General features: G+C 43.1%; 2 protein-coding genes across 3 annotated transcripts in view; both read right to left on the bottom strand.

Annotated features, from left to right (window-relative positions):
- Positions 1 to 146, bottom strand: part of LOC147624362 (uncharacterized) — a 6,674-nt gene extending 6,528 nt beyond the window's left edge. The window contains exon 1 of the mRNA XM_086819345.1: positions 80 to 146. The gene's annotated coding sequence lies outside the window, so the exon portion shown is untranslated. The remainder of the gene's footprint in view (positions 1 to 79) is intronic.
- Positions 147 to 18,166: 18,020 nt separating this feature from the next.
- Positions 18,167 to 66,353, bottom strand: LOC147624361 (uncharacterized). Of its 2 annotated transcripts, none has more exons than XM_086819343.1 (3): positions 63,211 to 66,353; positions 42,097 to 42,404; positions 18,167 to 18,735 (listed from the first exon to the last, which is right to left on the bottom strand). In XM_086819343.1, exons 1-3 carry the CDS (start codon positions 65,604 to 65,606, stop codon positions 18,371 to 18,373), a joined length of 3,069 nt encoding a protein of 1,022 aa, XP_086675469.1. In that variant the 5' UTR covers positions 65,607 to 66,353; the 3' UTR covers positions 18,167 to 18,370. The 2 variants fall into 2 exon arrangements, with proteins under 2 accessions (XP_086675469.1, XP_086675470.1); XM_086819344.1 differs by having other exon boundaries at positions 18,601 to 18,735; positions 41,985 to 42,404; positions 63,211 to 66,322.
- Positions 66,354 to 72,089: the final 5,736 nt, after the last annotated feature.

Below are 72,089 nucleotides of genomic sequence, written 5' to 3'. Positions count from 1 at the left end.
CCTTGAAAACCTTCAACGCAGAATATTGCGAAGCAATTCAACGCAGAAAAACAAAGAAAACAAAGAAATTTTTGCTTACCTGCGATTGTGTGTGTCGGGGAGAGAGAGTGAGAGAGAGAGAGAAAGAGTTCTTCCCTTCAAAGTTTTGGCCCTCCTTCATCCACACATTCCCTTGTGGAGATAAGGGTGAGGAGATTGTGGATGAAAACCACTGAGTGGGCTCCGGTCCCCCGTTCGCGCGCGGACTCTGACGATCCCTTCGAACCATGCTCTGATACCAATGTTAGATAACCGTAACGCCGCTACGGGCGTTACCACGAGAGGGGACGGCCTCTGGCTCACCACCCAGCCATAGAGGAAGAATGAGGATTGCCCCTCATCCCCCAGGCTATATAGTGTGTGGCCTGCCGTCCACACTAGCCTGGCCGCCCATGACTCCGCATGGGCGTCCTCTCCCACTGAACCCCGGATATGGCCATCCGGTCTGCCGTCGGTCACAGGCATTACAGCCTACGTGACAGGTACTAAGTGGATTTATAAGTTAAAATGCAAAGAAAATGGTAGCATTGATCGCTACAAGGCCAAACTTGTTGCAAAGGGATATACCCACAACAGCAAAAGGGCATTGATTATGATGAGACCTTTGCACATCTCGTATGACTACCATTAGGTGTCTCATTACTTTTGCAGCACATCATGGGTGGAATGTATATCAGTTGGACATTAAGACTGCAATCTTGAATGGTGATTTACATGAGGAGGTATATGTATCGTAGCCTCCTAGTTTTATTGTGAAAGGAGAAGAGTCTAAAGTATGTAGGTTGAAAAAGGCTCTTTATGGCCTTAAATAGGCTCCTAGAGCATGGTATGAGAACATTCATGCATACTTGGTTGCAAATGATTTTTGCAACAATCCAACAGAGAGTACCCTCTATGCGAAGACCTCTATGCGAAGAAGAGTAATGACACATTTTTGGTCATTGTTCTATATGTTGATGACATGCTACCCGGGATCTATATCCGGGACCTGATATAGATCAGATTTCAACCTTTAAGGCTGATTTGCAATCATCGTTTGAGATGTCAGATTTGGGGCCCTTGCACTACTGTTTGGGGATTCAATTTATGTAGTGCAATCATGGCATTGTTATGCTGTAGTCTAAATATATACAGAAGCTATTGAAGAGGTCTAATCTTGAAGACTGTAAACTTGTGACTACACCTATGGAGACAGGTACTCAAAGTCTTCAAGATGCACGAGACTCTTTTGATGCTAGTTTGTATTAGCAGGCTATTGGATCCCTTCTTTATGTGTGCAACACGAGGCCAGATATACAGTATGTGATCTCAGAATTGAGCAGATTTATGCATAGCCCAGGTACAAAGCATTGGCAGGCTGTTAAGCGGGTTTTCCGCTATTTACAGGGCACTTAATATTTTGGATTATTTTATCCAAAGGGGGGTGAGTCACAGCTGCATGCTTTTAGTGAGGATTTAGATTGGGCTGGATGTTATGACACACAAGTGTCCACTAGTGGGTTTTGCTTTCACCTTGGTGATTCATGTATATTATGGCTCAGCAAAAAGTAGCCTACAGTGGCCACTTCCAACTGTGAAGCTGAGTACAGGGTAGCTTTTACAGCTATAATTGAGTGTGTGTGGCTCAGACGTCTTGGCTAATTTGGGTGTTGGTTAGCACTACAATTTACACTGACAGCAGCCAAACCGCATTAGTAGTTGCGAGGAACCCAGTGTTTCATGCTCACACTAAGCACATTGAGGTGTATTACCACTATTTTAGGAAAAGACTCTCTGCAGCAAAGATCAGCTTGGTCTATGTGCCTACACATGACAACATGGAAGATTTATTCACAAAGGCTCTTCCTCGTGAAAAGTTTGAAGCTTTTTGTAAAGCTTTGGACTTACGTCCTTTTCAAGATTGATCGGCCATACCTTGTACATGTTCACATCATCACTCCAGGGGGGGATTTGAAGCATTATATGGTAGTGATGTGTGTGAACACACTTAGGACCGCCGGGGCACTTTTTCCCTAACTAGGAGGTTTTTTTCCCCGTGCGTATATACACCCTCTTATCTACCCATTTTGGGGTGTGTACTTATGTTTTGTATCTGGCACACATTTGTTCATTCTAATCTAGTGAGTTTGTGTGCTCTCATGCTTCTCTATCTTGTGTGTGTGTGCATTATTGCAACCCTAACCCTAATTCCAATATCTACGAACCACCTCATGTTGAAGCATCCACACCACTTCCACAACCAACAGAGGCCTAACATGAAGAACCTCTACATCACCTATCACTTTCCATAGTGCCTTGACAAATTGCCTACCACCAAGCTCCCCATCAGTTTGCCTTACCTCCCATCACTTTGCCTTACCACCATCAGGGCTACCCAAAGCTTCCCATCACTTTCCCTTACCATCAGGGCTACCCAAAGCTTCCCGTCACTTTGCCTACCACCAAGGAAACCCAAACTTTCCACCTCGCAATGGATCGGTCCCAAACTATACCACTTAACCTCGGAACATTTCATGGCATATACTAGACCATCCACATCTTTCACCCTAGCAGTAGCTTCACCATCAAATTAGGTGATGTGAGGATGTGGTCATGACCATTTAGGAAGGGGGTATATTAATCTCACTGTGTTAGTTAACATGGTTTCACCCGCTTGACCTACCATAAGGAACTTTTCCATCTTACTTTAAATGGGTACTTTTTTTTTAAAGGTGCACTGGATATATATAAAAGCCTTACCATATGCTTAATGTCAAATAGGAGAAGTCTACAGACTGTGTGTACATAGTTGCTTAAGACTAGTAATAGAGGTCGGAAGTTTGCTCGAGCCTAGTGTGAAAACTAGTGGTTTGTGTATAAGTCATTTTTGACCAGCCTAGTGTGGAAACTAGTCATTTGTATATATGTCATTTTTTATAATAAGTAAGAAAGAATCATTCCCTTCCAATAGTTTACTTATGAATCATTTGTATATAAGACATTTTTTACAATAAGCAATACAAAAGCAGTCCCTTGTAATAGTTTACTTCTAAGCTCTCCTTCTTCCCTCTTCTTGCTTGTTGTATGTAATTGGATTCATGCATGCTAGATGAATGCTTTCTTAAATACGTTTGCTTGTAGGTTTCCCTCTTCTATTAGCTTCTTCTTCCCCACCTTTTGTGAGCGAGAACTATCACAAAGGACCATATCTTATTGCCTTCATCAAGGTGGCCTAGAGAGCTCTTTCTTCACCCCAATGGCAAAGGAGCATTCTGATATAACAACAGAGTGAGAAGAAGACATACGAGCTAATGCATCCATATAGGAAAGTTGCATTTATTGTGGCTCAAAAGGCAATAGCCAAGAAAACATGCTTCGACAAGGCTAAGGTAAGCTCTTAACTTGAACAATTGATCCAAGCCTTACTACTATTATTATACAAAAAGAGTAGGGCTTTCTAAATTTTTGGGCACAAATATGCACTTGTATCATGAAGGGATCTAGAGTATCGTCGTACTAGGGGCACTTGTACTAGGGACTAGACATTGCCCTTGGGCTCACAAACCAAGAGGTAAGACCTTCCTCATTTTCATCATGGCATGTCATTCCATGCATTGAAATAAGTTTAATGGGTACTATGGATTTCATACATGGTAGATGAAAATAGAGTACCATCTAATGAGAGAGAGCATATGGAATGCAGCCACCACCAATGGGAAGGAGAAAAAACCAAATATTAGAAAGGGAGAAATTGTATGGGCTACTAGAGTGACAAGGCATTCTCTATCATTGCATTACCTTTAAGTGACAACATTCTCTATAACATTGCATTACCTTTAAGTGATAACATTCTCTATAATTGCATTAGCTTTAAGTATTACATGCATCACATTCTGATCTTCGATCATCATTTGATGCATGGAAGAAGCTTGAGAAGCTATTTGGGGCAAAAGGGAAGAATTTAAAAATTGTACTAAAAATTAAATTCTTTGAGTTAAAGATGAAACCATATGATTCTTTTGCCACTCACATTAATCACATGAAAAGTCTCATGAACCAATTATCAGCCCATTAGTGCACTAGTGTCTGATGGATGATGCGAAAGTCGTGGGTTGTGCTACATCTTTGATCAAGGTTTTCCCCTTCTTCAAAGCTCGAGGCAGGTTCCTCTTCTTCTTCATTGGTTGCAAAGTTTGCAGACTTCTTCTTAAAGAAGCAATCCTTCTCTACGTGATTGCTCCTCCTGCAATAGTTGCACTTGAGCTTTACCTTTGCTTGACACTTCTTCTTAAACAACCAATCCTTCTCTAAGTGATTGCTCCTCCCACAGTAGTTACACTTGAGCTTTCCCTTTTCTATGTTTGGACCTTTAGTGGTGGGCCCTTTGTTGGAGTTCTTATTAGTGGAGAAGTATCCTATGTTGAAATCTCCCCCTTCCTTGCTTGCTTTGAAACTTTTTCTCCTCTTCTTGGAGTGAAGTAATCATCCCTTCATTCAAGGCTCTGAAATGTTCTTTAAGCTTTAAGCTAGTGGCAATGTGGCCATAGATAGAATTAGGCATGTTCTTGAGATGCCTTAGAATTCACGAGAGAATCTCTACAAATTCAAGTACGGGTAAGAAAAACATAGCCCACCATGAATCTAGCTTTAGGCCTACAATTAAGGGGGGGAAAGGTGGGTCAAATAGAGAGAATAGTGGAGAGAATTGGGGGACTTAAGCTTGGATCCATATGCTTGTACTCTACCTATAAAAAGAGGCCCCATTTTATGAATAAAGTGGGTGGTTTATGCATTAATGAAACTCGTGTGTGCTATTAGTGCTCTATTAATATCTAATCATCATTGTTAACATTAATCCATGTTACTAATCATGCTTTATTAATGTTATAATCCACCACAGCCACTCTACGCTTGCAATGTTGTGCTCCACAAGCTAAAAGCATAAACCTGAAGAGGAGGAGGATCAGTCATGCCACATTGAGGACTCTCCTTCCAAACCAAAGGATAGCCTGAACAAGCTAGGACACTAATGTTATAATCCACCACAGCCACTCTACGCTTGCAATGTTGTGCTCCACAAGCTAAAAGCATAAACCTGAAGAGGAGGAGGATCAGTCATGCCACATTGAGGACTCTCCTTCCAAACCAAAGGATAGCCTGAACAAGCTAGGACACTAATTTGAAATTGACAAAATAAATGTTGTGTTACTTATATAGTTTATAAAGGAATGACGGTCTTGGAAATCTTAGATAAACATCATGTTACTTGGTCATTTATAAAGGAATGAAAGTCTTGGTAATCTTGGATGGTGGTGTTAGTGTTAGCATAATCACCAAGGAGTATTGGGAGGCTTAGGGAATCCCACCACTAATCCCATGGGTTGAGGCATTCTAGCCAATGAGCTTGACACAATTGTTTGTACTACTTCGGTCAGCATTTATAAATGTTGCAACAAGTTGCTGGATAGTGAAGATGAGAACCATGATTTCGAGCCTCTTCCAAAGCTTGGTAACTCTGAGGGTTGGGTTCATGTCTTGGAACCATGGACATTGTTCCCCACAAAATCTTGGAACAAGATTTGCAAGACTAGAAGGAAAAAAAAAAACCTCCCTATTAGTGCATAGCATCCATTTTGGGAAGACTCATCCCATGAGTCGAGGCATTCTCGCCAATGAGTTTGACACAATTGTCCGTACCACTTCGTTCAATATTTGTAAATGTTGCAAAAAGACATCCGACTAGTTGGTGATAGATTCTTATAAGGAATTGGTTATAAATACCCCATTAACATTTTTCCCAACAACCAAAGCACCTAGTCTGCAAATGTCATGCAAATATTAATGAATGAACTAAGTGTAGCACTATGAAGTTAGTGCCTAAATTTAACGTTGGAGAGGCAAAAGAAACCCCATGTGCACATGCCTATCCTCAAAGGGATCCAGTGTGGTGTGTGATGTCACCGAAACTATACAAACAAGTATGAAGTGTCCTCAATTGAGAGAGACCATCTCTTTATTGCACCCACCACTACACATTTTGGTAAACCATGACACTAGTCAATGTCATCACCCACCCAGACCAAAAGCTTTTCCTTACCAATAAAGACCTCCACACTACCAACTCTTTCACAACCAATAAAGCAAAGCCAAATGGAGTGTAGGCACATATAACTTAACAGAATTAGCCAACTTCAAGGAGAAGCTATGCGTGAATACATAGCTTACATGAAACACCTAAGTTTGAGGCATGAAAACCAAGAGAAGCAATTGAGTGATGATCAATTAACGTCTACTTTGAGGATTTCATAATTAAAAAAACTATATGATCATTTGATCATAAGTGGACTTAGTACTTTGGAAGCTTGTTGCCACTTCTTGGATGACAAGATGATAGAGTCTTATAAGGATTTGGTTATAAATACCCTATTAACATTTTCCCCAACAACCAAAACACCTAGTCTCGCAACCAAAGAAACATCCATCATGCAAATGTCATGCAAATATTAATGAATGCACTAAGTGTAGCAGTATGAAGTTAGTGCCTAAATTTATGGTTGGAGAGGCAAAAGAAACCCCATGTATGCATATATCTATCCTCAAAGGGATCTAGTGTGGTGTGTGATATGTCACCAAAACTATACAAACAAGTATGGAGTGTCCTCAATTGAGAGAGACCATCCCTTTTTTCACCCACCACTACACATGTTGTGGTAAACCATGACACCAGTCAATCTCACACCCACCCATCCCAAAATCTTTTCCTTACCAATCTGCACTGCCAACTCTTCCACGACCATATCGTTAGGAGTGAATCCAACTAACAAAGACCCACATTGCCAAATCCATTGAAATAGCAAGTGGGCTTAATGTAGTCTTCTAGAGAGAGGAAACACAATGTTTTGAGTGGGACTATTAGAGTCTGTGAGTCTTTTCCATAAAGCTTATCATTAAATGTGAAAAGATCTTCATTATAAATTGAAAATCACAAGTTTATCAACAACTTGGTGGTATCTGCAAACAAAAACAAAAATTTCATCTCAATTTGATAATCCCTTCAATGACAACATCAAGAATCTTCAACAATTCATTCTTTGTTCTTTAAATCCAATTCTTAACAAGTCAATATGAGATTATAATGTGTAGAAGAGAGATTACTTTTGTCTATTGAGAAAAAGAGCTTCTTTGTTGTGTGTTGTTGTGTGTGTTGTTGTGAATCTCTTAGAGGAGAGAGAGATTTGTTTCCTTCATAAAAATTATATTTCTTAAAAAAATCTTCCTTTCATTGGGTGTGTGAGAGAAGTAAATAATACTTTATCTAGAAACCTATCAAGGCCTAAAGGGTCAAAGGCAGGGGTGAATACATCTCTACTGGATTCAAGGAGTATTGCCAAGAGCATGGCATCAAGACACAATATGCTACTCCTTATACTCCTCAACAGAATGGATTAAAAGGATGAATTGAACCTTAGTTCAAAAAGCACATATCATGCTTAAGGACAAAAGTTTGCCAAGATGTGGCAAACAATTATATGTCTCCAAAAATAAAGTGCAACTAGATCACTTCATAATGTAACCCTTGAAGAGGCTTTCACAAGTGTAAAGCCTAATATTTTATCATCTATAAATATTTGGATGCACTACATATGCTCATATTATGGATGTCAAAAAGAAGAAACTAGCTAACGAAGCTAGGAAATGTGGATATGGTGTCAAGTATAAGTTGTATAATCCTCACCAAAAAAAAAAACCTTTCTTTGAAGGATAAAATCCCCTTTACCCCATTTACAATATGCCATGTATAATAATCGATTAGTGATGCTATGCATAGTAAAAAGACCCAGTGCCAAGATTTACATGTAGGCCATGCCCCACCTCAACCCTAAAATTTGAAGCTTTCATAGCTCTTCTTCATGCATTATAAGGCTACAAAAAAGTTAAAAGATAAGCTCAATTTCGAAAAATCCCTTAGTATTCTTTCTTAGATAAAGGCAAAGAAAAGTTTTAAATTAAATTATGGGATCAGTCTTCAAATTTGAGGGTTTTCTTTGCTTGTAGTTTTAGAGGATATTATCCATACTGTTTTGATTATGTAAGAATTTGCACATTGATTGTGGGATATCAAGTGTATTCTTGGAAGTTTGCAAAGAAAAAAGAGTGTTGCAGCACAGACTTATTGAGGGCATGACAAGATTAGAATCAAGATTATTGAGGGCAGTATGAATCCTACACACATAATCATAACAAATCTCACAATGCCAAGAAGTAGTGGTGGACATTTGTAATGGATTTATAGAGCATATCTATTGTATACACATATGCGCACAAAGACTTAACACACACACACTCTCTTGTTGGAATTAGGGTTGCAGGAATGCACACACAACTTCAAGAAGATGAGGAAGCTTGAGCACAACACAGTAGTGTATTATGAGTGCCAAAATGAAAAGATAACAAGCCCTAGAAGATAATGGGCGTATATACAATGCACGGGGGAAAAAACCTCCTAGTGAGGGAAAAAGTGCCCCGGCGGTCCTAAGTGTGTTCACACACATCACTACTATAATATGGTAACAAATCCCCCCTGGAGTGATGCGGTGAACAAGAGCTAGCACTCATGTATAGGGAAGTGTCTAGCTATGTGGACGAATCCACAAAAGGGAGTAAGCCCAAAGCTTTGCGAAAAGCTTCGAACTTCTCACGAGGCAGAGCCTTTGTGAAAAGGTCTGCAAGGTTATCCTGTGTTGGCACATAAGCCAAACTGATCTCTCCTGCAGAGAGTCTCTCCCTGACATAATGGTAGTGCACCTCAATGTGCTTCGTACGAGCATGGAACACTGGGTTCCGCGCAACTGCCAATGCGCTCTGACTGTCAGTGAAGATGGTGGTGGCAGATGGCTGCCCAACACCCAAATCAGCCATAAGGCGTCTGAGCCACACACACTCAACCGTAGCTGTGAAAGCTGCCCTGTACTCAGCTTCACAACTAGAAGTGGCCACAGTAGGCTGCTTCTTGCTCAACCATGATATGCATGAGCTTCCAAGCATGAAGCAAAAACCACTCGTGGACACGCGTGTGTCATAACAACCAGCCCAGTCAGAATCTGAAAAAACATGTAAATCTGGCGGCAATGATCCCCCCTTGGGATAAAACAACCCAAGATGCCGAGTACCACTCAAATAGCGAAAGATACGCTTCACTGCCTGCCAATGCTTAATGCCTGGGCTATGCATAAATCTGCTCACCTGTGAGACTGCAAACTGAATGTCTGGCCTCGTAATGCATACATAAATGAGGCAACCAACAGCTGTCTGATAGAGTGTGACATCAAAGTGATCTCCAGCATCATGAAGACTCAACTTCAAACCTGTCTCCATTGGAGTAGCAATAGGCTTGCAGTCTTCAAGGCCAAATCTCCGCAACAATGTTTCAATATACTTTGTCTGACACAAAGCAATACCTCCATCACACTGCTTAAATTGTATCCCCAAATAATGATGCAAATGCCCCAAATCTGACATCTCAAAAGAGGCATTCAAATCAGCCTTAAAATCAGCAATATGACTCTCATTTGGTCCTGTGAGCAGCATGTCATCGACATAGAGAGCAATGATTAGATGTACACCATCCACACATTTAACATACAAAGTGCTTTCTGTTGGACTATTCTGAAACCCATGTGCAGTCAAATATGCATGTATTTTTTTATACCAAGCTCGTGGAGCTTGCTTTAAACCATATAAAGCCTTTTTTAACCTGCACACTTTGTTTTCCTGCCCTCTTTGAACAAAACCACGAGGCTGCGATACATACACCTCCTCATGCAAATCTCCATTTAAGAACGCAGTCTTTATGTCCAGCTGATGTACATTCCAACCATTATGAGCTGCTAATGCACAGATGCTACGAACAGTGGTCATACGACATGTGGGAGCAAAAGTCTCATCAAAATCAATGCCCTTCTCTTGAGCATAACCTTTTGCAACAAGCCTAGCCTTATGGCGATCCACTGTGCCATCAGGCTTACGCTTCAATTTGTATACCCACTTAGTGCCAATGGCCTTCTTGCCAGAGGGCAAGTCACATAAAGACCATGTACCATTCTTCATAATAGCATCGTATTCTGCTTGCATAGCAGCCATCCAATTTTCTGAACTTTGTGCCTCATCAAATGAAACAGGCTCACTTTCATCGCACATACTAGAAACAGCCAATGCATAACAATCTGACGCATAAGAGGCACCATGAGAGCCAGAACGAGTGCGACTAGACAAAGGGGCATCCAACTTGCTGTCACGCAAAGTCTGCACCAGCCATCTAGGCATATTCCTAGAGCCCTCAATCTCTTGTCTCTCATCCTCAAGTGCATCATGCACATCTGCATCAGATATAGGCTGATCTGTGCCATCATTTAAAACCTGCATAGGCTGAAAAACTGCCTCATGAGGTATTGCACTTGACTGTGCACCACTGAAAAGAGGCAACAATGTATCATAGACATCACGTGAGCTGATATCTGTCTCCTTAGTACATGAAACCAAGGGCTGAACTGCATCTTCCACAAATACAACATCACGGCTAACCAAAATGCGCTTTGTCTGTGGATGATACAAACGATAGCCTTTGCTCTCAGCACTATATCCAACAAAAATACATTTGACAGCTTTGTCATCCAATTTTCTGCGATGTTGCACAGGCACTAATGCATATGCCAGGCAACCAAAAACACGTAAATGGCCAACAGATGGCTTGCGGCCATGCCAAGCCTCATATGGAGTGACAACCTGTAATGCTTTGGTGGGACACCTGTTTAGTACATAAGTGGCACACATGACAGCCTCAAGCCAAAAACCATGTGGTAGACTTTGACTCTTAACCATACATCTTGCCATTTCCATGAGAGACCTGTTTTTTCTCTCAGCCACACCATTTTGCTGTGGTGTATACGGCACTGTACATTGGTGTTTTATCCCACGCTCAGCCAGAAATGCATTAAATTCTGAAGACATATACTCCCCCCCTCGATCTGAACGGAGGGTGCCCATCTTACTTTCTGACACATTTTCAGCCATAACCAAAAACTGTTTGAAGCACAAAAACACTTCGGACTTTGCCTTCAAAGGATATACCCATGCATGCCTGGTAAAATCATCAATGAAAGTCACGAAGTAAAGGTAGTTTCCAAATGATGGAGTTTGCATGGGACCACAAACATCACTGTGAACAAGCTGCAATCTGCGTTCAGCTCTCACTGATCCATCTTTGGGAAAGGAAGCACGCTGCATTTTACCCAATATGCAGCCCTCACAAACATGCTTGACAGGTGCCTCAAGCTTAGGCAAAGAAGACACCATTTCAGATTTCTGCAGGCGCAGCAAACTTGCAAAATTCAGATGACCAAAACGTGCATGCCACAGTTTTGCATTTGAAATAGCCTGCGTATCCATAATAGCACATGCTGAATCCTCTACACATTTGCCATCCATATTGAGCTTATACAGCCCTCGACATAGTGAACCAGATGCTACAATGATGTCACCACAAGAGAGATCATGAACAGTACATCTGTCATCCACAAATTTTACAACCAAACCTGTTTTGGCAAATGCGGAGACTGACAGCAGATTCTTTTTGATCCCTGGCACATACAATGCATCAAAAAGTGTAAAGGTGTTGCCATTTGCAACATTCAGCACAATCTGTCCAACTCCTTTAACGGGATAAGAGGAGTTATTGGCACAAGTGACAGTATTCCCTGTGGGAGCAGACTCAAGGAAAGTGAATAAACTGCGCTGCGAGGTGATATGCTTAGTGGCACCACTGTCAAAGTACCATACATCTGAATCTACTGCAGACATACATGTGTCATGCAAAGATGGGTCATAACTGCACTGCGCATTGAATGCCCATTCTGTATCTAGCACAACATTAGCAGATTCATTGTTAGAAGGAGAGGCATCTGCAACAGCCATACCAGCCTCTTTCTTCTTAGCCTCTTTCGCAGCCAGCTTAGGACACGCTTTGATGACATGATCATTTCCCTTACAGTACTTGCAAAATGTCTTCTGTTTGTCACCCTTCTTCTCATCTTTGTCTTCCTTCTTTGGTTGCGCAGCATTTGCAGATTTCTGCTTACTAGAAGAAAAGCCAGCTTTACCTTTCCCGCTTCTCTGACTAGCACCGAAAGCTTGATCTGCGACACGCATACTATTCCTGTTTTGCCTTGACTGGTCTTCTTGCAGCAAAACAGAAACTAACTCCTCAAATGATAAGGCATTGGGATTGCCTTTCATCATCAAGCGAAGAGTGGAAGCAAAACCCTGATAAGAATCTGGTAGACCATTCAAAACAGTCTGCACAAGTGAACTGTCTGACAGGATTTCATCTGCAGAAATGAGCTGCTCTTTGAAATCCTTGATCTTTGTCAAAAAGCTATCCATAGAATCACCTTCGTTCATTTGCTCATTCTCCAACTGTTTTCGGAGATAAGCAACACGAGCCTCATTTCTTGCCTGATACAATGTGGCAAGTACATCCCAAGCATCCTTAGAAGTCCTGCAGGAGCGAATATGTGGGATAATGGTACGTTTGACAGACAGCGCAATCAAGGCATGAGCCTGCGCATCTCTACCATCCCAACGAATCTGCTCTGCTGAAAGTGGTGGTTCTCGAACAGCTGCTACAGCACTTGTGCCTGCACCATCATCAACAGTACCTGTTTCTGATGTGTTTGCAGCATTCCCAGCCACAATAGGACGTGCATCAATACCCTGCACAATGTTCCATAACCCCTTTGCTACCAATACATGTCGCATCATATATGCCCACAATGGATAGTTGGTGCCATCCAACTTATCCTCAGCAGCCAACATGCGGAATACATCATTGTTGTCAGCCATGGCCAATGACTGTACTACTAGATGTAAATGCTGTCTGCAAGAGGTAAACCTGTATAAAATCGACCTGTGCTATATAGCACAGCCCAAAACAGACGAATGGGCACCTGTCCTGCAGATTTTAATCTTGACAGAAAATCTGCACAGTAGGACGATTTTGCCTGCGCAGTACTTGGAATGCAAAAACGGAGGGCGAAATGACTTCAGATCGAAATTCTGAAACGACCCAGCCCTACGGGCTCCCCCACGGCATATACTAACCTGCAGACGCTCGTGAAACCTCGTTGCAATCGGAGGAGATGAAGCGGCAGGTGCCGGTGATGCTGCCCGGGAGAAGGAAGCCTGCTCTGATACCAATTGTTGGAATTAGGGTTGCAGGAATGCACACACAACTTCAAGAAGATGAGGAAGCTTGAGCACAACACAGTAGTGTATTATGAGTGCCAAAATGAAAAGATAACAAGCCCTAGAAGATAATGGGCGTATATACAATGCACGGGGGAAAAAACCTCCTAGTGAGGGAAAAAGTGCCCCGGCGGTCCTAAGTGTGTTCACACACATCACTACTATAATATGGTAACATCTCTCTCTCTCTCTCTCTCTCTCTCTCTCTCTCTTTATTTAATACACACAATTTCTCTATAGCAATAAATAAAAACAACGTAAAATCCAATCAACTCAGTTATTATTGCCCACTTCTTCTTCTTCATGTTCTTCAGAATCCAGGAAGGATATACTTACTTGAAGACATTAATGAAGCCCAAAGACCCTAAAAATATGAAACAACATTTGGGGATAGAATTTATGTTTACATCTTTTAAGATAATATTTTCTTATTATTCCCATGTTTTGTAACAAGCAAGCATGTTTACGCCCTAAACATTGCATTGTGATATTTGCAAGTTGTGGCGCTAACACTACCGAAACCGAAATGCATGCCTTTGCACATACTTTGTTATGGTTTATTTTTGGTCTTTTGTGGAGGTGACATGTGATGTTTTGAAGAGCATTATCTTTCCTTGTAAAGGAAAGATCATATTGTGAGGTAATTGAAACCCAACAATGCAATTATGTCAATGTATAAAGAGATTCCCATCAAAGCTTGTTTGACTTTATATACCTATAATAGAAGACCATATTGCTGAAGGGATGCAAAATGAGATAATCTCCATACTAGATGGAGAGAGCACTAATAAGGCTATTGCTTTAGATAGAATCCTTCTATGGAGGGGGATATAAGAGATTCTCCTTGCTTAGATATCATTTGTTTTGTGAGCCATTTCCTTAAAAGATGGTCTAACATGTTAGAGGGTATGGGCTCCAAGATATGTCTGTAATCTCTCTTGCAAGCTAAACGCATCCAAAAAAATTTCAAGTAATCTCTCTTGCAAGCTAAACATGTCCAATAATCTCTCTTGTAAGCTAAACGCATCCAAAAAAAATCAATCAAAATCAAAATATTTCTAAGAAGTTCATGTTTTTTTTTGTTCCAAAGAGAAGGGTGTCACTAAATTTTGTTCCAAAGAGAAGGGTGCCACTAAATTTCTTAGATGAGATTGCAAATCTAGATTATGAACAAGTGTTTTTTATACAATTTGTAAGAAATTTATTTGCTTTCCTTGGTACAAAAATCTTCAATTTTTTGTTTATCCTTTGAATTTGTGCTTCTTTAAATAACTCCATAAAGTTTGAAGAAAATGACGCACAACATGGACTCTCACAACAAAAAAACTTTTGTAATAGGTCCATTGTGAGAAGATACCTCCACCAAACCCAAAGATTTGACTCTAGGTGAGTACTTTAGATAATAAGGATATTCCGCCATTTTGTATCTCTCAAATAATGTCCCTTCCAAATTTACTAAGTGAAATATCTTTAACCTTTCATTACTTGACTTCTAGAAACAATAGAACCCTTTGTTGTGTCACAATCATACCATTATGTGAACTTCTTGTGGCGCAATAATGAAGGAATGTGTCTAGTAATTAAGCAATTGTCAAGTAGCATCACAATGAATCATAATCTTACATCAAACTAGAGGAGAGCTTTGATTGATTACAAAAGCGCATGGGCTTGCTTAGACATCCCTCAGAAGAAATCTCATTGACCCTTGAAATGTCTGTCATACATCTTAATATCCCTTATCATCATCATATATAATAATCACCATGTATGAATCTTAGTCACTACCATACCATGTCACAACTAACTAATGAGAATGTCCTAGATACTAAATAGGTGAACACTATCCTTCGAATCATCCCTTAATGATCATCTTATTTTCCTTTACACTCATAGTGTCTCAAAAGTACTCAAAGTTGCGTTGTCTAAGCGGCCTTGTGAGAATGTGGTACTTGTTGTCCAAGTTGTGCTACTTGTTCTTTTTGTGAGTAATATAAAAGCTTCACCTCTTTTGTTTGAACCTTTACACAAACAAATGATAATGTGCTTCAATGTGTTTTGTTCTCCCATGAAAATCATGGTTCTTTTTTAATACAATTTTGACAATCACAAAAAATATGAGTCGGATCTTCTTGATTCTCCATGATTTTGCCAAATTATATTCTCAACCAATCACATTCACACATTGTATTCTTGGGTGAAATACTCCATTGCAAAGAAGATAAATCTTTAGTTACTTGCCTTTTGCGTTTCCATTAAATACATCCAAAGTTAAGAGAAAATACATATCAAAATTCTAAGTTGCATTATTCAATTCATTATTTTATTTTTTTTGCGAGTATGCAAGGGTGACCACACCTTGAAATTAAATCTGAAAACACCAAAGGCTCAACCTATGGGTCAAGAAATTTAGAGTCTAAGGCAACTACTTGGATTGCTTAAATCACAATTTTGCAACAACCTATTAGATAGTGAAGATGAGGAGCCTGAATACGCACCTCTTTTAGAGCCTAAATATGAACCTCTTCTAGAGCCTAATTATTCCAAGGATTGGGTTCATGTTTTGGCACAACCATCGACACTCTTTTTCAAGACTTTGAACAAGGTTTGCAAGGTTGGACATAACTAAGATCATGCCCATGTACATGCTAAGATCTAGAACTCTACATGAGCCTATGAGTGATGATGAGTTCTAGAGCTCTCCTTGAGCCTATGAGTGACGTTGATCCAAGAACTAAAAGTGGCTCTTTGGGTAAATACTCTTGTGCTGATAAAACCACACCACTAAGAGCACTCAATGCCATAAAAAGAAATCAAAGAAAGAGAAGTGTGTCTTCTCTGTGTGGAGACAGATCTTCACTAGTTATACTACATTGACGTGGGCCACCTACACCAAAAAATGGGAAACTAACCTCTACTTGATCAAAATTCTAGCGAAACGAGTAGCTATGGGAAGTGACAAAGAGCCAATTAGCTAAACTCTACAAAATTTTCTAGGAGGAAACTCAACAAGGTCAAGGCACAGGTAGATAAAGAAGCAAAGCTAAAAGAGCTCACTCAGCCCCTAGATATGAAGAACATATGAGGTATGTAATAGAATACTTCAAGTCCTACAACTTTGGGATAGGGTGGTACATGGAAAAAAAGCTCAAAGAGCTCTGAGCGATAAGCCACATGCTTCTTATGATGGACCAATTAAGGTCAAGGAAGTTAAACTAGCTAGCCAACGTGAAGAACCCAAGCAAGTCATCATTGCAAAAGATATCACTCCCAAACAAGAGCATGACTTGATGGCATTCTTTGCCTACAAAATACACTGACATACCATCGTTATCATGGAAGGCACAAGATCGTATAAGCAAAGATCTTACTTGATGAATCCTAGGTATGGACAAATGGTGAAAGAAAAGCTTTTAAAAGAGCTTCAAAATCTCACCAACATGTTGTTTACAAATTCAAGCATAACAAATGGGTTGCTAATTGTGATTGTTTCCAAGAAGCTGTAAGAGAACTTCAAGAAGAAAGGTCAAATTTTGTTTGACTCACCGGGTTACCACAATATCCAAGCATAACCTTGGGGTCATTAGGATGACTAGGCAACACACCACGAGGCAACCACCATGGGCATGACACCACCCCCCTCCCCCCCCTTTGGTATTGCAAAAAATCCTTCACCAAGCTCTCATCTCCTGATGTGCTGATCCCCAAAAATATTGGTCGAGGAAGATGATTATGCCGCATGCTAACTAAGAGCGAAAGAATTTTAATGATGATAAGATGGAACAGACACGATATATGTATGCCTAATCTATTGGCGAGGAATATGACCATGCACGCTAACTAAGAGCGAAAGAATTTTAATGATAAGATGCAATAGACAAGATACAAATGCTTCAAGGGAAATTTTGGACTGAGTGGATAAAACTTGGGATTATGCTATTCTACTTAGTCTTCTTATTTTGGAAAAAAGAGACCGAGAGCTGGGTAATCAAAACCATGTGTTTACTCCCAATGGCATACTCTTGATGTGAAATGTGGGTTTCTACACTGTTACCTTGCCACATTGGTCACACCAATCAAAACATATGAAGGTTCTTCAAGTAGTTAGGCATCATCAAGATGGATTTCCTTGAGTGGGGCGGTAGAGCTCACATTAGAAGATGGTTTCTAAATTACTTTCATGTCCAAGATTTCAATAACGAAGGATAACCCTTTCAGTAAATGCATCAAATGTCTACTTTTTCCCTCAATATAAGAATCCCCTCCATGAATGTTCACCCTCAGTAAGAGTAACTGATTCATTCAATTATTCGTTTGATTTCTTGTATGCTTACTGAACAGCATTTCCACACTAATCAACCACTAATGCTTAACAAAATAAGTTTGCCAAGGGATAAACACACACCTGCCCTATGATTTTTCAAAAAGGTATATAATGTTTTCGTACTTCACCGAACTGCTAAGAAACTCCCCAAAGATCTGAACGTCCCAAACAAAATAAATCAAAGCCCTGACTGCTGCCCATTGACTTGTGTCACCTGGTTTTTTTCTGGAAAGGACCTCACACACACACAGACAGAGCATACAAACTATTTTCTGGGAGGGACCTCAGACACACACACACACACACAGCATACAAATTCCAGCCATTTCTCCCTGCATATATTTGTTATTGTGAATTCCAAAAATCTCATGGCCTTGTGGAAAGTGCAACCGAGTAGCACACGCAGTTACCAGGTAAGAAGAACGACTCAACATACAAATTTCATTTTGAGACTTGAATGGGCTGCCATTAATTAAAGAACGTTCACAAGTTAACACAAAATATGAAACTTACTAGAACGGCCAAAAGTTTGACACAAAATGTGAAACTTACTTTCGATAATTCAACACAAAAGAACCCATGAAACAAAAGGCTTCAAAGTTATTGGTCCAGAACAGCAACCAATACTCTGAACTCAAGGTGGGCTCTTATCTATCCAGCACTACACAACTGGCGTGTTACAAAGATTCAAACTAAATGCCTTAGAAAGACCGTGAGATGCCTTTCTCAATCTCAAGACTTGTTACTTGTAAGAGTGTCCCCTGCAATTGCTTCAATTTCTTTCCTGCTTCTGATCACACAACGTCGCTGAAAATCCAGATCCACTTTATCCAGATCATGGGCAAGTGCAAGGTAACCATATAGCACTCTCTTCTTCTCACCACCCTCTTCCACTAAATCTGGACCACCACCTGCATTTGACTCTTTCTTAGCTGGCCCCAGATGTAACCAATCGTCCCGACCACGACTGCTTGATATGAAATGTTTGTGGAGATGTTCTGCCTCATGCAAACAAGAGAAAGTAGCCATATACTTGATGATCACTGTGCCTCGTCTTCCCGTAGCAACTTTTGTTCTCTCAAAAGTAAGTCCCGAGTCTGCAAAGACCAAAAATTATGAATGGAAAAACTCCAAAATGTCCACCGTAGCCTCACAAGTTCAGGTTACTGTCTGCAACAATTCATATCACAATGTCCTCTAAATTTTCACTCGCACTTGCACCTGCTCCCTCATTGGCTCTTGCTGGTCTAGCTCTTCTGGGCCCTCAACAGAACCCCTGACTGTGTAAGGTTCCCCTGCTATTTGTCCAAACCCCCTCCCCCCTTTTTTTAATTTCTTTCCTCTCCCATCACCCTAGAAGCTTTGAGCTTGGCACATTGTGTTTTCTTTACATCTTCCCTTGGATGGACAAACAAAGAACATGCTGAAACCTACCAACAATGAAACAAACCACCCACAACAAATTTACACCAACATAGATAGTAGATCCAGCCTGATACTCACACATAAGGGGTAAGGGTTTGTGACCTGTACCTAGTTTGCTTAAGAAGGATCTCTCAACCAACTTTTCCTTGCAAAATCCAAACAACTGTTAGTTCATTGGAACTTCTCGGAGAGGCTGGTTGATTCAACATCCAACCATGGCCATAGCTCAGAGCACCCCCAAGCCCAAGGCTAGACCAACACCATGCTAGACTCCTCACCCCAACCATGGTTCCCAATATCATAATTCGTCATCAAGTGTTGGCCTTGAGCCAGACAAAGGCCTGATTTGGATCCTGATGCCCCCTCTTGGAATACCATTGATGAGCTTAATCATTTACTTAAATAGATGATTCCTGAGAATGTAAGTGACTTCATTTGATGTCGATTGAAAGAAACTACTGATAAGTGACAGACTTGGTCTCATCCTCCCTATGAAGGCAGTCTCTATGTTAGTGCAGCTCCACCAGGTATAGTCCGAGACAATTTTGGTCCAGTCAATAACTCAGGACAACATGCCAAAACAATCTCTCGAGACAACACTCCTCATATGTCATAGTAAACAGGGCATCTGAAAAGGTAGTTTTTCTCCCTCTCCACCTCTAAAATGGAGCAAAGTCTACAGATCCCATCCTCTCTATGCCATAGGACAATATCAAATGCTTTGCAAAGTCAAGAAAGAAACTATAAACTTGTCATTTGTTCAACCTAGCCTCCTTGATGATGGCTCGCAATGTGACGCTATGATCCATGTGTGTGTGCTGCTCACGGTTCTTAGCAGGTCTTGCTCTGTCTGTGCTCACCACCCAGCAGTCCCTTGCGCGCTTGTGTGTGTGTATGTGTCTGAAAAATGTGCACACGCGTGTGAAAAATGTGTGTGCGTGTCAGTTCTGCAGAAATGGCTTCACCTACTGAGGTTTACAGACGCAGAGATCCCTCTATTGAGCCTAAGAGAAGAAACATAGGAGGAGACTCCCAGCGAGCTGAGATGCAGTTCTCTCGTTGCACCAACCCCGATCTCCAACATTTCTCTGACACTCTTGAAGAAGGTTTTGTTGAGATCAAGAAAGCATGGGATGAGCCTGTCCCTGAGTTTCGATTGCGGGTTCCTGGCCAAGTATTACTAGACCCTATGATGAAACTTTTGCAAAGAGCTATGATCCCTTTTTTCCTCTGAAGATGCCTGCAACAGCTGATGTTGGGCAGTGGCTTAAAGCCATGCTTTGTTGAGGACTGCTACTTTGCTGCTCTGGCTTCTATGAGGTTCTACTTACTGATCCGCAGCATAAACAAACTATTTTGGAAAAGTCCTATCTTTTTTTTGCGCAGCAAATGGTGCATGTGTACCCATGGTCGCCTACGAAGGATTATCAGAGTTTCATCACACACAGATGCCCTATGTGGGTGGAAGTTGTGGAGCTTCCTGACTATTTTGGCGGAGTCACTTGGCCAAGTGGTTTGCTCTCCCAAGTCTTCTGGGAGTGTCAATTGATTTTGCATCCTTTGGGATACCGATAAACCAACTCCTTCTCAAGTGGCCTTGGATGTTGAACTGCTAGGACTTCCAATACAAGAAGCTTTCTTCAAGCTCAAATGGGAAATTTTACTGGCTCTTGTTTCACATGCAAAAATTTTGGACACATGGCATGAGAATGTCCATTGGTACTCCGGTAGCCACCAGTTCCAACTTCCAGCAATGCCACCTCAAGAAGTTGTTCCTGTTGTACCCATGTAGCACCGAAAGGGGAAAAATGTGGTGCAAGCCCCTAGATAAGTAAAAAGCAAAAATTGGCACGGAAAACCCTCTTGTTGTTTAAGGGAAAGAAAAGGAAAAACAAGAGCCAAATGCATGGAAGACACCTAAGAAAAATTCCCCTCTTAGACAAAGACCTGTAATATCTTGTAATTGGGCAGACGGAACCTCTACAGCGAGGCAAACTTCTGAGGTGCTTGATATCACAAGTAATATTACAGGTGTGGGCACAACGTGGGCTGCAGTTGTGTGGGGGTAACCCCCTCTTTGCACACAGCGAGTAACCCTAATGTATTTGCTAGCCCTGACACTTATTTACATGCGAGTAATACTCATGATGATATTCCACATTATACATTGCATAGTGATACAGGGAGCCAAGCAGCCATGCAAGTTGAAGGGTAGCTTGTTTTGCTTTCACATGCTGTAAATATGTATATACCAATCAAATGCTTTACATATGATGTGCAAGCCATAGTTACCACGGAACGGGAACGTTCCGGGAACGTCGGATGCTGGAACAGGAGCAGGAACGGGAACGGGAGCGGATCGGGAACGTCGCGGAACGCCACGTCATATGACATGTCGGCATTTAGGACTAAAATGACAAAACATTTAAAATATCCAAGATTAAACTTTAAAGTCTTAAACATTAAAAATTTGAAGAGTCCAGACTCCAAATAGAAACTGAAAAGAAAGTACATCGCATGTGGAATCTGGATATATAGAAACTGAAAAAGAAAGTACATCGCATGACAAGTACAAAACTAGCCTCAAGGGCCAAGGTAACTGGTGAGTCAAAGACTAGTCATCAGCAAGTGGGATCTCATCCTCCTGTCCAGGCTGTCCCTCAGTCTGCTCATCCTCATGCTGCTCCACATCATCCTCTCCCTCTGGCTGATCCTCACCATCATTGTCATCAAGATCAAGGCAAAATCCAATAAATGGCTCTGGAGTACACTCAGCCCTGAACTTGTTAAGCAAACGCAAGTTTGCATTAACAAATACAAGGTCATTTGCCTTCTGGACACCAAGCCTGTTCCTCTTCTTGCTTGCAATGTTTCCAAAACTGCTCCATAAGCGCTCACATGGCGAGGAGCTAGCACCTTGGCTAAGCACTCGAATGGCCAATCTTTGCAGCAATGGTGTATCTGCCCCATAATCCTCCCACCACCGTGCACTGGATATCTTGAACCTATCATTCTGTGCATCCTGCAAAGCGAAGAGGCCTCTCTTTTGTCGATAGAAGGAAAGGTCTTCACGAACCCTCCTCCTATCATCTGCACTGGGTACAAGCTTCCTCAAGATATCCTCCCAACCCTGCACAGCCTCTGCATCTGTCTCTTGTCCTTTGCCTTGAAATTCTGGATCCACCACAAATGCAGCAGCCTCTAATGCAGAGTGATACTCTGTCCACCTGCTTGTCGCAAGACGAGATAGCTCCTGTCTCCTACCCCCATCCAAAGTCTGTAGAGATAGGATTCTCTCAATCATCCTGTCCATCCCCTCATACACCTTGCCAATGCAAGGCTCATCTCCATCAAGAAGCCTCAACATAAGAATGATTGGCCGCACAACCTGCAACAATACCTCAACAGTGTCCCAAAAAGTGTCATCAAGCACAATGGACCTGCATCGAATACCTGCCCACTGAGGTACGCTCTCGCCATGCATCCCACTCCTCACAAACTACAAGCTGCCTCAAATGATTCTTCTCTTCAAAAAGACGCTTTAGCATAAAGAAATTATATGCAAAGCGTGTATCTGAATACTTTAAGAGATCCTTTGGGGATCTCTGTCGATATACAGCCAAAATGTAGTGGTGGCGAGTGATAAATGAAACAATGTGATTGCCCATTTCAATAGAAGGCTCCACCCACTGCATCTTACCAATATCTTTGAGGAGATTGTTGAGCCCATGTGACATGCAAGGAGTGAAGCAAATATGTGGGTACCTATCCTCAATGATCCTCCCTGCTGCCCTGTTTGAGTTCTCTCCATCAGAAACAAACTGGATGACATTATTGGGACCCACGTACTCAATGGCTTCACTCCAAATATTTGCCAATCTCTCTGCAGTTTTGCCCGCCTCTGAATTGTCAATAGCTTTAATAAAAAAGCTACATCCTCTGGAGTAGGCAAGGATACCCTGAATGGAGCGGCTCCTGGTGTCACTCCAACCATCACCCATGATAGTGACGCCACATCTACGCCATACATCCTGAATGGGTCCCAAGGCATCCTCTATGGCCGTCCTCTCTGTGGCTAGAAGTGTAGTGCGCAATGCCTCGGATGAAGGTGGAGCATAGCCAAGTCCGAAAGAAGCAATCTCCTTCACCATATCTGCAAAGTATGGGTTGCGGGCCTTTACCAAAGGAACATCTGCAGCATAAAAAAACCGTGCCACTGATGCATCTACTTGTGCCCTCCTCCCAGGGTGCCATGATGCCACAAGACTAGCCTGCACTGGACCTCGTGAAGCCTGGGTCTGGGAAGCATTTGTTCCATGTGCGGATGGCTGTGGAGCAGCCCCAAATAATGGAGTAGATGCACTCGCTGAAGATGCCACGCCTGCAGGTGTGGCTAATGATGATGTACCTCACTCCCTGCTGCATCAAGTCTATCTGCAAGTGCCTGCAATCGTATGATATCTGCTCCTGACACTGTAGGGCAAACAGAAATGCCTTTGCCTCTAACCCCCAACAAATGGGCTCGCACACGATCCGTGCCTCCAGTCTTAATGGATCCACAAAAGTGGCACTTCCACTTGCGTGACCCTCCTCCTCTTGCACTATCATATCTGGACACAAGATCCACCTCATTCCACCAAGGGGATCTGTTTTCTGCATCTATGCCACGAGGAGGTGCCATTGAAATTGATAAATGGCTGAAAATTAAAAAAACATGCAAAATGCCCTTGCATGAGACATAAGTAAAGTGTCCACAAAGTGGAAAAAAACGCAGCAAACTAGAATCTCCAAAATCCAATGTTCATTGCGTAAATTTTAAATCTTACCTGCTGAGTGCTCAAGACTCGAGTCACGAGTGCCACCCGAGCAAAAGAAGGGGCCAAGAGGAGGTAGGGAGAGTGACAAGTGTGCACTGTGCAGTCTGGGGCAGCCAAGGCTCGGTAGGGAGAGTGTGGGGCAGCCTGCAGGCCCGGGCAGCCAAGAGGAAGGTGGAATGGAGAGTGTGCCTGTAGGCTGTGGGGCAGCCAAGGGGGGCCGGGGCAGCCAAGGTTGAAGGGGGCAGCGTGGAGTGGTATGGAGAGCAGCCAACGTTGCAGGCGCAGCCAACGATTCACGAAGCAAGCGAAAAAAGCGAAAAACCGCCGTACGCTGGGAAAAAAAGGCCGCCGGCGACTAGCGAAAGGTCACTTTTTCCGGAACGCCCGGAACGTGCGTTCCGCCCTAGCGTTCCGGCGTTCCGACTCGCGTTCCGCCACGCTCCCCGGCAACTGGCCCGTTCCGGCTCCCGTTTCCACGTTCCGGGCACGCCATGCGATTCGGAGAGGCGTTCCGGCGTTCCATGGAGGCGGAACGCCGTTCCGCGGTAACTATGGTGCAAGCCCTCTGTGATGCAAATAAATGGAGGCTCCTTTGGACTTATGTAAATACTATGCAACCACATATAGTTTGTTTGCAAGAGCATAACCACCATGCTTTTGCTGGTAGACATGGGGTTTTCTCTGGTTATCACATCTTCTATACGAGAAAGCAAGCTTTTTCTGGTACTCTTATCATGGTTGAACATGGATTTCAACCTCAATTGGAATACAATGATTGTTGAAATGTGCAATGTAAAATTGCAACGAGTTCTGATGTGTAAGTTTATGTTTGTGTGGAAACACACCTTATGACTCTCTCTCTCTCTCTCTCTCTCTCTCTCTCTCTCTCGACGCCCTAGACTCCATGGCCCTCGCCCTCGCCCACGGCCACGCCACCACAGGAGGATCAGGCCATCATCTCCCATCATCGCAGGACCACCTCGCACTGGCTCAGTTTTACCACCTTGAGCACCATGTCACAACCACCCATGAGGGATGTATTACGGTGATATGAGAGCTCTTTGCTCATGTACCTAGATCAGATTTTATAGATTTAGATTTTTGTTATCTTTCTTTATTACTATGTTGTACCCATGATGATGTACCTCATGGATATGATGTAACCTACTGGTCTCATAGGTCATTTTGTCCTTTTGAAGACGTTAATACAACTTTCTTTCTTTCTTCTCTCTCTCTCTCTCTCTCTCTCTCTCTCTCTCTCTCTCTCTCTCTCTCTCGTCATGGAGTTCTTGGTGTGGTTTAACCCACCATACTTTATGCTTAATCTATGTTGCTCTAATACCATGTTAAAAATCCTACTATTGGATTGATCATGGTGTGGAGTGCAATGTGGAGTTAAGCTCGAGGGGGAGTGTTGAGATATCGAGCTCAACTAGTGCTACGGACATTGATGACTCACCAGGGTGATAGCTTCCACACTTATACCACTGGCATGGTTGGTGAGATTAGGGTTGATATGCCGCCAGTGGATGACAGGCTATTGAATGTAAGTGGGTGTATAAGGTCAAGCATAACGTTGATGGTTCAGCGCACAGGTATAAGGCAAGATTGGTTGCCAAGGGCTATGCGCAAACTTATGGCATTGACTATAAGGAGACATCAACCCAGTTGCAAGAATGGTAACTGTGAGAGCTATCATTGCTATGGTTGCAACAAAGCATTGGTCTTTAGATCAGATGGATGTAAAGAATGCCTTCTTGCATGGTGATTTGTAAGAAGAAGTATACATGATGCAGCCACCAGGTTATGAGAGTGATGCACACCCAAATTTTGTGTGCAGGTTACGCAAAGTCTTGTATGGCTTGAAGCAGGCACCCAAAGCATGGTCAAACAAGATCGGGAAGTATCTTGTTACCATTGGATTTCACATATCCAATGCAGATTTTTCACTTTATGTGAAAAAGACAGATAGAGGGATCATGCTATTAGTCATCTATGAGGATGACCTGATTATCACTGGTGATAGTGATGTTGACATACATGATGTCAAGAGGCTTTTGAAGTAGTAGTTTGAGATGTTGGGTGAGCTACGGTATTTCTTGGACATAGAGCTGGTGAGATCACTTCATGGCATTTTGTTATTACAGAGACAGTATGGCTTGGACATGTTTAAGTATCGTATGACAAGTTGTAAGCCTATTTCAGTGCCATTGGAGCAGAACACAAAGCTTTCCGCACATACAGGTGAGCTTTTTTTTTGTAGGATCCCACTACCTACAGGTGCATACTGGGTAGCTTTATATCTACATGACCATTACTAGACCAAACTTGAGCTATGCTATTGGACTCGTGAGTCACTTTATGCAGGTCCCTAGAAAATCACATAAAGTACAGATTCTCAAGTACATAAAGTCCACAGCTGATCTATGAGGCTAGTACAGAGATGCAGCTACATGGGTACACAGATGTTGATGGGCTGGTAGTGTCGCAAACAAGAGATCTACCAGTGGTTTTATGTTTTCACTTGGGAGTGTTGCTGTGAGTTGAAGCAGTAAGAAATACCCAATAATTGCCTTGTCGAGTACAAAGGCAGAGTACAGGGGTGCTACTATGGAAGCTTGTGAGGTAGCTTGGTTTCAGAAGCTACTTGGTGATATGGGTGAGCTCGTGGATAAGACAGTTGTCGTTTACTGTGACAACATGCGTAGCGTACAGTTAGCCAGTATCCCATGCTAGAACGAAGCACATTGAGGTGCATTATCACTTTGTGAGAGAGAAGGTTCTAGTAAGTGATGTAGATCTAGTATATGTCAACACAAAGGATCAGGTGGCTGACATCTTCATGAAAGCATTGGACACAGAGAAGCTCCACAGATTTGGAAGCTTACTTGGAGTGCAATGTGTGGAGTTAAGCTGTAGGACGAGCGTTGAGATATCAAGCTCAATTAGCATTGCGAACATTGATAGCTTACCTCGGTGATAGCTTCCGTACTTATACCACTGGCATGGTTGGTGAGATTATGGTTGATATGTCGCCAGTGGATGACAGGCTGTGTGACAACCATTTTGGAGTACTAGAGTTATAGCATAGTTATAACGTCAGCTCATATAGTTGGATTCACACTATGGACAAACCATTGTATATTATTGCAGGATAGTAGTTTCCCTTTATGTATGTACTCTTATCTTTTAGTTATATAGTTATAGAGAAGAGAAGAAGATAGAAAAAAATTCAGCCATCCATCTCTCGTGTCTTGCTTTCTCTTGTGTGTGTGTGTGTGTGTGTGTGTGTTTGCTTGCAAGGAACTCAAGCTCTCCCTCTCCCCCGCATTCACTCTATGGTATCAAAGCTAGGATGAGCTCTTGATTATGGTGGATATCCATGTATAGTAGTTTTTTGTGAGAGTTCATTTGTATGATTTTGCATCTTTTATAATGAAAAAATTAAGCACGCTCATTATCATTAATATTGCATTAGAGAGAGTATGAAGCTGCCAATGGGGTTACAAGAAGAGAAACTTGCATTCGGAGATTTGAAGGCCCATGGAAGCTGAAAATGAATATTTTCAACAATGTAGAGATATTGGAGGATAGTGCCGTCATAAAAAAGCTGCCAAGAAGAAGATTACACCAAAGAAGGTTGGTTTTTTGTGATTTCTTACCTCAATGATTTGGTGTTGTGCGGGAGGATGCTCATGTTGTGAATCCCATGGTTCTTTGCATTTGGGCAAAGAGATTGAAGGTGCATGGTTACTTGGCTATGGGGACAAGTAAGTTTGTGGGCTCACTTTGGAGCCTATGTGCGAGCATCAAGAAGAGGATGCACTAGTGGATGTTACTCAAGAAAGTAAGGAAAGTGGTGGAAGTCATGGGAACTTTCACATACATTTGCACCTCTGGTTTCTCGGTGGGAGAAACTTGGAAAGCACCCTTGATGACATGCACAACAATAGCATGCATAACGGGAGTTCAATTGAGAACTCACGACGGCCATGTTTATGGTTGTCATGGATACCTCAAGATGAGACGTCAAAGCAAGGGGAGCTAGATGGGCAGAGGACTTCGGCGTCGAGCGGCGAAGAGCCAAGTTCTTGTCGAACAAGGAGCTGCACCAACAGTACCGGACACGATGGAGTGAAGAGAGGTAAGAGTTGTGGAAGCACTTTCCAAAGTTCACCAAGAAAAGCTACAGAGAGAGAAGCCGAGTAAGCTGATTAAAGCTTGGACATCGTGATGCATGCAAGATAAAGTTGCAAGAGAAGCAGCTATGGAAAACAGCAAAGTTGAAGATGCAAAGAGGAAGTAGAAGCAACAAAGAGTAGCAGGCGACTGCTGCAAAGAGAGCTTAGCATCGCATAGCTCGCAGTGCTCTGCATAAAAGCACTGAAGCTTGGCGACCTCAATACCTTGGCAACCTCAAAAGCTAAGACAGAAGAGAAGATAAGAGTCCGTGGAAATGATGCTAAGACAAAAGCGTAGCACAACAGAAACCTAGCCATGGTAGAGATCATGGTTGATTAAAAGACAGCGATGGCAACTATGAAGTTTCCATGGCTATGGCAATGCTAAAAGGAAGTAGAAGCAACAAAGAGTAGCAGGCATGACCGCTGCAAAGAGAGCTTAGCATCGCAAGCTCGCAGTGCTCTGCATAAAAGCACTGAAGCTTGGCGACCTCAATAGCGCAAAAGAGAAGATAAGAGTCCGTGGAAATCATGCTACATTGGTGGAGACAAAAGCGTAGCACAACAAAAACCTAGCCATGGTAGAGATCATGGTTGGGGGCCCTGGCTGCGATTAGAAGACAGCGTGGCAGCTGTGAAGGTTCCATGGCTATGGCAATGCTACGCAGAAGAGTCCATGATGAAGACAATGGTCACGTGTGTGGGTCCCAACTAGCTACAAAGTCTGGCGAGCAACATATAAAACTAGAGAGCATGGGTCCATTGGCTACAGCGCATTCAATACATGGCTGCGTGCAACAGTTCCCTGGAGATGAGTGGCGGATTCAGAGTGCAAGACTGCAGGTGCCAGCGTTGCAAAATTTAAAGCTTAAAATTTTCAACTTCACCCAAGGGTTGATTCACACACAATCCACTATAACCATTAAGGACTTGGTCACATGCTTTGAAAGCATGTTTAATCCCTGAAAGGTTGTTCACACACAGGGTTCTTTGCCCGCCTACGACTAAAATGAGTTGTATTTTTTTCTCTCTTTAATGTCTTGAAATAGCGGACAAATGTCAATTTGTAAAAATAAAGTCGTGGAAATTGTTTTTTTGACCACTTTGGATTTGACGGGTTCCCTACCTTGCATAATGCGTAAAAAGAATTGTATTTTCTCACCCAGCTTCTGCGGGTCCCTTGCCCAAGCCCACGAATGCTCAAAATGGATGTATTTGTGGTGTGCCTTGAGTTGTGCACGCATGGGCGATGCACTTTGTGGGTTAGTTCCTTCTCCCAAGAAGATGGTTGTCCAAAAATTACTTGGGTGGTTCCACTCGAGCAAAATGGTGCTCATAATGGACTTGAGGTGTCTAGGTTGGCTAGACACATGCGCACACACTTGTTGAGTACTCCAATTTGCATTGAGAAGGAGTGTTGAGATTAGTAATGTCAAGTTATTGGGAGTGAGAGATAAGTTGGTCAAAAATGGTTGGAGAGATTGTGAACACCCAATTTTACATTGAGGAGGGGTGTTGAAATGTGCAATGTAAAATTGTAACAGGTTTTGATGTGTAAGTTTATGTTTGTGTGGGAACACATCTTACGAGTGAGATGAGATATTATGTGGGATGTGATTTATGAGAGTCACATAAGATGTGGGATAGAGATTGCCACATGGCATGATGATGTGTAAAGTTGGATGGATCAATGGCTATCTATATTAGAAGCCTTTCATTGTATGGTTGATATCACATGCAATAGAGCTTTTGTTGAGTGTGTTTCTCTCTCTTTTTTTCGTGAAATGGTGTTTTATATTATATGTAAAAATGTACATCAACCACATGGCTCACACAGAACCTATGGCCCCAAAAAAACCCCCACAAAAGATCCTCTAAAGGATCATTACCATGCAAACCTGTACACTAATAAGAAAGCCTCCTAGCCAAATAAGCATCCCAGATAAAAGCATCAAAGATGAGCCAGCCGAGCCGCCATAGACCATAACGAAATAACATCTGCATCCAGTAGCTGAGCTGAGAGAAGAGAAGAAAACTGCCAAAGCAGCAAACCGCGGATACGTAGAATGTGCCCATGTATTCCAGACAAGGAATCAAAGATGAACCCATTCCGTGTAGTCCAAATATGCCAAAGTCCTGTCCATCTAAGGAAATGGAATATCACAAGGTGACTGTCCGAAGTAATGACTTGAGGACAAATCCCAAATATCCACTGATGAGCCGAAACAGTAGACCTCTCTACTGCCTCCCAAACGCGAGAGACAAAAGACCAAATCTGGCGGGCCACTCGACAACTCATGAACAGATGCATAACTGTTTCAGTGCATGTCGCGCAGAAGAAGCAAGAGGCCAATGTAATTTTACGACGGCTGAGCTGATCCCGTGTAGGTAACCCTCCCATCAACATCCTCCAAATGAAAACCTTACCTTGGTAAGGGAGTTTAGACTGCCAACCACGCATAAGAGTCTTCTGCCACCATGATTTAGACTTGTGCAATCCCCACACCTTATTGGCCTTGGCTGAAACCCAATCTTTCTCTGATACGAGCTTATGATAGACCTGGTTAGCTAAAAGTGATATCAAGTCACCAGATTTACATAGTGCCCAATCAAGCCAAGGCTGATCTGCAGATGGCCGAGGCAATGGAGTAAAAGGCTCAATTGCATGCATGATGTCAACCCATAGTGGCTGAAATGTCCGAGGAACCCTAAAGTGCTGCCGAATACGACGAAACGAATATGGCCTATCACGACCAGGTATCACAGCATCTCGGATTCTAACCAAGCCTAACCTGACCATGCGGTTGAGTCGTATGCGTGAAGCATCTTTGTCTGGCCAAACAATGACGCGCGACTCCACAAATGTTTCGAACTGCAAAGAGTTCAAAAGTAGTCTTTCATGACCAGGATCCCACCGAGCCAATAGTAGAACTTCATGCCAAGAAAGGAGAATATGCGATAAAATGTGAGATGAGCGAATACGGACAGGATGAGCCGCATTCACAATGTCCCACCATGAAGCCTGCACACGTGTCCGTCCATGTGACAATCCCTCCCACTCAATCAAGTCACGAGCCATGAATACCCAAGGCTGCTCCTGCAAACACATATCCTGAAAAAGCGCCCACCTACGCGCCACCATATGCAAGCGGACATCCAGTAAAGCAGCCCCACCCATTCTTTTGGGCGTCGTAATGTGATTCCAAGCTATCCATGTTTGACCCATAATATTTCCTTGCCTCTTCCACAGCATAAACCGAATGGGAGCAACCAAACGGAGAAGAGATTTGTGCGTCCAAGGTAGCAAAGGCAAAAAATAGGAAATCATGCTAAGCATAATAACCTGAGCTACCTTAACCCTCACGTGCATAGGCCACCCTTGAGCTTTCCAATACACAAATTTATCCGAGATCCGAGCAGAAATCCAAGCAAGAAGCGCTTGGGGGTCCACATCCACACCCACCAGATACCCAAGATGACGAACAATGTCTCCTACATGCACCACACGGAGGCAATTGTTGTTGTGCTTCTTTTGTTAGGCGACTTCTAATAGGATAGCGTTCTACTCTATCCACCCCAAGAAGCCCTGTACCCTGAGAAAGTTGACCTCCCGGCCTCTCAATCCTGGTCTGTTGGCTGGGCACCTGAACCCAAAGGGCGACGAGCATATGTATGTAAGGGCCCCTGACGAGTACGCAAAGGTCCCCGCCAAACAGCATCTGAGAAATCCCCCCGCGGGGCAACAAATCATGTCGTTTTACCACGTACTTCCACCCATGGAAGCTCAACCTCATTCTGAACATCCACATGTACATCCATGTGCTGGGCATCATGTTAAGGAGCATCATGCTCATCTTCCACGGGCAACTGCCCATCAACGATATCCTTGGTAGCAACAACTTGTTCTTTCTTAGGACATTCGGAGACAAAGTGGCCCATCTCACCACATTTGAAACAGTGGCCAGCAAATGTATCCCACCTCAATTCATACATTAAAGGTTGCAGCCCAGCCATATTGACACGCAAATGTGTCGGCCTAGGTCTCCCAGTATCCCACAACATGCATAGACGATTTCGGTTTCTAGATGTCATTCGAGGCACCACCTAGACATCACCGATACCTTGCATGAGAGCTGGTAAAACACGCCAAAACATTGATGGAAATTGTTTCACTTCAACCCAAACTGGGCAAGCCTGGCGCAACATATCTTGGTACTCTGCCATAGGCTTCCACGGAACCACATGAACCAATTGCCCATCCAAAAAGAGTGGCACCTGCTCCAAGACTGCCCTACGGGCTTTCGAAGTGCGAAAAAGTATTTCATAAAAGCCTCTCGGACCATCATAAATCTCCTCAAGTACCTCAGGCGACACCAAGCGGCCCAACCATGCTCTAAGACGAGGCAACAGAATACGCCCAGTAAAGAAGAAGATAGCAGCACGATCATGAAAATCTGCTAGCTGTTGTAGCAACAAAGGAGTCTCCATGCATACATCAACCACACCACCGTTATCTACTGCAGCCATTTGCACGCTATTTGCCTTCACATATTCTTCAAGAAGCTCACCAGTGATCTGTAGCAAACGTGCAAACTCCGGAGAAGGTACCTGAGAACTTTCCTCTGCATTCTCTCCGACATTCACCGGAGTGTAGCTTGCATCAACATCAAGCCTTTGACATTTTTGTTGCTCCGAGGCATCTGAAGCATTCTCAATCATCTCCTCAATAAGATCCATGTTAAGGCTATTGGCAGCCATGCCACCAACAACAGCAGCCGGGTCATCCAAATCCATGTACAAAAGCAAAGAAAACCTGTTCTCTCAAACCCTAATTCAGCACCTGCAAACCCTAATTCAGCACCTGCAAACCCTAAATCAGTAGCTCAATGGTTGAGGGCAGGTCGAGGAAGCGAGTCCGGCTAGGAAGGGCTGTTGTGAGGGAAACCTTCAAGGGTACTCTGTGAGTTCTGCTAAGCTTATGACTACACTCTGTCGTGCTTCAAAATCTCTGAGAAAGAGTGACCTTGGAAGAGAGCCGAGATGCTGAACTAAACTACTGTTTTGCGTTGATTCTCTAAGCCAGTACACAGAGGAAAAAGATGGGCGAACTCGTAATGGCTGGTTGGCTCCTCTCCTTGCCAACACTCGAAGAGTCCATTTCTCTCTCTCTCTCTCTCTCTCTCTCTCTCTCTCTCTCTCTCTCTCTCACACACACACACACACACACACTTAGAAGGGGATGAACAGAGAAGAGAATCGAAAGGCAAAAGATGACGAGTGATGCTGCAGATTACACACGCAGTCGCACAGCAATCGCACAGGCCAGTAGGTCGCACCAATTAATCTCTCTCACCGGTAGGAATCTCTCTCTCTCTTGTGTTTCTCTCTCTCTCTCTCTCTCTCTCTCTCTCTCTCTTGATGGGGAGAAACCTGGCAATTAGGGTTTAGAGTTCATTCATAGGAGACATACACAGAGAAGCAAGGGAGAGAGAGAGAGAGTTGTGGGGATAAGTCAACTCATGAAAAGCATGAGTGTGTGACTCCCCTATCACACATGTATATTGCACTAGTACACATAGTGCACTTAGTACATTAAAAGTACTAAGTGTACTATGTACTATAACTTATGGGCTTGTACACACTATAAGGGTGGGCATAACGCCTTTACCCCAACAACCTCCCACTTAAAGGCAAAGTGCCCTTAAGTAAAGGAAAAAAAAAATCAGCATGTACATGATAATATACAAGGCCATATCAAGGCTGAAAATGGCCTCATCCAATGCCCATCAAGTGTCTGCAATGAGCAAACCGCTCCGGAGGCAAACTCTTCGTCAACAGATCAGCCGGGTTGTCATCCGTATGAATCTTAACAAGCTGAATTTGCTTGTTCTCTATCACCTCTCTGATGAAGTGATACTTCACATCCACATGCTTCGTCTTTGCATGAAAGACAGGGTTCTTTGCCAACTGGATGGCACTCTGACTGTCACAATGCAACAATGGAATATCCCCTGTATAACCCAAATCAACCACTAACCGAGATAGCCATAATGCCTCCTTGCAAGCCTCTGTGGCTGCAATATACTCGGCCTCTGTAGTAGACAAGGCAGTGCACTTCTGCATCCTGGATATCCATGACACAGCACCTCCTGTGAATGTAAATACATAACCGGTAGTAGACTTCCGGTTATCTGGATGACCGGCATAATCCGAATCCGTGTAACCATGCACTAATGCATCCTGTTTGCCAAAGCAAATGCACAAATCCTGTGTGCCCTTCAGGTATCTCATGACACCTTTCACTGCTTCCCAATGCTTCTTGCCAGGGTTGGCCATGTATCTAGAAACCACTCCCACTGCAAATGCAATGTCTGGCCTAGTAGCAACCATGGCATACATGAGACTGCCACAAGCTGAAGCATACGGAATCTTGGCCATATCAGCCCTGTCACTATCCGACTGTGGGCTGTCCATAGCACTGAGTTTCACATATGGAGGCAAAGGAGTACTAGCTTTCTTCCCCCCGTCCATATTGAACCTCTGCAAGACCTTGCCAATGTAGTCCTTCTGAGACAAATACAACACATGCTGATTTCTGTCCCGAAGTATCCGCATACCCAAGATGTGATTAGCATCACCCAAATCCTTCATATCAAAAGTTTGATGCAGCCTCTGCTTCAAAGCATCCATCTCTTTACGAGATTTCCCGGCAATCAACATATCATCAACATACAAAATGAGAATCAATAGACTGCCATCCAAGGCTTTCTTGGTGTACAAGCAGTGATCTATGTCACTTCTCCTGAATTTCTGAGATTTCATGAATGTATCAAATTTATGATACCATTCTCTTGGTGCCTGTTTGAGCCCATAAAGACTCTTTTTCAGCTTGCATACAAGCTTCTCCTTTCCACTCACTGCATAACCCTCTGGCTGCTGCATATATATCTCCTCATGGAGATCACCGTGAAGAAAAGCAGTCTTCACATCCATCTGAATCAAGTCCAGATCATCATGTGCAACCAAAGCTAACACAGCTCTAAGTGTGGTCATTTTGACCACTGGAGAGAAGATCTCATCAAAGTCCACACCATATTCCTGCTTGAAGCCCTTAGCCACTAACCTGGCTTTGTATCTTGGCTTAGCATCTGATGCAACTTTGAGCCTGTATACCCACTTGCATGGCAAAACCTTCTTGCCTGCAGGCAAAGGCACCAACTTCCATGTTCCATTTTTATGCAGAGAATCCATCTCTGACTTCATGGCACGCTCCCATAGAGCTTTGTCTGCCCTCTGTAAAGCCTCTTTATAACATGAGGGCTCCCCACAGTCAGTGAGCATCAAGTAGTCAACCCCTGGAACAAACCTGTCAGGGACTCTGGAGGGTCTTGTGGACCTCCGTACCCAATGACCATCATTTGCAGGTTGCTGTCCAGCCTGCATATCACCCATTGGTGGCTCCTGTTCCATGCCATAAGGCTGAAATATCATGCCCGGTATATCCTCCAACTGTGGTATATCCATAGGGATATCTTCTGCCATGTCTGGCTGTCCATTTGGACCATTTTCAGCACCATTTAAGGGCTGGTTTTCCTGCTGTAATGGCTGATTTACAGCCCTTTGTTGTTGTCCATGATGTCCATCATCATCAAAGATGACTCTGCCAGGCTCCTGTTGCCTTGCAGGCTCCTTATACATGCATGTTTCATCAAAAATGACATCATTGCTGCGTATGATCTTTCTATTCATGGGATCCCAAAGTCTATACCCCATTTCACCTCTGTCACCATATCCTAGGAATATGCATTTGTGAGACTTGGGATCAAGTTTGGTGCGCATTTCCCTGCGTATGTGCACGTACGCAACGCAACCAAACACTCTCAAGTGCTTGTATGACGGAGGCTTCCCTGTCCATACTTCTTCTGGCACTTTCCCACCAAGCCTCGTGTTAGGTGACCTGTTTATAAGGTGAACGGCTGTCATAACAGCTTCAGCCCAAAAACCATGAGGTAATGCAGCATGTGACAACATAGAACGGACCTTCTCCTGTATGGTCCTGTTCATCCTCTCTGCTGTCCCGTTTTGTGGAGGATCATAAGGAGTAGAGAGCTCCCTCTTGATGCCTTTAGCATCACAAAAGTCCTGAAACTGTTTGGACGTATACTCTCCACCATTGTCGGAACGCAAAGCCTTCAGTGTTTTGCCAGTTTGATTCTCAACAAGAGCAACAAACTTCTCAAACACTGAGAATGTATCACTCTTCAAGCGAAGAGGATAGACCCACACCTTGCGTGTGGCATCATCAATAAAAGACACAAAATATTTTGCACCTCCCAAAGAAAGCTGAGGCATCTCACATACATCTGTATGCACAAGCTCTAACTGAGCATCTTTCTGTCCAAGAGCTTTCTTATGGGGGCACTGTAGTTGCCTACCATATATACAATGCTCACAAAACTGAAAACTTGAAAACTTTAGAGAAGGCAAGTAACCCAAACGAGACAATTGCTCCATTCCCTTGACACTCATGTGTCCCAACCGGCTATGCCACATAGAAATTTCCGGCAGCTCGGTTGCATTTACATTAGCATGGTGACAAACACCTGCATGCATAAAATAAAGAGTGTCCACTTTAGAGCCTCTGGCAACAACCAGTGAGCCCTTACTAATCTTCCACTTTCCACTACCAAATGTGGTAACATAATCAGCATCATCAAGCTGTCCAGTAGAAAGCAGATTCTTCTTGATCTCAGGCACATGCCTGACATCATGGAGCATAAGCTGTGAACCATCTGAAAATACAAGCCTCACATCACCTCTGCCAAGAATTTTGCATGCATGGTTATCACCCAAATAAACCACTCCTTCATTGCCAGCAGTGTACCTGACAAACAAGTCTCTGCAACCTGTGACATGAAAGGAGGCACCTGAATCAATGATCCATGAGTGCATACCATGACCACCTGTAAGAAGTGAATGGGCATCAAGTGAAGACGTAAAGAGGACCTCATCCTCACTGCCACCTGCATGTGACACATTGATTTCTTCGATCTTGACTCCACTTTTGCCCTTTGGCTTTACATCTTTGGCTTCATCCTTCTCTTTGTCTTTGCCTTTTCCCTTTTCCTTTTGATCATTTTTCCATTTGTAGCATTGCTTTTTGATGTGTCCCTTTTTGCCACAATAATGGCATTCCAAATCCTTTTTGGAGCGAGACTTGCTCCTTCCCCTTTCTTGGCTTTTCCCCCTTTGCTGGGATCTCCCACGTGCATTCATTGCATTGGACTTTCCAACAGAGTTGTTCTTCCTGTTCATCTCTTCTTGAAGAAGAGCACCCTCAACATCTGCATATGACAGCATAGCATTCGAATTGCTAGTGGCTGTCCTAAATGTGTCCCAACTCTCTGGCAAAGTGCATAACAGAAAAGTGGCTTTGAACTCATCGTCCATTGCCAACTTTTGATTGATAACCTGGCTGACAATACCATTAAACTCATTGAGATGGGCTGTCATAGAAGCCCCTTCCTTCATCTGAAGACCTATGAGTTTCTTCAACCAATACACTTTGCTTGAGGCACTTTGTTGGGCATACAAGTCCTGCAATCTCTGCCACATTCCCCAAGCTGTCTTCTCTTCACGAATGCTGAAAAGTAATGAGTCTGACACAGACAACATGATAGTAGATCTTGCCAGCTCATCCATATCTTCCCACTCTTCAGCTGTAAGAGAAGCGGGCATCACACCCCTTTCTTTGATAGGCTTGTGCTGCTTTTTCTGGAGCAACACATTGTAGCACTGGGTTTGCCAAATATCATAATTATGCGAGCCTTCAAGCTTCTTGATGTGAAGCAATGAAGAGCTCTCACCTGTGGTTGCCATAGCAAAATGCAACCTGTAATGCCTGACTCCCTGCAAATGTGCAAACACTGCACCAAAAGATGTGCAAACACTGCACCCAAAGCACACAAAGTGCTCACAAATGTTCTCCCAAGCTTTATCTCCCACTGCGGAAGCAAGAATGCAACTTTTCTCCCACTTTTTGTGATGAAAACACCAAAATCTGGTTGCTGCAGATTTTGGACAGCACCTTAAATGTCCTCTTTTGCCCTTCCAAAGTACTGTACAGCAGTACTAAGCGCTCACCAATGATGTACCAAACCTGTACCGGCAATTTCAGCAGCTGAATTTGAACCTTTTGATCACTCAAAACAGTGTACAGCCATGCCAAAACATGTACAAATCTGTACCAAATCTGTACCAGCAGGTACAGTAGCAATAAATGCTCTCCTGGCTGTCCAAATGAGTGAAAATCAGACTTTTACAATCCTGTATACTGCATAAAACAGTTCCGAACAGAAATTGGGCAAAAGCCCCTTGACTGCAAGCTGATTTCTGAGGATTCAAGGCATATATGTCTTGCCTGCTGCTTTGCCAAGCTCAACAAGCATACAAACTTGAAAAGCCCCTTGATTTGAGATCAATTTCTGATCATGCATGGTACATTGACGCACATGAAGGCATCCAGAGTGTTCACGATGCTTCCCCCTGGCCACATATACATCAAATACATGAAAGCCCCTTGATTTACAGGCACATTGAGTGCTTGTAAGGCATCAGCACATTATCCACAGCATCAAATGCGATTGCCTGCATGCAAATCAACTCAATCGGCACAAAAGCCCCTTGATTTGCACTGCAATTTGTTGCAATTTGCTGCGATTTTGCCCAAATGTGCGATTTTTCACATCATACAGCATGTATGAGTGCTTAATTGCACAATTACATCAAAAGCCCCAAATTTCGACATCCAATTTCCTGCACATTGATCTTGATTTGACCAATTTCCTGCAAATTGATCTTGATTTGACCAATTTCCTGCAAATTTATCCTGATTGTGACCAATGTCACCCAATTTTGCCAATTTTGCTCAAAAATTGAGCAATTGGGCACCTGTACCTGCTCAATTAATTGAATTGATGAGAAATTCCCAAAATTGAAGCAAAATACCTCTGATTTTCTGATTTTCGGGCTGAATTTGAGGTTTGCAGGAGTCGATTTCGGCTCTGTGCAGGTGAGGGGAGGGGGCACGGGGCACTTCTTGCTGATGTTGATGCTGATGCTCCTGCTGAAAAGGACACGAGGCTGTTGAGACACCTCTTTGCTGGCTATATGCTCTGAGCGTGGCCTTACAGGAGGCGCCTGGCTGCAGCAGCCATTACGATGTTGCTCGAAGGGCCCCGTTGGCGTCTGCTGCTCAGCGCTGAAGGGCCAGCGCTGCCTTCGCTTAGCACCAGCCGACGCTACACGCCCGCCTTTTCGCTCGACGCCTTGTGTTAAAGCTTGTCCTTCGCTTCACTTAGCGCTGGCGCCTTCTACACGCCTGAAGTCGACTGAAGTCGACGCTTTTGCTCACGTTTCGCCTAAGTGGTTATGCGCCTTGTCACTCGATCGCCTCCACGCTTGACACCACGCTAGCCTTCGCCTGCGTGTGATGCAACGCCCGCCACCTTATAGTAGGTTCTTGCCTTCGCTGAGTAGCAGCGCTACAGCATCACGTGCCTGCGTTTTTCTGCCTTGCGTGTGATTCAGCGCCCAGTTTACGACTATGCCCAGCAGCCTTCGCTTCTACTCCAGTTGGCCAGCGTTCAACACGCAGCCAGACAGCACACGCTTAATTTCTCCACGTAGCCAGTTGATGGAAGCAGGCGACCAGTTGATGGGGCTGAATACGACCAGAAATCAGCAAGGAGAAGAGGGAGGGACCATATGGCTCTGATACCAGTTGATGGGGAGAAACCTGGCAATTAGGGTTTAGAGTTCATTCATAGGAGACATACACAGAGAAGCAAGGGAGAGAGAGAGAGAGTTGTGGGGATAAGTCAACTCATGAAAAGCATGAGTGTGTGACTCCCCTATCACACATGTATATTGCACTAGTACACATAGTGCACTTAGTACATTAAAAGTACTAAGTGTACTATGTACTATAACTTATGGGCTTGTACACACTATAAGGGTGGGCATAACGCCTTTACCCCAACATCTCTCTCTCTCTCTCTCTCTCGTCATGGAGTTCTTGGTGTGGTTTGACCCACCATAGTTTATGCTTAATCTATGTTACACAACACCATGATCAATCCCATCAGAGTAGTGTTATGGTTACAATAATTTAGGTACCTTTGTGAGCCTATGAATTAGCTCAAGTCTTCTATTGCTTCTTTCTCTCTTTATTCACTTGCCAGCGACTCGGACTAGATGCAGCAGTGCACAACTGCCTTCTTGCAGGTTTGTAGTTTGGACATATTTTCCACTCGTGGGAGCATTTGACAATACAGGTCCAAAAGAAGGAACTGTAGTCTACATTGAGGGTTGTAGTCTACATTGAGCAGACCCTTTCTTTATCGACTAAAAGAAGGAACTTTTCTTTGGGTGGAAAAAAAGATTCCCTTTGATTGGGAATTTTGTTGAAGTGCAAGACACCCTAACCGTTGCTCTAAATCTCTTGTGCTGTCTCAACAATTTAATGCATAAAACCTTTATTGAAAGTATTTGACCTTGGTAAGCAGGTTCCAGACTAATAATTTTTCTCCTGCAAGCAGAGGTTTGGTTTGGGTGCAGTTCTTGCAAACATTATATGGTCATGCTGCACTCGCGTCAGACTAAAACATGGCTCCAATGGTTTGAGTCTTCAAACTCCTCAAACTAAGGACGACTAGACAGAGGCAACATAGAGATGAGAAACCTCAACATCAGTACCACATCCAGCAACTTGGACTCAGATACAATACACACAGTGATGCAAATGATGCATGTGTTCTATGCGGCACCCATAGTAACATAAAAACCCGTTTTGCCCTCTCGAAACGGCACGAAACGTTTCGAAGCAAAACAAAACCTGCCCATCGAAACGGTGTTTCGCCCAAATGTAAAGTGAGATTAAAAAAAAGGGCGAAAGGTTTTTTTTTGCAAATGCAATTTTTGTCGTCGACCGCAACATGTTGCTCCGCCTCTTCTCCTCATCTACTCCTCCTTTTCGCTCCTTCACTTCTTCTCCTCCACGCCTCCTCTTCCTCTTCCCTTTTCCTCTCTCTCTTCTCCTCCACGGTCCACCCCTCCTCTTCCCTCCTTCTCTTTCCTCCTCCTCTCTCTCTCCTTTTCTTGTCTTCCAGCTTTCTCACCTCCCCTTCTAACATCCCTCTTCCCTTCCAACTTGTTTCTTTCCTCCTCTCTTCCTCTCCTTTTCTTGGCCAAATTTTGAAAATACCAAAAACCCTACTCCCAAAATCATGAATTTCATACCCACTAGTCCCAAAAAATGTATCTTCATCTTTCTGTTGGCTATGTTATAAATTTGGTATGTGTATATAAGAAGTGTCATTTTGAAACCTTTGCGTTTCGTCCAAAACAGACGAAACGAAACCTTCGAAACGACGAAACGTTTCATGTTACTATGGCGGCACCAAACCGAAGGGAAAGAAGATTGTAAGTCAGGGAAATCCAGCTGGGCCAATAGAAAAGGGGGGCTGAAAGTGTATCCATAAAACTTTATTTTATCCGCTCGTTATTCCCAAGCTATTAGAAAACCTGGAGGCTTCATCCTCACACTTGATTGGATGTATGAGACATCACAATTTGGGTATGTGCAGACTAACATCAGGCTCAAATAGAAGCTACGGCTGGCTGGGGTCCTTCTATCTTGTTCCTTGATTTGATATAATCTGATTTACAGTAATTTTGGTTAAGAGTACATCAACAGGTAACAGGTCAAGATCTAGCTAACCCTAACCAGTTCAATATTTCTCTTAACCTCACAAAGGCCTGCACTGTGTACACCTTTGATATTCCATACAGCCAAAAATCATCACTACCAAAGAAAGGGAGGAAAGACAAGAATGACCTTGCCTTTTGTCGCATTTATCATACCTGCATAACTAGGCCCTACAAATACTCACAAGCAACAGCCAAGCTAGCAGCTCATGTCGTAGACCAAAGAGCTTGTGATTCGAGTAATAATGCAAGAAAAATAAGTCCCAACCTTTCAGTAATTCTTTGACTGCAGACTCCACAGCACCATCCTGCGGTCCATCAGTCATCTTACCGACGAAGACATTGTGAACTACTACTGCTGGGGGCCACAGAATCAAATCCTCTTTGTTGGCCTTTGCCTCTTCAGCTGTAATATTTTGATAAGATTTACCACCTGCTGGCTCTATAGCACTGCTCCACCCCATGACACTGCAGATTGCTTTGCATAAACCAGAATGTTCTGCACGCAATCCCCTTTTCTTGGACTGAAATGTGTGCATAACAAGACTGTGTGTGTCCACAAATGGCTTTGAAAGCCTGCATAAGCAAACCATAAAAAGTATAAGCCTGTTTTCGTTTGAAAATTGCATGTAGAAGCACATAAGCTAGAAATCATAATTCATACAGACAAGCTGATTCACCTCCTGCCATACAGTTCTCTCCTTTTCCACACACAATGTTAATAGTTTTGGGTAAAGGGCAAGACATGAACTACAAGAAAAAACAGTGGCAGAAAAAGTCTATAATTAGTGGGAAGAAAGCGGTCTACCATGTGTGCCTCCCTCCCTCCCATTTCGCACTCACCTTCTTCTCCCCCACTCCCTTCCGAGTTAAATAACTGTGAGCTCTTGCTTTTCAAATGCCTTGGCAGCATGAATAGCCCAACTTGGAAGGAAGGATAGAGACAAGAGGCTCCCCATAATTGCATGTGCTCACCTGGGGCCGGATACCTAAGCTTAGGGTGAAAGCTAAACCAAGGTCAGCTGGGCTGCGGGTTGGGACTAAAAGCTAACCCAAAAACATGGGTTGAGGCTTAGCCTAGCTTAGAGTTTGGATGAATCCTAGGGCAAAGGCTAGGGCAACAGCATTTTCTGAGCTGCTCAAGCAAGCAATCAGTGTATGCAATTTCAAGAATCAGCCCATGGTTATGGGGAACTGGCAAAGGGGCAAGAAGTGAGAATGGCCAACAATCTTGCTTCATGATAAGGTTTCAGAGATTCACAAACCCAGACAGAGTCCCAGTTTTTAGCCTAGAAACGGATTTTGACGAATATCTGAACTTAGTGGGTAAAAAGCGGGTGGTATTGATCTCAAATTTTGGGGTTGCAAAAGCAATTTCATGCCAGGCCCCAGGGGCTTAAGAGTTGTGCAAGATCGTGAAAAACTTGACAAAAAGCTTAAGAGTTGTGCAAGGGATTGGATCCAATACACCCAAGAGTTTCTGATAACAGTGATTCCATCCTGGGAGGACAAAAATGTAGTTGGTAATCAAATTCTCAACCATAGAGAAAATGTGATACGAGGAAGGCAAGTTGTGGAGAAATTTGATGAACTTCATAGGTGTAGTGTTTGGAAAAACACCACCTAATGGAGTAGAGATTGGGTCAGCCACAAGAGGTGGTTGGGGGCAATCAAATAGTAGCTCTGCATATCCCATAAGTCGAACAAGGGTTCATACCCTCTAATAAGTCGCAGGCTGAGTAAGGGTAGTTGACTCTTGTTGATGGTTTGCTTGATAACCTTCGTTTAAGCCTTGCAAGCTGCTTTTGGAATAGCAAAAACAATTTTCGCTTTCTTTAATGAGCAAATTTGTTTTGGGATGAATTATCCCTAGATACGATAATTCGATGGCATGCTACCAGCAAAATTAGGCAAGGGGGAGCCATGTTTAAGCATCCCAAAAAAAACTCCTGCAAGGCAGCAAGTCAAGGCAAGGCTCCATCACTTGATGGCTGTGTAGTTAGACAGCTTAGAAGCTGTTGGGAGGGACAGCCTACTAGCTGTAACTATGGACAGCAAAAAGCAGACAAATCCAAGGCAAGTAAGGACTCATCAAGGCAGCCAGGTCTAGGCAGATTTGAAAATGGTAGGGGCTACCAGACAACGATGCCAGGTGGAAAAGATGCCTAGATGAATCTGGGCTGACCTTGGACACGAGAGGGTTGGGCCTTGAATAGGGTGCAAACATTAAGCACAAGCAAGTGAAGGCTAGGCTTGTAGATGAATTAAGACCAATTTGTTATTTTCTTCATGCGTTTTCTTTAAGATCAATTTGCTATCAGATGAGATAGAGATGACATAAAGATGTCTAAGAATACTTAGATAAATCCTATTGTCTGGTTATGACAATTTAAAACTCAGTTTTTGGTTTAAAACTATTTGCTTATTCAAAGATTAATTTTATATTAAAAAAAACCTTGTTTTTTTTAATGTAATGGATGAGGTAATTAAATTGCCAATTACAATGTAGTGACGTTTGATTTCCAAGTTATTCCACTAATCCCAAGGCATGGCTGGGGGTCATGTGCTAATTGCAAGGACTATAAGGATGCGGAATCTTAGAAAGAGTGCCAAAAATGAAGCCGAGGCACAAGGAATTTTCTCTTGGAATTTTGGAGACAGCCTATTTACAAGCATCTTCACTTATATACATAGTTGGAGGACAACACTGCTCTCTATGGCTAAGGAAAAAATCTCTGCAACGTTGATGGACACCCTTCGGGAGTCAAGTGTCACGAAGCTACCCTCCGAGTGGACCACGGAGGATGGCCCTCGAAGATCGCACAGAGTCCGCAACAAAAGCAATACAGCGGAGCTTCTTCAGGTAAACAATGCTTTGATGTCTCGTATCATGTAGGACAAGGAGCCCACTTCCGTTAAGGAAGCCCTTTCACAGGATACTTGGAGGAAAGCCATGCAGGTGGAACTTGATGCCATCGAGAAGAACAACACATGGGAGTTACCGAGGCCATCGAAACGGTCAGTCATTGGTGTCAAATGGGTCTTTAAGACCAAATATGCGTCAAATGGGTCGGTGGACAAACACAAAGCCAGACTTGTAGCTAAAGGTTATGCTCAGCGGCCAGGCATCGACTACGAGGATACCTTTGCACCGACAGCAAGGATGACCACGATTCGGACCGTTCTTGCCCTTGCTTCTTCTCAAAGGTGGCCTCTGTATCAAATGGATGTAAAATCTGCGTTCCTTAATGGTAACCTGCAGGAGGAGGTGTATGTTGAGCAGCCTCCAAGCTTTGTTGTTCCAGGATCAAAAGGGTTGGTTTACAGGTTACGTAAGGCCTTGTATGGTCTTAAACAGGCTCCCAAGGCTTGGAATCAAAAGATTGATTCCTTCTTTGTTCAGACTGGTTTTCAGAGATCGGTTGCAGATCCCAACCTATATCTCTTTCGGGAACGCGGCATGGCTACGATTATCATCCTTTATGTGGATGATCTCATTCTCACCGGCGGTCATGTGGAGCACATTGGCGTGACAAAGGCTGCCTTGTCAAAGGAGTTTGAGATGACCGGCCTAGGCTTACTCCACTTCTTCTTGGGATTGGAGATCTGGCAAACCCAGAGGGGGTTTTTTGTCTCTTAGCAACGGTATGTTCATGAGTTGCTTGAGGCCTTTGGGATGGACAACTGCAAGCCTATTACTTCGCCGATGGACCCAAATACAAAGTTAATTGTTAATGATCCTTATGAGCCAGTTGATACCTCGCAGTATCGGAAGTTGGTTGGTTCATTGATCTGGTTGCTGAACACCAGATTGGACTTGAGCTTCTCCGTGGGGCTGTTGAGCTCTTTTATGTAGACGCCATTGAAGTGTCACCATTTGTCCACCCAAATGGTTCACTCTTGCTTTCACACTATGTACATATTGGATTGGTGTCCATGGCTTATGGAATATGCCTATGCAGGTGATTGACCCGTGTCATGCTGTATAGTTGGATATGATATTCCGCTGGGACTTGATATTACCATGCCCGGAATATCTGGAGGACTTGGCTTTCCGCTGGGACTTGTGACTTTGTGTACATGCCCGGAAACGCCTGGAGGATTGGCTTTCCACTGGGTCTGGTATCGCATATACTTGCCTGGAAACGCCTGGTATTATATGGTTTCATGAACGGAAATCGCTCATGCCAATGCTGCATTGCATAGCATCTTTATGTGCTTGCCTGCAAATGAAATTGCATGCTGTTTTCATGCCTGCATGACCTATGTGTAGTTCCGGGTAAGGGGACGCCCGCCCGTGAACCGTGCGTGTAAAACTGTCTGCTGACATGGTTGTGTGGCATGTGAACAAGTGGTAAGTATTACCCAATCTAGGCTCAAATAGCCCTTAGGACTTAGCCAATATTTATAAGTGAGTGCGTTCCCACTTCATTAAAGTTTGGGCGCCCAAAAGTCACTTATAAATTATGACCGCTTCCAAGTTCACACTCACTGAAGTCCCGAGGTGGACAAGACTCAATGTCCAGGACCTGATCCTCCCCTTTTACTCATAAATGGGCATCTCCCCATGTCCTCTCACCTGATTGGACCCCAATTCACTTACTTATTAAGAGCAATTCGTGTTTTCTCTTCATGAGGATTTTTGGAGGCTGAAAACTCTGTTTTTCCACCATTTCTCTCCATTTCCAAGCTCTCCATAGCCATACCCAACTTGCTAGGGTGTTTTCCAAGCTTCCAAGAGTGTTTCCAAGTGCTAATCACTCTCCTACTCACTCCCAATGACTGAAATTCAGCAAAACAGCTCTCATTTTTGCTGTAATTTCTGGTCTTTTTGCTGAAAACCCTAATTTCAGCCTTCCTTTCTCAAGTTGAACCATAGGGGAAGCTTTCCCAAGGTTCCCTTCATCCTCTTGAAGACTTTTGTCGCGAAGGATTGCGGCAAATCGAAGATATCAACACTTCTAAAGCTTCCAACGCGAAGGCTTCCGCTTGCAACAACTTCTATGAAGACTGGTAAGCTAATTGGACAATGTGTTGTCATCACTTACTCAGTAGAAGGGCAGGACTCCTTGTTTAGCCGCCCTGTGTAGTATTTCTCTTGTCCTATGTGCTCTTGAAGATGTTGCTACCTTGCGTGGTAGAACATAGAGCCAATGGTAGAGAATATGGGCACTGAAGTCGGGCCGGGCATCAAGGCAGCTCCTTGGTGATCTACATCGACATACCATTGTTTTCTAAATGCTGAATTTCATATGCATTGGCATGGAGGATTTGGCAATGGATGTCCGTGAAGCTATGTATTGAATTTCTCCAATAGTAATACAATTTACTCAAGGGAGGGGTCGGCCGTTCCGGCTCATTGCGTGTCTCTTGTCAATTCAGCAATTTACTTCTTGTATATGAGCAAGTGTCCTTCAAATCTTAGTGTATTTAAGTGTATTGATTAGCATTGTTACATTGGTATCAGAGCATACGGTTCTCTTTCACTTCTATCGTGAGAGACGATCACCGTGAACACTAGCTATCTCTACACTTAGAACATTATGGACAGCCATACAATGAATGTTGGAGATGCTAATACAAGTGGCAAGGACAATGAAATGCATGCCTCCAATGCTTTACAGGATGAGCAAACTCATGTGGTGCTGAACTTACTCGTATGCAGGCTCTTCTCCATGCACAACAAGAAGAATTGAATCTCTATCGCCGCGAGGATCCATTGATACATGATCGTTTGAAGGCCAAGAAAGCTGAATCTTATATGGATCATGCAATGGCATTGATTGCTCAACAGTTGCACATGCAACCGAGGGATGCAGCACGTGCATACTTGGCTCGTACCGAGGATGCCTATGCAGAAAAGGCAACCATCCCACATGTCTTGGAATCCCCACAAGTGCCCGAACAAGAAGTTATGTCTTAAGAGGATGAATCTCCATGCTATGGGAGAGGAACAATCAGTGACTTCACGCCATGCAGGAATATCTCATGTAGCCCGTGAAGGATACAATGTTTATGGCAGTGGTCAAAATGTATGTCAAATGCCATTGCCGGCTGAAAATGTACATGCACAACACATGCAACATGGGCTGCAATTTTCTGTTGGTGCAGGTATTCCGCGTATCTCTCATGCCACTCGTGCCTTCGAGTGTGCTCGTGAGGGAGAAGCTATGGCTGAAAATGTATCAATGCATGTTGAGGGGCCAGCCATGCCTCATGCTTACAGGGCACATGTATCTATGCCTTATGCATCACCTTTTGGTCCAAAAATGATGCCAATTACAGGGACTGTCCCAATGGACAAACATGGGGGAAAACATGTTGAGATGCACACACATGCATCAAAGTCTCGTGACTTCAAAGCCGGAGACAAATCTGTGAAGTTTGACACATATCATGGAGAATATGATGCATCAAAGGCACTTGCTTTTATTGCCCAGTTTGATATTGCTTTCAGTGATGAGGATTTCACTCAGAAATCCATGATCCGGCATGTAAGCATGTTCATGAAAGGCACTGCTGCCCATTGGTGGCTCACGGAAAAGCTCTCACCGAATCCTGTTAGATCATGGAAAGAGTTCAAGGAGAGGTTCTATGCTCAATTCTTGCCTCCCAATGCATTGAATGAGATAACAATGAAGTGGGATTGGGTAAAGCAAAATGAGGGGGAATCGGTAAATGCATATGTACAAAAGTTTTGGAAAGTGCTTTTGGAGGTGTCTCCATTTATGCATGTCACCGAGGCGAAAAGGAAGAGAAGGTTTCAATCGGGATTGCAACCCGTGTACAAAGCGGGATTACAAATGTATCCTGGTCATACCTTACACCAATTAATCGCAGCCGCCACCGCCACCGAGCAATTGGAACTCAAATTGAGTCGATCCAATAAGGCTAAACCCTCATTTCAAGGCAAAGAGAGGGCTGTCCAAAACCTGCAAAATGATGGACAGCCACCTAAAAGGGACCAAAACCAAGCCAAATCAGGTCCAAAAGCTGAAAATAAGTTTGCTAACAAGCGCCCTTATAAGCCGGCAAACTTTGGTCTTAGTGCTGAGAAGAAGGAGCAATATATGCGTGAAGGCAAATGCTTTACTTGTGGCAGCACTGAGCACATGGCAAGAGCATGCCCAAATAAGAAGAACAAAGCTAAAAATGCTAATGTACCGAAGCCTAATGTGCATATGGTTCCGGATGTGCAGGGCAACACTTCACATGATAGCAAAGATAGGGTTGTATGTAAAGCTTGGGCACAGCTCAAAGATCAACCTGCTTTGTTCATGTTTGATGATTGTGCATCAGAGAATTTCATATCCACTCAGATGGCAGCTGCTTTGGGTATTGAAGTGGAGGACATGGGTCCTCAAATTGAAGCAGGGACTGCCTTTGTTGGTAGAGAAGTGCAGGTCATGCCTATTTTTGGCAAGTTGCGCATACACATTCAAGGCTATGTGGATCATGAGGATTTTCTTGTGGCGCCTTTGAATGGCTGTGATGTATTGCTTGGAAAGCCTTGGCATACACGTATTGATCCGTGCAAGGCTTACAAGACTAACAGGATCACCTTCATACATAAAGGCCGAGAACATGTAATTGATGCTGGTGAAGAGGGTGATACCATTCCCCTTGTATCGCATGTACAAATTAAGAAAGTAATGAAAAAGAGTGTTTTTGCGTACTTGATTTTTGTACGAGATCATGTTGAGAAAAATAATGTACATGTAAACACTCTTAGTAATGATAGGCTGAAATTTTTGCAAGAGCACAATGATTGTTTTGCTGATGAGTTACCAAATGAGTTACCACCTGTACGACCGGAAGATCATCGCATTGATCTTGTGCCGGGTAGCTCACCACCTAATAGGCCAGCCTATCGTGTAAGTGCATCCCAAAAAGAGGAGATCATGAAGCAAGTGAATGAGCTTCTTGAGAAGGGTTTGGTTCAGCCAAGCTCTTCTCCATATTGTTCACCCGTCCTCTTGGTTCAAAAGAAGGATGGATCCTTTCGTATGTGTGTGGATTATAGAGCTTTGAATAAGCTTACCATCAAGAATCGGTTTCCGATTCCACGCATAGACGACATCCTTGACAAGTTGGATGGATCGGCATGCTTTAGCCGAATTGATCTCAAGAGTGGATATCATCAAGTGCGTGTAGTGCCTCAGGATGTACACAAAACTGCTTTCAGGACAGCATTTGGGCTTTATGAGTATCTTGTTATGCCTTTTGGTCTTACAAATGTCCCGGCTACATTCAATAGAATGATGGATCACATATTCCGTGGGTACAGGAAATTTACAGGTGTCTTCTTTGATGACATACTAGTCTTCTCGAAGACCGAAGAAGAGCATAAAGCTCATTTGGTTATTGTTTTTGAAGAGCTCCATAAGCATAAACTCTTCATAAATCCAAAGAAGAGTGAGTTCTTCTTGTCAGAGATACATTATCTTGGGCATATTGTGTCCAAAGATGGAGTGCGGATGGATCCTGCAAAGATTGATGCAATTCGGAATTGGCCCGAATTGAGTTCAGTGCATGAGATCCGTAGTTTTCTTGGATTATGCTCTTACTACCGCAGGTTCATTCGGCACTTTGCATGGATTGCTTCTCCTTTGCATGATTTGACAAAGAAGAAGGCGATGTTCAAATGGACTAATGTAGAGAGAGATGCATTCCTCGCATTGAAAGATGTAACTACTCATGGTCCAGTGTTGATCGTTCCCGATTTGCAAAAGCCTTTTTGTGTGGAATGTGATGCATCTGGAAATTGCATAGGGGTTGTCCTTAATCAAGAGGGACATGCCGTGGCTTATGAGAGTCGTAGATTGCATGATGCAGAGCTATCTCTTGGCATTTATGAGAAAGAGCTCTTGGCTGTAATTCATGCACTTACTATATGGAAACATTACCTTCTTGGGGCTGATTTCACTGTGAAGACAGATCACCAGAGTTTGAGGTATTTTCTTACTCAAACTAAGTTGTCAGAGAAGCATATGAGGATGGCCAATTTCCTCTCTATGTTTCATTTTCAGATCTTGCACACCCCGGGAAAGAAGAATGTAGTGGCCGATGCATTGTCACGAAAGCCGTATGTAGCAGCTATCTCGGTTGCCTCTCATGGGGACTTGTCTACCATGCGTGATTTGTATCATACGGATGCTGATTTTGCCACTATTTGGGCTGATTTGATGGCTGGTCATGCACATGCCTCATATGTGATCAAAGAGGGTTATCTCATGAAAGATAATTGCCTATGTGTGGTGTCTGACATGAGGCAAAAGGTTTTGGATGAGTGCCATGCTCCTCCATATGCTGGTCATAGAGGCATAATGCCTACTACGCACATGATTGAGCGGTATTTCTTTTGGCCAGGTATGCGGAAGGACATAGAGGCACATGTACGTGCATGTACCACCTGTCAAAAGGTCAAATTTGATAGGCAAAAGACACCAGGTTTGCTTCAGCCATTGCCTATTCCCACACAGCCATGGGAAAGTATTACAATGGATTTCATTATGGACTTGCCACGTACCCAACAGGGTAATGATGCAATTTGGACAATCGTGGACAGGTTTAGCAAGCAAGCTCATTTCTTGCCGGTCAAAAAGACCATCAAAGCTGAGCATATGGTTAAAATATATCTTGCACAAGTGTTCAAACATCATGGAATGCCTAAGTCCATTGTGGGGGATAGAGATCCCACGACTACAAGTCTCTTTTGGCGGGCCTTATTTGATAATATGGGCACCAAATTGGACTTCTCATCAGCTTATCACCCTCAAACGGATGGGCAAAGTGAGGCTGCAAATTCAGCCGTGTTGAATCTCTTGAAATGTTATGTGGCGGATCAGAAGTCTTCTTGGGAGAAGTACTTACCGCTTGTGGAATTTGCATACAACAACACGATGCATGCATCTACGGGAAAGGCCCCGTTTGAGATTGTTTATGGTAAGGTGGTTTTGCCACCCATCCTTCGCACAAAGGATGAGATATTTGCAGCTGATGAGTCTGTAAGAGACTTGGATATTGCTTTTGCTCAGGTGCGGACAGCCATTGCAAGGTCACAAGACAAGCATAAAAAGGCTGCCGACAAGCATAGAAGGCAATTGGATGTTAAAGAGAATGATTGGGTATTGCTGAAATTTGAGAAAGCAAGACTTGCAAAGAGCCTGGCAAAGAGGGTGCATATCCTAAGCTTGCAACTAGGTACTATGGACCTTTTCAAGTGATCGAGAAGATCAATGAAGTGGCTTTCAGATTGGCATTACCTAGTCATTGGCACATACACAATGCTTTTCATGTGAGTCTCCTTCGCAAGTATGTAGGGCCGGAGCCCAGTGAAATGGTCATTGAGGATCCACCAGAAGTGGATGAGCTTGAGGAGATCTTGCAGCCAGAGCAGATTGTGTATCACAAGGAACGCAAGCTTGCTGCAGGCAAAGTTGTGAGGCGTTACCTTGTGAAGTTTAAGAACTATCTTCCCATTGATGCTAAATGGGTAGATGAAGAGTTCTTCAAAGATTGCCCGCATGTGCTTCAGACATATTTGGATGCATTTCAGTTGCGGACAACTGTTTAGAAGCGGGGGGGAATGTCACCATTTGTCCACCCAAATGGTTCACTCTTGCTTTCACACTATGTACATATTGGATTGGTGTCCATGGCTTATGGAATATGCCTATGCAGGTGATTGACCCGTGTCATGCTGTATAGTTGGATATGATATTCCGCTGGGACTTGATGTTATCATGCCCGGAATATCTGGAGGACTTGGCTTTCCGCTGGGACTTGTGACTTTGTGTACATGCCCGGAAACGCCTGGAGGATTGGCTTTCCACTAGGTCTGGTATCGCATATACTTGCTTGGAAACGCCTGGTATTATATGGTTTCATGAATGGAAATCGCTCATGCCAATGCTGCATTGCATAGCATCTTTATGTGCTTGCCTGCAAATGAAATTGCATGCTGTTTTCATGCCTGCATGACCTATGTGTGGTTCCGGGTAAGGGGACGCCCGCCCGTGAACCGTGCGTGTGAAACTGTCTGCTGACATGGTTGTGTGGCATGTGAACAGGTGGTAAGTATTACCCAATCTAGGCTCAAATAGCCCTTAGGACTTAGCCAATATTTATAAGTGAGTGCGTTCCCACTTCATTAAAGTTTGGGCGCCCAAAAGTCACTTATAAATTATGACCGCTTTCAAGTTCACACTCACTGAAGTCCCGAGGTGGACAAGACTCAATGTCCAGGACCTGATCCTCCCCTTTTACTCATAAATGGGCATCTCCCCATGTCCTCTCACCTGATTGGACCCCAATTCACTTACTTATTAAGAGAAATTCGTGTTTTCTCTTCATGAGGATTTTTGGAGACTGAAAACTCTGTTTTTCCACCATTTCTCTCCATTTCCAAGCTCTCCATAGCCATACCCAACTTGCTAGGGTGTTTTCCAAGCTTCCAAGAGTGTTTCCAAGTGCTAATCACTCTCCTACTCACTCCCAATGACTGAAATTCAGCAAAACAGCTCTCATTTTTGCTGTAATTTCTGGTCTTTTTGCTGAAAACCCTAATTTCAGCCTTCCTTTCTCAAGTTGAACCATAGGGGAAGCTTTCCCAAGGTTCCCTTCATCCTCTTGAAGACTTTTGTCGCGAAGGATTGCGGCAAATCGAAGATATCAACACTTCTAAAGCTTCCAACGCGAAGGCTTCCGCTTGCAACAACTTCTATGAAGACTGGTAAGCTAATTGGACAATGTGTTGTCATTACTTACTCAGTAGAAGGGCAGGACTCCTTGTTTAGCCGCCCTGTGTAGTATTTCTCTTGTCCTATGTGCTTTTGAAGATGTTGCTACCTTGCGTGGTAGAACATAGAGCCAATGGTAGAGAATATGGGCACTGAAGTCGGGCCGGGCATCAAGGCAGCTCCTTGGTGATCTACATCGACATACCATTGTTTTCTAAATGCTGAATTTCATATGCATTGGCATGGAGGATTTGGCAATGGATGCCCGTGAAGCTATGTATTGAATTTCTCCAATAGTAATACAATTTACTCAAGGGAGGGGTCGGCCGTTCCGGCTCATTGCGTGTCTCTTGTCAATTCAGCAATTTACTTCTTGTATATGAGCAAGTGTCCTTCAAATCTTAGTGTATTTAAGTGTATTGATTAGCATTGTTACATGAAGTCTCATTGGGACACAGGATTGCGGATCTTGAGGTATCTGCAGAATACGAAAGGATCTAGGACTCTTCTACACAGGAGGGAATGGAGTCAGACTCCAAGGTTGGAGTGACTCACATGGGGAGGAGATCCAGACATGAGGAGATCTACTTCAGGTTACAGTTTTACCCTCGGCTCAGGAGCAGTTTCTTGGAGCAATAAGAGGCAACCAACTATTGTCCTATCTTCAACAGAGACAGAGTATCGGGCTGCTTGTGGTGCTGCTTGCAAGGTTGTGTGGCTGCGGAGGCTGCTAGGCGAGATTGGGTTTCCACAGAAGGAGCCCACAATCATCCAGTGTGATAACCAGAGTTGTATAGCTATTGCTCGGAACCCGGTCTTCCATGCCCGGACCAAGCACATAGAGATACAGTATCACTTTGTACGTAAGAAGATCTTGGCTAGTGACATCTTGCTACTTTATTGTTCGACGGAGGACAATGCAGCGGACCTCTTCACGAAGTCTCTACCTCAGGCTATGTTGAGGCGGCACTCCAACTCCCTAGGGTTGGTTTCACAGCCAGGAGCTGAGAGGGGGTGTTAGAAGTCATCTCCTGTCTTTATCAGACACCAGGGCCTCTGTTGTGGGTGTGCCCGCCCTTTGTAGGTGTTTTCTCATTTTTCTCCACTCTCCATATATTTCCCCATTTTTCATGGCTTGGGTGGCTGCCCTGTGATGGCAGCATGTCCCAGTAGCTGGCCGACTGCATGGGTTCACCATCTGGAGCAGGCCGACTGATGTTATCTGGTCGTGGACCTCTCAGATGCTGGCCGACTTCATTATGTTGGCCGACTGGTGTTGAGTGCAGTCGGGTGCCTGACGGCTGCCCCTTCTACTTGCCGACTGCTCTCTTGGGGCCATATAAAATGGCCCCATAGCCCCTTGCCATTGTATCTTGTATCGGGATCTTGTGTATATAGAGCAAAGTTACACGCATATCTCTCTCCTTCTCTTGTGCTGTCTATTTTCTGCAATCTACTTGCTCTTGTGGTCTCAGATTTGGTTATCATCTCCGCTGCGTATTTTGACAGAATGCTCCAAAAGCTAAAAATGCATATGAGAAGAAAACATGGAACAAGAGGAGCACATATGGGTTATCTCAGGAGCAAAGGGTGCCCGGTGCAGTACATGTGAGAAGGCAAATGCTTTGAAAGTGGTAGTATAGATCTCTTCAAGTTTCAGTTGTTTAAAGTGCTTGTGTGTGGTGAAGTTTTTGTTTACTGCCCATTAGTGGTATTTAAGGCCAGTTTCACTCATACTTTATGAGATATGGACATTTTACATTGTAGAAGACACCTGTGGAGATCAGGATTTGATATAGAGCCTTTAAAAAGGTTTGACTGGCTTGGATATGCCTGAAAGATGGCCACAAAACATAAGTTTCAAGGGATTTTATTCATTTATATGGTTTTTAAGCTTTATAAGTATATGTGTACACACTCACTAAAGTTTGGGCAGCCAACAGTTAATTGCTTGTAAGCGAATACACACCAAAGGTGGACTATTTTATTGAATTATAGACAAAACACAAGTTTAGGCGCTTGGAAGCTACAACTAGCTCCATCAGTTGCTAAAAAGAGCCTGGGAAGTTCCTTTGAGCTGGTTGACTTGTAAAAGAAGGCAATGGAGCTATTTTCAGCTGGCCGACTTGATGAAGGGGGTAATTTCAACTGCTCAATTTCATATTTACATACATCTCACATGAGCATGGGTTTTTCCTTCTCTCTTGCACTGACATACAGGGTGGTGGTTTGCTGTTTTTCTGTTCTCGACAGCCCCATAGCAGGCTCTACAGCACTCTCTCTCCTTCATAAGTATACGCAGGGCTTCCCCCCAACTCATGCCATACAGGCACAAGCTCTCCTTTCAAGTGTTTTCGGGCTTAAAACAAAAATTCAGAACTGGACAGCATAGTTTATCACGTTAGATGTCATACTTTTAAGTGCCAGAGATGTTTTCATGGTGACCCGTGCATAGACGATACCCCAAGGAGAGATTCTAGAAAGTTCCATCGCGAGAAGCGGCTTGCTTTGCAAGATATCTTGAAAACTTAGCCTTGGGTTACAAGTGTAGAACTCTATGAGTTGATGGGACAATGTTCTCACAGATTCATCTGTTGGATAAATGTAATCCCAACTCCTTAGTCCAATTTAAATGTGGTTGATAGGCTAGTGGTCAGTGGTTGGTGTGTAAAGCCTACAAATGGTTGGTGCATGTTGTTCATGCAACTCATGCAACTAAAAATAGGGTAGAGGAGTCTCTAAATAAGGTACAAGTCGTGATCAAGTGATTATGTAAGTTCGGTTCATGTCTAATCACAATTAGTGTCTTCTTGAGTTAATCTCATATCAATTTTCTGCATATACCAGATTTTTGTCCCTCATATTCATGATGTCTTGTACAATCTTTGATCCACCTTGAGGATGTTTTGATCAATCTTCATAGCTTAGTTATCAAATCTAACATTTGGTATCAGAGCTTGACTCAATTAGATTTAGTTTATTAGAAAAAACCCTAATCCCACCATAGCCAGTTTTTCTCTGTTTGGACAGCATGCCAAAGATTGGCTTCATGCAATTATTCTAAGCCATCATACTTCAATCCAATCATATAGCCATGTTGCCTAGCTCCCACGCTCTCACCAAAACGCGACTCACAGCCGGAATTGCTTTCTTCTACGTGAATTTGTCATCGCCATGAAATCTGCAGGCGACCTGCTAATCGGGCAAAATCGGGCGTGTCTTGAGGAATTGGCCTAATTCCTTTTAGGTGGTGTTAGTCCATCATATGAGAATTCAGCATACGAAATCTTGAAGAATTTCGTCCACGCATGCTGCTGTACGGGCTATTTTTGCAGACGCCTATTTTTTGGTTTTTCTGCTCCCTCAACATGGTGATGATTATTTTGATCTTTATTGAAGATATTCTTATTATTTGGGTCTAAATCATCTATGTGAGCAATTTTTCAACATCAAGGGTCATATTTTATCATCATGCGTTCAAAATTCCCCGACAAATTCAACGGAACCGGGTTCCATACCTGGCAAATCAAGGTGAAGGGCTACCTCATGAAGAAAAATCTGTGGAGTATGGTCAAGCCACTTACTGAAGATGAAGCTAGTATTTCTGCTGCAGTTACAAGAGCTACAACGGCTGCACTTCAAGCAAAAAAGCAAAAGATGAGCAAGCACTTGGTATTATCATTACTGCTTTAGAAGATGATTTTATTCATTATATTGATGATGTTGAGTCAGCCATGGAAGCTTGGGAATCATTAGAACGTACTTTTGGTGCAAAGGTAAAGCATTCCAAGATCAGTTTGAAGATGCAACTCTTTGATCTAACCATGGAGAGTAATGAAAATTTAGTAGCTTTGATTAACAGGTTGAAGAGCTTAATGACACAGTTGGTTTATGTTAAATCTCCTGTTCCTGAAGAAGATGCTATTGCTATCCTGCTCAAAAGCTTACCTTCAAGCTTTAGACAAATTGTGACGGTACTTAAAGAGAAGGAGCCAGTCCCTTCTTTGGAAAGTATCATAAATTCTTTGCAGGAAGAAGACAAGAAGATTACAAAGGATGTGATAGATCCTTATGCATATACTGTTACTACGACATCGACAAAGAAGAAGTGTACTATTTGTGGTCGTACAAATCATCTTACTAAGGATTGTTTCTCCAAACATCCTTGTGAGTATTGTGGAAAGACGAATCATCCATCCTCAAAGTGCTACCAAAAAGATCAAAAGCAAGCAAAGGCACATGTGGTTGAAGAAGTCAACCAACAAGAAGAAACAAATCTTTGTTCTAGTCTCAGTATAAAAGATGTAGATGAGGAATATGCTTTTTAAATTATGTCATGTATGTGGTTAAGTCAAGACTTATGTTGTTCCAACTTGACGAGTTGTAGAGAAGAGTACACTACCCTATGTTGTTGTTCAGGGAGGACTCTTACTCATTGTGTCAAGGAGGTTTGTTAGACTTGATTCATGTTTTGTAAGAAGTTGGTCTTAAGGGGGAATTGTTGGATAAATGTAATCCCAACTCCTTAGTCCAATTTAAATGTGGTTGATAGGCTAGTGGTCAGTGGTTGGTATGTAAAGCCTACAAATGGTTGGTGCATGTTGTTCATGCAACTCATGCAACTAAAAAAAGGGTAGAGGAGTCTCTAAATAAGGTACAAGTCGTGATCAAGTGATTATGTAAGTTTGGTTCATGTCTAATCACAATTAGTGTCTTCTTGAGTTAATCTCATATCAATTTTCTGCATATACCAGATTTTTGTCCCTCATATTCATGATGTCTTGTACAATCTTTGATCCACCTTGAGGATGTTTTGATCAATCTTCATAGCTTAGTTATCAAATCTAACATCATCTTCTTTCTTTGATTGGAAATCTCATGTGCTTGGAAAATTCTGGTGCTGGGCACCTGCATCCTTTGTTTGAAAGATTACTCCTGAGGAATTCGTTGAAGGGGAGGCAGCCATTTCAGTCCCAATGTGGTGTCTTGTGCATATGATTTTATTTTTCAACATGTGTGATTATGTTTAATGGCTGTGGCCAGTGTTCAAATGTTTAAGTTCAGATTGCCCCTAGGTCGAAATTTGGATACAGCTCCCAGTCATTCCAAGCTTGTATTTGAAATACCATTGGACGTCGGGAAGAGGAGGAGAGGGGGAGGAGGGGGGGGGATCGACCCATCTTTTATCCCTACTAATGCCAATGTTTATGGTCTTGTGATTATGTGATTTAATCTCACGCTTAAGTGTGTTTAAATAACTTGCAGGTTAATAATCCCGAGATACATGCTTCACGTTACATTACAGATATCCACGTAATTATTATTTGGAAACCATTCTTGATTTTGAAAAAGGCTTTGTTAGAATTAAGAAGGAAAAGAACTGAGCCATTCATAATGAAAAAGAGCTTGATTGCATTGATATCAAACGATCTTATACATAGGACTTGTACAGCCATGAGAGATACACTCAATGTGACTAGATACATTGCTGGGATGACATCACTACTTATGGCATTTGATGGATTACATCTTTGATCTTAGGCTAAAAGATATCCTATGCAAGATAATTAAAAAGGCTAGGGACTACAAGTTGGGCTTATTGCAAACAAACCCCCTTTAAGCCACACTTGAGAAAGACACTCAATACATGGACTCAGCCTACAACTATCCTCCTTGAAACAATGAGACAAAGTCCCCCTCTTTATAACAATAGGGTGTGTGATCTCTTCTCTTACAATAATCAAGGAAATGGATAAAAACAAAGGCTTAAAATAGAGTGTACAAAAGAGTTAAAATGCATAAGAATCATCAAAGCTTTCAATCCCACTTGTTGCCACAAAGTGACTCTCCTCTGCCTTGACAATATGAGCCTTCTCTTGTTCTTCTCTTGCTTTTCCTTGAGGCAACACCTGCTGGATGGGTGGTTGGTTTTCCCACAATGAGAGCATGGATTGTTATGAAGCAAGCTTTGGATGAGTGATTGAGCACATTTCTTCTTGTTGGAGTAGGACACCGCATATGTGCCTTCTAGGATGTGTGAAGCCTTGCAAAGTTAATAATACTTTCTAAAGAAGGAATAGGCTCCTTCTTCTTTAGAACGGTCACAATTTGAGCAAAAGTGTGAGCCATGCTTTTGAGTAAGATTGCTATGGCATCTGCTGACCGTATAGCACAGCTCGTTCTCTCTCTTAATCGAGAGCTGGTCGCTAATTTTGGAACTGCTCCAAGATCGTTTTGTATTGGTTCTTGGTGATGTTTGTACCTAGATCTCTAAGCACATGTTTGTTGTAGCTTTGTGGAGAATCCGGTGCAAGTTTACACCCGCACCTTGGTCTGTTGTAACAATTTATCCCTTGAGTAAATAAGTTCCTACGGGGGGCCGACTGTTCCGACTCAGTGCTGTGTTCTTTTGGTGATTCTTTATGGTTCTTTCGTTGCATCTCAAAGTTTGTTCTAGTATTGTGCTGTATGTCTGTTGCTGGAGTGTTGGTTACAGGAGCCGACGAGGCTCTGATACCATCAAAGAACACAGAGCGCGGAGCACCAAGAGAACAGAGGCGCAACACGCGAAAGATGGCCATCAACCGACCGAGCCCCCCACCCAAACATCCCATGAGACCACCAATAAAGGTGGGAGATTAAGGGGAGACCAAGGGACATTTTGCCCTATATAGAGGGGTTAAGTTGACCCCAACCCACTATGTGGGATAATAGACTGCCACATGGCAGCATGAGAAGCGGAGGACAAGAATTCATTCCAACATGTTGATGCTGATGATGAAGATGATGAAGGTTGATGATGACCTACATGCTGTCTTGGCTGAAGCTTAATCACGGATTAAGATTGTTCATGCTGGAGTTTACCCATGGCACGGGCGTGCACATGACATCTATGGCCTATAAGGACTGGCCGACAATGTTGTGGGACTTGGGTGGGCCAAATCCATGGCCATGGGCTGCCCCAAAGTGGCCCAAGTGTAGGGCGGCATGGGTAAACCATGTCCCTGCACTTTATGCTTATTTGCATGCATTTATATGCTTCCTAGGTGCCCTTGCATCTGGCTGCAAGCCTATCAATCCACAACACCATGTCATCATTCCACAAGGTGACTCACAGTACGAACTAGCCTTGCTCCAGCGCGGCATGCACACCTGACCAAGACCATGTACGAGACTTGTACACCTGACCCTGGATGCTTAGAGTGGAACCATTTAGCAAGTTGTGCTAAACGGAGATGGAGATAGTTTTAAGGGGTTATAAACCTTAGGAGGTTGTCCTTAATGGTAACAAGGTGTGCGACTTACAATTCCAAGTGATCCTTAGTTCATCAAGGACTTGGAAAAGGTTTGATCTGATTTCGGCTATTTAGACAAAAGGAAATGGACTTATGGAAAACCTGAAGAGTCTATTTGTTCGCTTTCTCTACAAATACTTACACGAACCATGGATTTGGATTACATTTCACTAACTTCTGCAGCAATTCCTAGAAAGCTAGTCCTCGTAGTAGTAGTGAAAATTTCTTTGTGAAGCATTTACTTCCTTTAATGTTCATGATCTAACGTCACCATTTGGCCATCCAAATGGTCCACCCTTGCTTTGAGCCTTGTGCTTTGGATGGGCACCTGTTCAAGGCCAGTGGATCCTTGCATGATCCTAGACAATACGGCTTTTCGGTGGGCCTGAGCACAATGCCTGCAAATTCAACTAACTTCATAAACGGAGATTGTCCATGCCAATGTTGCATTGCATACATGTATGCATGCCTGGAAACTATTTTGTGCGAATTGTTTTACTACTTACAAGATCTGTATGTGTAGTTTACGAGCAGGGGACGCCCTCACGTGAAACCGTGCATGTGAATCTATATTCTGACCTTGCTTGTGGTAAGCAAGCCTCCAAACTCTTTGTTTATGCATACAAGTGTTATGGCTTTTTTTTTTTGAAGATTAAAGTGTGGACAGACAAGTTATAAGTCACTTATTTTTATATTTTGCAGGTTCACACTTCATTAAAGTGTGGGCAAACAAGTTATAAGTCACTTTGATTCACACTTATTAAAGTGTAACAAGTGTGGGCAGACAGTTTATTAGAGAGTTTGGGACTTCGATTGATAAGACAAATATTTAGGTGCCCCTTTTTTGTAAGTCTTATCCACTCTTTCCCTTTCTCATGTTAGATGGGCGCCTACTTGAAACCTAATTGAGCTGAAACCAGGGTGTGAGGAACCAATCATGTATTCACTTTGTACTTCATATCTTGGTCCTATTGCTATAGGGAATGGTCCATGCCTGCTGGTGCATGGCCAAAGACGAGTAGAGGGAGAAGGAGTGCAGGCATTGGTGGTTGGAGTCCATCAACGACAACACTCGTTTGATATTGCTTTCTCTGCATTGTGCATGGACATCTGGCTTTGGCAGCCAGTGAAGTTTGTAATCTAAAGCTTATTTGAAGGAGGGGCCAGCCATTCTGGCTCATTGCAGGTGTATTTTGTGATGTGCTGTGTTTATTGTTTAGGTGATTAAGTGTTTTGATACACTGTGTTTCTAAAGTGCTCAACCCCGCCCGGGGATATTACAAGCAAGGACTAGGGCTAGCAAGGATAAGGTCTCAAAGGACTTGAAACACACTACAAGCATACCAATGGGATATATTAGTCAACAGCCTAAGAATAAGTCTGAGCCATATTATTAGCCAAGGTTGGGCCTATAAAAGAGCATCTAGGGCTCAGCATTGAGAAGAGGCGCTTCATAGGTAGAGACATCTGCCAAGGATTAGGAACCTTGCAACCAAGCGGTGAGCACTACCCTTGGGTGGGTTTATAGTATGAGTCGCACACCACTCAGACAATCTAGACCTCAGACTCACAGCTGCTATGGCTGGGAGGTGAGCAGGACCCAGGTAGCCATTTCACGGTCTCATTCAATTCATGGCAGGTTATCTTTACTGAAGGCGTGATCCAGATACTTGAGGCCTTTACAAAACAATATCTAAACAGCCAAAACTCTATGGATAAACTTTACCTTCTTGCCGCCAACTACATTCACGTCCATACAAAGGGGGTATTTGTCACCACTGACTAGCTATGCACTCCTATCCTGAACAAAGCAGTCCTCTCACTCACCAGCTGATGAAAACAAACTGATTGACAATTTGCAGAAGTCATGTCATCTACAAAGTACAAAGGTAACAACCAACCCCAACCCCAGTAACTAGATACCCCACTGCTGACATCCATTGAGAGCATCAATTTCTTCTTTTGAGAGCATCTGGTGAGATCAAATATTCATAACGGATTTAGAGATGCTACTAATATTGTTCTAATCTGAGGCTGTTAGCCAACCAGACCTAATACTTTCCACTAATAGTTTTCCAGGACATGTTGCTGCAATACTGCTGCCAATTCTCAGAGACTCATCATAGTCAGAGGAGGAGAAGAACAACACAGCTTGGTTGTTATTGAAAGGCAGACAAGAAATCAAATGGCCCGTCAAAACGAAACTCAATTCAAAAGTTTGTAGAGTAAAACAACAGCACACTTCCACATGAAAACTTTAAGGAGAAACGTTTCCAAAGGAGCATCACAACACATGATTTTCAAAGAGGACAGAGCAGATAAGAGACCCTTGCCAGTTGTTCTCACCTGCCACAAGCAAGACAGAGCAGCACCCCTGCTTTTCCTTGTTCCTCGTACTTCTTTCTCTGTCCTGAGTTCTCATTCAAAGCTTTTGTGTATTTCATAAAAGCCCGGTGAACTTGCTGCTTAAATTCTGCAGAGTCTTCTGGTAGATCAGGAGCAATTTGCCGCTCCTCCCGCTCTATCATTTCTCTCTGTGTATCACTGCCATGCCACGGTTTGGTCTTGTCTGCAAAGGGTCTATTAGGTCTCTCAGACTGCAGATACTTATCTTGATCACTGAAGTCATTCAGCCTCCTCTCATCTTCAGGGTAAGAAGAATATCTCCTTGCCATCCTCCTTGGAGAACCACCTCTTTCTCCCCATGGCCTGCGTCCAGATTGATTCCCATGGTTATGCTCGTCTTCTTCCCTCTTTGGCCTTCTTTCCAAATAGCCATCTTGTCTGTCCCATCCTGAAGGTCTTCTATCACGCAAGTGGTTGTCATATTGCACATCCCAACCCGTTTCTCTCCTCTTGAACTCTGGTTCATGGGGGCGAAAGAGTCTTCTTTCTAGAGGGGCATCCTCCTCCAACTCAGCATATTTTCTCTTCCAAACTCTTCTCTCATCTTCATGGAGATCATCATGTCTTGAATTTGGAGGAGTCAATGCCCTCATTCTCCTTGGACTTAAAAGGGCATTTCTTCTAGGGCTTGGATACATCTGCATATCAGTTCTAAAGGCTGATCGCTGTGGATAAACCTGATCATGCTTTGAAGCCTCTCTAGGAGGACTTCTTGTCTGCCTATGAAAACCACCATCGTTTTGCTCATACATCAGGCTGTCCCTATGTTCAGAGCTTCTCACAAGGCCTCTTTCCCTTGGATATGTATCTGGTGGGTCATATACAGATGGGGCACGTCTTTGTAGGGGCAGACGAACTTCTTCAGGTGCCCTCAAAAGCTCATCTTGTCTGGGGTTCCTGGCATATCCAATCCTGTCCCTATCAGCATTTCCTCTGAAGTCCTCATCAGGACCACATCTGCGAGGACTGTTAAGTCCCTCCCTTAGAGAAAGCTCAGGAGCATATGTTGATCCTCTGCGTTCCATGTCAATCCTTCTGGCAGACCTCTCTAATTCAGATGTATACGAATCTCTACTAAATGAATCAATTACACCATCTCTGCCATAGCTGCGAACTCCATCGCGTAAAGGGCTCCTTGAGGCTCTCCTCTGCAAGGGATCATCAATAGCATTTTGATAAGGACTAAGCGGCCTCTCTCTCTGATAAGTGGAATGCTCTAAATCTGGTTTTTCCAGCCATCCAGAAAGACTTCTGTCTCCAGCAATATACTGATTCTGGCCAGGTAACTTCCTATCTGTAAACCTTTGATCATGCGTGGAAATATAATCACCTCTGGAACGTTCTGCTGATGTAAATTTGTCTGGACTGACATACCTCACAATTGCAGGCTCTGTACCATGTTGTGTTAATCCATCAGCATAAGGGGGAAATAACTTACCCCCTAAACTAGGGCCCATAGTTGGAGGCACAGAATTGGACAAGGGGTCTGGAGGTAGAGAGTAGAAGGTTCTGACTGTACCATCTTCCAGAACAATTGGGCGAGGAACCAGCATACCGTAGCTGCTCAGAGATTCATCCGGATGACTGTTAAGTATATCTTCCATGCCTTTTACAGCATTGCCAGACGTGAAATGTGTATTTGTTTGTGTTCCAGGAACAGTACCGTTCCTGTTGCTAGTGAGTAGTGCCTCTCTTGCATGCCTGTCAACAAATTCTTCTCGGCGATCTAATGCTGCTGCTAGTTGAGGCCGCCCGTTCATTGGCACCCGCGGGGATCCAGGACGAATGGGCACCCGTGGCGATCCAGGTCGCAGGGGCACCCGTGGTGGTCCAGGTCGCAGGGGCACCCGTGGCGGTCCAAGACGCACGGGCAGACGCGGCGATCCAGGTCGCACTGCCATCTGTGGCGATCTAGTTGGGGGTGGTGGGGGTGTTGCTTGGCTGGCCATTCGGGGAGACCTCATCCTATACTCTCGAGGCGAATCCCTGCGCGGATGAAGCTCCAATGACCTGCGCCTATGTCCATTTGGACTTCTTGCTCGAAAGGTGTGAAAATCATCATCAAGATGACGAGAGCCTCTAATAGGAGATCTTGAAACTCTCCGCCTGGGAGGGGTTTCTCGATGTCCATCATGTCCCCGACTGTCTCCATGCACTCTGTCTCTGTGAGAACGAGGAGGGCTGTCCCCACGCATTCTGTCTCTGTGAGGAGGAGGGCTCTCTCCCCTCATTCTGTCCCTGTGAGGAGGAGGAGGGTACCTAGCGTCCCTCCCCTTATCTGGTCTCCCATCTCTGGGGGTATCACGTGCTCTCATGCCAATCTCCCTTCGCCTCATTATGAAGTTGTACTCTTGATGGAAGGACAACTGGCCTAGATAAACCGTCTGTGCTGAACCTCACTCTAGTATGCTGCTGCTTTGATGATAAACGTGCACCCCATACGGTAATCTGGCACCCTAATTTCGAACTGCCGTTGAGGAATGCTCTATTCTGTCGTATGCAGATTGCAAACCCTAACCTTTATGTCTCCTGCCTGGCTAAGAAATGTGCAGACACCAAGAACGAAACCCTAAACCTAATCTGCCTGTAAAGTTTGTGCTCTGTGCTGATCCAAGACAAAAAGAAGCAAAACCCTGCCTTTATGCAGCAACTTTCACATCAAACGCGCTAGCATCGATGGCACCATAGCCAGATTTAGCAAAACCTGCAAGAAAATCCTACGGTGAAAAACCTTAAGGTTAGGCAGAAAGCCTCGGCTTCTACACTCCAAGGAAGGACCAAAAACAGAGCCTATGTGACTAAGGCCTGCACAACCAAAACCCTAACGGAGCACATCGTTCTTTCTCTCAGAAATGTCTGAGACAGAAACCCTAAACTTGTCAAGACTTCAGCTTTGAGGGACATTTGCATTTAGCTGGAGCACGCGTTCCTGAGCTCGCACTGTGCTGGAGAAGACGAAGATCAAACAGGGGTTCCCGCAATCCTGCATAGTACTGTCGAAAACGAAGAAGGCTCTAGGATTTCCGCAACCCAATTCGTTATTTTAGGGTTTCCAATATCAAAACCTAAAAAGAAATTTTAAAAGTAAAATTATTGCACAAATCCTTGTGGCCTCCCTTTGTAAAATTATTTGTCTAGACAGCGGTTCAAAATAAATATTTTCAAAAAAATAAAAATATGAGAACAAAATATTAAAAGATTAAAAAACAAATTAGAATTCTCTCTCTCTCTCTCTCTCTCTCTCTCTCTCTCTCTCTCTCACACACACACACACACATGTACACACATAATAAGCATACAATATGTCAAAAAAATATAATATGAAATAAACATATTATTTATGAAATGTAATGCTTGGGTAGCTATGCATGTGATTTCTCATGTACATTTCAAATGTATAGTATACGGGAGATATGGAGATTTGAGAGTACATTCATGTGTGTATTAATCCATGATATCGACAAATACAAATATAGAAGATCCCTCTCATAGGATCCTTGCACAACATTAACATCAATCATTAGTGAATCATTCTAACTTCTTCAAAGCAATATATTACCATGTAATGCACAATATTCAATTCACCCCATGTGCGGACCACGGCTTCAGTGAATGTGTGTGTGAGAGAGGATCCTTGCACAACTTTAACATCAGTCATTCACGAAGTGAATTATTCTAACTCTATGGTAATATTTCTTCTATGCATGTGTGTGTGTGTGTGTGGGAAGAGAGAGGGGGGGGAGAAAAGAAATAAAGAGACCATATACAAGCGTTCAAGACAAGAGCTTACCTTAGCCTTGCCAAAGCATGTGTCGTTGGGTTTTGCCTTAGAGCTGCAATTTGCAACTTCCTATGTGGGTGCGCTAGCTCGTCCTCGTCGGTGTCCTCATGCCATTGTCACACCAATATTTCTTCTTTACCTAGACGGAGGCAAGAAGACACGGTGGTCCTTCACGATGGTTCTCTTTCACAAAAGGTGGGAAAAGAAGAAGCTAATGTAACAGGGAAACCTACAATCACATATATCTAAACAAGCATCCATCAAACAAGAACACGATAGCATGCACGCAAGCAAGCAAGAAGAGCCAATAAAAGCAATAAAAGGAGGGTGAAGGGGTTACCTGCACTTATTACCAGGTTGTCATGAAGAACGCGAACATCGGCATTACATTGATCGTTGCTTGCCGGATTGCCAATAGCGGGCCAAATGAAGGCTTCTTCTTATGGGTGGCTTCTTGCTGGCAACGGCAATGTTGAGTTGTTGTCGATGTTCGAGTCGGGACACTAGGGGTCTTGGAGCTCTGTCGTGTTGTGGGCTGTGTGTTGGCGGGGTAGGTTGTTGGATAAGCCAAGGGTGGCGTGGTGTGGTTGATGGGAGAGGCCGGGGTGGCCGTGGTGTGGTTGGTAGAGAGGCCGGGGTGTATGATGGAGAAGAAGATGGGAAGGCTGGCCTCTTTTGAGTCCTGCACATTCTTGAGCCCTGGCCCACTTCACAACAACACTTTTCTCAAGAATTTGGTGTTAGTAAACAACTGCGCATGTGCTTGAAAGATAGCTTTACGAAGGAGTATACATATAGGCTCTCTCTCTCTCTCTCTCTCTCTCTCTCTCTCTCTCTCTCTCTCTCTTGCTCACTCTCTCTCGCTCGCTCTCAATACATGCACACAAACAAGTGTACATAAAATAAGATAAGCCACATGCATTTTGAACACACATATAGATCGTTGTGTCTAGTTTAATGGAAAAGTGAAAGGGCAACCCTACGATTAGCATAACCTCCAATCATTACACTCCATGACACCAATATGTGCTGGCATTTCCTCAAAGACTTATGCTTCATCAAAGCTCCCACCGTTTGCATACATGTCTATAAATGTGCTATAGCTCTGTCCTTATCTAATTTAAGCTCCATCCTCAAAAGTTGACCATGTATCCGCTTGCCCTATTCTATTGCTCCTATGTTGGCACAAGCTCTCAAGACACTCAAGAGCACACCTTTGTTTGGTTTAATGCCCTTCGCTTGCATTTTACAAAGTCGTGCCATGGTTTACATCTTGGTAGCTTTATTCTCGATGTTTTATAAGAGTCCATTGATATAATGTGGAGATGATCCATGGCACTGAAGCAGACATTGTGTATCCTCTTAACTAAGATTATCAACTGTGCATGTGATATCGCATTTTACGTCAACTCTGTCAACGTCCAAGGGAGTTTCTTGCTGTTGTAAGTCACATACATCAAGTGATCACCTCATGTACGGAAATGAGGTATGCCACCACGGAGGGTAACCTTGTATGCACCCCATGGGGGCATAGATCTAACACCATAAGGCACATCCCATTAGCATCACAACAAAACCAATATGGCCCATGCCATATCCATCAGCATAAGACGGTACCGAGGAATATCCATTAAGCCCATAGGCTTCGCCATACCCACCAGTCCAAACTTTATAGTTCATGGTGGTAAGCTTTGCCCTTAATTTCACCACTTCTCTGCCCATGGGCATAAGGTTCTTCTCCGTGATGACAGTTCTTCATGGTGGTTCTCTGCTCTAGCAACTCCACATTGGTCATCTTTTCATTCGCAAAGGTAGCCCTAACTCACTAAAATATCCTACTGAAATGTTTGAACTGTTGCTTTCATTGAAGGAAGCTACTACTAAGCATTGGTCTTGATTTAATGCAAGTCCTATACATGTCCACCAAGTCATGGCTACCATGTTGCACTCTCTTAGCTTGAATCCTAGCCACCCAAAGCACTTGTTGGAGCACTACATTGCCTATTGGGTCGCAGCTAATGTTTACCTAAGGACAACATTAGTGGGGCAACCCGACGTAGTTACTATGTAGAAGTCCTTTTATTTCCTTCTCCTCACTTGGGCACAAGCCTAACTCTTTCCTTATGCATCTGAAGAATGGAGAGCTCTCACTTATGCATATGAAGAATTAACATCCTCCATTAGCTATGAGGCTTTGGATGATGCGTCCAATATTTCTTGCTTCATGTGGATGACTTCTTGTTAAAACCCTAAGATCTATCTAGATAATTGTTATGCATAAACATGCATAAAACAGGCATAACCTCATCCACCCCCACCCCCGAGCCCAAGGGATGCACACATGAAATATAAAGAAATACATCATACCTCTACCTTGATGTCCCATACCATCAAGAGGTATAACTCCAATCCAATAGCATGTAGCTATAATGTGAAATGGTAGGTGAGTAGATAATCCTCTACACAAGAGAGCATAACATAACCTTGGCCTCACAAGCCTAAGCCTCCAAGCCTCCCTTGAGTGTGCCCCATGCCCCTATTATATAAGAGGGCCCTCAAGTGACTCTTGACTCTCCATTTCCTATGTGTGACCCTTGGATGCCTGACCCTAACCTTAACCCTTAAGGTTAGTCTTAACCCATGCTCCACTAGAGCTTGTTCCCATGCTCCCATGCTCACAAGCCTAATGTGGGTTAGCCTCCTAGTATATGCACACATAATGTGCATATAACATACTTCCCCTCTCTCAAAACATTGCACTCTTGCAAATGAAAATAAGGGATTAGTTAACTTCAAAGTTTCCTTTCCCTGAATTCAAGTACCTTATCAGGTTCATGTGGAACATAGGATAATTCTTCGACTTCAACGAGTTCTTGAGGAGTAACTGTGTTATCCTCACCTCCCAAGTTCCCTTTCAATCTATCGATATGAAAGACTGGATGAACTCTAACAATTGGAGGTAGCTTTAGTTCATACGCAACCGTGCCAATTCGATGTATAACTCGAAATGGACCATAATATCTAGGAGATAAATTTGAGTATTTTCCTTTTGACAAAGTCTGAGAATCTTTAGGAACTTTTAAATAAACCAACGCTCCCGGTTCAAAAGACCGAGATGAGTGTCCCCTATTAGTATAAAATCGTACTCTATCCTGAGCACTCCTGGTAGAATCCCGAGCTTTGGTCAGCATTTCCTACATATCACGCAAGAAATCTCTCGATGCATCAAGCTCGATGTCCTTAAGACCGACATCAATAGGTGCCCTGGGTTGATACCCATACATAAGTATGCACGGACTAAAACTAATAGTCGTATATTTAAAACTGTTATAGGCAAATTCCATCATTGGAAGACATTTTTCCCAATATGATGATTTTATAGAGACATATGCACGAAGCACATACTCTACAATCTAATTCATACACTCTGTTTGTCCATCAGACTACGGATGATCAGAGGAATTCATACTCAAAGTAATTTCCTCGTTGTAAACCATTCGAAATAAAGTAGAAAAACATGGCATTATAACAGCAGAAACCACGGATTCATCTCGGCGCCCCGACATACCCACATTTGCACATGGAATAATTGACGTCCCGAGTTACCCATATCAACATAGAGAGCCATCAACATCTCGATGAGTCACATATGTCCATGCGTAAACCATTAGGTTGACTGTCTAAATCACCTAAAGTACGGAACTAGAGAAAGAAATGCCAACAAAGGGAAAATCCAAATTTCCTTAATCCGAACACAACAAGATAAACTAGTTGAACTCTAAAGAAAGAGATTTCAACAAGTGAAAATGCTGACGAGATTACACTCATCAATACATGCAGGCTATAGATAAAAGAAGTTTATATATAGCCTACAGGCTATAGATAAAAGAAGTTTATCTAGAGAATGCCCACACTATAACTTCTAGTGAATTTAGAAAATGAGATTGTCTTTGAATGTTGAGGTCAACATGCTAAGTGATGTAAGCAAAGCAACAATCTTGAGCCCAAATTATCCCATAAGATAATATATGTGAGGGATCACTAGCATCCCATACCACCATGATACCACCCATACATATCTTAACAATTTGAAACTCCCTAGTATGCCGTCTAGAAAAAATGTATAAAATCCTGTATAAAAGGAATAAGATGGCCTTATCCCAAACTTTCACATACTAAAACCTGTCTCTATATTCTTGAGACCACATCAAGGAATAACTCTTTCCAAGTGCATCATTAGAAAAGAATTTTGAATTATTGGCGCCTTTCTAATGATAACTACCCAATAAGTAATAAAGTTAGGGTAGAAAAATAACTCACCTAGATACATAAGCAACTAGGTATCTGAGTTGGAATATGTACAAGAGTACAAGCAATATACTCCAAAATTAAGTGCAAAAAACGAAGGCAAATGCTACCTTCAAAGCACATGATATTATCCAAAAGATCAAAAGATCCTTATAAACCATGGATAAAAGCATAGAAGCTCCTCGAATCCATGAAAACCATAGTTGATCATAAAAATCAGTGCATACCATTTAATGGTCATTAATCATGCCAAAAGAAGCATTAAAATTGGTGGCCAACTCATTAATTCGGAGGATATGAACGTAGTGTCGTTCAAACAAAACTCCAAAGTAAGCAAGTGAAACACATGTGTGTAGCACTCATTAAAAAACCCTTAGACACAAGTGATCTAGGCAAAACCTGATGAGTCCATATAAAACTTGAAAAACATCCAATAAAATCCACCAAAACAAACTGATCAACTAACCCATGATAGAATTTATCTTAGGCTTAAGAAATTAAGCACAAACCACACTTAAATAAGTGCAAAATAAATTATCATGGAAAAGTGTCAAAGGTGAAACACACTTTGAACGCAAAATTATAGCCATCAAAAGTATGGAACATGTCCAAAAAGAATGGCTAAACAATGGCCAAAAATCATGAAAACATCATTTAAAAATAATCCAAATAGAAATAACTACTAATACGAGGTACAATCGTATTAATAATATGCGAATAACCGGCATCT

The sequence above is a fragment of the Cibotium barometz genome, chromosome 25 (assembly GCF_041138505.1).
Source record: "Cibotium barometz isolate CiBa-2024 chromosome 25, ASM4113850v1, whole genome shotgun sequence".
Classification (NCBI taxonomy): Eukaryota; Viridiplantae; Streptophyta; class Polypodiopsida; order Cyatheales; family Cibotiaceae; genus Cibotium; species Cibotium barometz.
This window is presented reverse-complemented; position numbering and strand designations above follow the sequence as displayed.

What these genes read in the sequence shown, in the direction of transcription:
- LOC147624361 (XM_086819343.1), bottom strand. Translation starts at nt 65,606, where the DNA reads ATGAGGCGAAGGGAGATTGGCATGAGAGCACGTGATACCCCCAGAGAT. An exon ending in CTCTGTCTTGCTTGTGGCAG is followed by an intron (nt 42,405 to 63,210) that starts GTGAGAACAACT and finishes TTGCTTATGCAG; the next exon opens with GCTTTCAAAGCCATTTGTGG. An exon ending in AGTCAAAGAATTACTGAAAG is followed by an intron (nt 18,736 to 42,096) that starts GTTGGGACTTAT and finishes TGGTCTTTGCAG; the next exon opens with ACTCGGGACTTACTTTTGAG.